The following is a 72,089-nucleotide window of genomic DNA, read 5'->3' as shown; positions in this document are numbered from 1 at the left end:
TGGTTAATTTTCTCAAGAGAAACTCAAAAGTGGATTGTCACACTCCATTCTATACATAATTGAACCGGTGACCGAGTTAACACATGTTAACCCAAAACCTAAAACCTGTCAGGATCATCTGATACAGTAATGACAACACAACATACATACACACACACATTAAGTCAAACAAGTTCTGTATTTCAACGAAAGTCTTACACATACATACTTGTAAATTCCCATTTACATATGGGTCGAATGCGTGATATATACACAAGAAATACAATTTATACATCTAGAGCACAAAAGGGGTAGCATTTCAAATATAATCAAAAGAATCCGGTGTCGGTATCAGTGTTGCTATCCTGCAATACAACTCTCGCATGGGCACTTGGCCCCGTGCCCAAGATCTTCAAGGACCCACCAGTCCTTGACTGGGGACTCCACGATGGGTCCCGGCTATAGCTCTTCAGCTAGATAACCTGCAATGTCAACTAAAAATGATGCACACGTGGGATGAGCTCACTAGCCCAATAAGTGGAAAAAAAGACCAAACAAGTATACGCAAAACATATGAACCTATATGCGTGTAGTTCATTTTATTATCTTAGTCCACTTAGACAACAATTCTAGGTCATAGATCATGTGCTACTTGCAACCACAATGCGCGTATGCTCCGGGTATGAGCCACGAACCTCATCCCGCGATACGTCCACAGGGTTGCTGGAGAAGGCCAGCCGTAGGTACCAAAAAAGTAAAGTGTCGACTCACAACAACATTAAAGTAAAATACTGACCTACAACGACATTAAAGTAAATTGTTGACCCACGGCGACATTAAAGTAAAATGAGTCTTGCCCTACATTAAATTAAAAATAGTACAATTGACCATCTTGATATATCACTGAAGTTGCTGACAGTCCTAATGATCAGCCGAGCGTATTTCTAACCACCACCATTGGTTCACAATCTCAAGCTTCCCCCCAGTGATATACCCAGCACCTTTACCCCTGCTAGGAAGGATCGTAGTGCAGTGATATGTCATTTCTAACCGCATGCTCTTATGTGAGATAGTACGACTGCATAGTGCCACCGCGTCCCATTCCATGGGCCACCAACGTATTCATGTCCAAGCCAACAATGGCATCTAGTCTAACAAGCATCATATTCAATAGTTTTAAGTCATCCATCTTGTATCACAAGCAAGAATAGACATTTAACAATTAAAGATATCAGCATGTTAAATCATAATTGAATTTCATAATGCACACGTCAATACATGCGATAGCACTCGTGGATGACTAGTCTACACAATGATAATATGATGACATGGCTAGTCTACAACAAAAATGACATGATGCAATGTCCTCTTCTCACTTACGTAGTTGTGTACAAAGATCACCCTTGGTACGAGAAAGATTCGACGTGCGATGATGCGAGTTCTAGTACAACCGATCATAAAAAGAGTCGGGTTTAGTATACCTCTACTTTAGGGTCATAACCAGTGAGGTATGATGATCCCAATGTGTTTAAAATCACTAGAGTAGATTGCCCGACAAATTTGGGCTCAATTAGGTCCCAAGAAGTCAGATTGATGGGTCAACCGACGAGTAAGGCACCCACCAGTCCTTGCTCGTCGTTTGACCCTGAGACTCTGCCTGGACTGATGGGCTAGGAGTGGTGGGCTAGGTGGCACATCGGTCTTGCACGCTATAGGACCAGCAGTTCTGTTTGGACCGATGGACCAGGAGTGGCGGGCCAGTCTTCCACCGGTCTTGCTCGTCAATCGAGCCAGCAGCCTACCTAGGACAGGAGGGCATTGAATTATTGGGTCCGATCATTCCTAAGTACCCACCAATCAGAATCATGATTTTGTTATTCTCTCCCATTCTTCAACCCATCTTGGGGAAACCATCACAGGTCGATTCGACCACATTTTACACAAGTATAAGGCTCTAAATCATGATTCCAATATAGGTCTAAGGTCAATCCAAAGTCTTAAGTGTGGATCTTGCCTCTTCACTCAAGAATACCTCAAAGCCTCAAATCCTTCTCTTTAGCTCAAGAAATCAACAAATGCTGCACAAATCTTGCAAGTCTTCCTCTAAATCCTTCATAAACAACAAATAGAACATTTATTAAACCTTAGATTCACATTCTTAAGAGATCATAACAAAATTCAAAGGATTGCTACCCAAATCGAAGGGCTTCACTTAGGGTTTAAGGAATATGGACTTCACTCACCCCAACGATACACAATGATCATCTTCTTCCCCATTTTCTTCCTCCGTCCTCTCTCTTTTTCCTTATTTTCTCTTTCTTCTTTACTTTTCTCACCCAGCGTGTAAAACAATAAATGAGGTGAAAAAGAGGTAATAAATGCTATTTATAGTGGGGTCAAAATATCTAATGACCAGAGTGGCAGGTCACACTAGTGGGTCTGACCCACCTATGACCACCCATTAATCGGTCAGAACTTAGCCTAAACATTGGGATTTTTTGATGGGGCTCGGCCCCGACACGTATTTTGCTCTTAGTAATAAATCAACACATGTACTTAATATAAAATATAGCCATGTACCTTCATTATACGTACATGGCCCAATGATACATGCAAGTGCACGGCTTGGACGCGCGGACTTCACTAGGCACGAACTCCAACTCAGTTGGCTAACCTGAGTTCAGAGTCACCCTTGCCGTCATGTTTCACAAGGCACCCGTCTCGGCTCGCTCAGGTTCATGTCCTGCAAGACCAAGCCGGACCAACAGGATAATTAGACCGGGTTTAGAAAGTAGGGTATCACATGGGTAATCATGTAATTTTTCTTAAAAAACGAATAATAGGTTGGAAATTAATCTGAACCATTGATAATATCCCACATAATCTGAGCTGTTCATTCGTTTCAACTTATTACTTGATGTTTTGGTATAGTCTCCCCAACTGTTTCTTCTTCCTCTCCATTCTTCTTCTCCAACATAACACCCTAGTAACCCCAACCCACCCCCTCCCAAGCCTCTGTCCCTATGATCGAAACCCCCCTCTCTCTCTCTCCCTCTCTCCCTAAGCGGTGGAGTGAAGTTGATGGGTCTCTCTTTTTTTTTTTTTTCCTTTAGTGAAATTTGTATCTCTTTTTGATCCCCTTATTTTGACTAATTAAGGATTGCACCTCTTCATGCTCAATACTACAGTTCCAAGATTGTGATCTCCTTGATCTCCCACAGAAAATTGGTAACAATTACAAAAAATTAGAGAACCTTGCAGATAAATAGATTCATTTAAAGTCGCAACAGGTCCACCAAGCCCACCGCTGCAACCGATTTGAAGGTATAAGTCACTAATGGAGAGATAAGAGCAATAAACGGCTTAAGCGTTGCTGCCACTCACCCCTAATTTAGAGTTTAGCAATGGCTATTTACTAGCATGTTATCAGTCGAAGGTTATGAAGATTCTTTCTAAAGGAACAAACAAACAAATCGATCCTACTTCTTCCACTTCTAGACACCCAACCCTCACAGGACCCCCTTAATAGTTAGGATTCATAATCATTCCAAAAAAGCAAAGAAAAAAAAAACAAATTGAAAGATCAGGACAAGAAATTAACACAAAGCTCTTACTTTAACACAAATTCAGAACCCAAAACTAAAACCAGAAGATGAACAGATTCCCAAACTCAAGTCACCCTTCCCTCCTGTTTACATCTTAAAATTAACAATTTTATACTTCCTAAGGTGATGATAATGGGCCCAGAATTTCATTGCCATTGCCATTACTACTACTTCTATTATACCTGCAAAGGACCTTACACTTAACCACATTACTGTAAACATAAAACCCTAGTATTTGGGGTTTGAATAATCAGATATAGTATAACAGAGAGAGATTTTTTTTTTTTGGTAATGGTATAACAGAGAGAGAAGAAGAGAAAGAAGAGTAAGGTTTTTCATTTCGATTGTGTATTGGTTGGGTTGGGTTGGGTTGTTGCATCTTGGTTCGATCGGGTTTAATCGAATTTAAATTGGATTTTCGCACCACCATCTTCTCCCTTCAGATCTGAACCATCCATGTCAATTCTGCCAGGTGTCACAACTCACAAGAAAAGGTTAAACTGTTGGTAGTATCCCACATAATCTGAACCGTCCATTTGTTTCAACTATTATTTGATGTTTTCGTATACTCTCCCCTCGCTGTTTCCTTTTTTCCTCCCATTCTTCTTCTCTGATGTAACACCTCTGCAACCCCAACCCTCCCCTGTATCCGCCACCCCCCCGCCGCCAAGCCTTTGTCCTTACGAACGAACCCTTCTTTTACCGTTACAGTCACTCTTTCTGAATTGCAAGGGGGGCCAAGAAGCAAGGGGTGGAGTGAAGCTGATGGGTCTCTCAGTCTCTCTCTCTCTCTCTCTCTCTTCCTTGTGAAATGTGTATATCTTCTTGATCCCCTTAATTTAATTAAGTAGGGATTGTACCCTCTTCATGCTCAATACTACATTACCAACATTGTGATCTTCTTGATCTCCGATAGGATATTAGGAGCAAGTACAAAAAATTAGAGAACCTTGCAAATAAATAGATTCATCTGAAATCGCAACAGGTGCACTACTGCAATCACTCCGTTGCCCCTGCAAGACTCCATCATTGCACCAACGCCATCATCTGAAAACCCATCACAACACTCTCGTCCTTGATGTTTTTGTTCACTGCTCACCATATCCAGCCCTTGCTCGCCATTTACAGCCTCCATCGCCATCCAGCAAGCTATTGCACTAATCCACTGCATCCTTCAACACATTGCACATCAGACCCACACCAAGCCTCTACAATCTTCAACCCTTCCATGAACTTCACAGCCCTTCCTCTGTGTACCAACCCACCCAGCCCCTAATCCTCCATCACACCCCCTCCTTCTCCCTTAACGGTGTGGATGGAACCGAGTTGCTAAAACATGAGGACCACCAATAGTAGGAGCCGAGCTACCCCTCACCTTTCCCAGATCAAGTCCTCAAAGATGCAAACACTAATAGAAACAAGTGACCGGCTGGAAAGATAAGAGCAATGAACGGGTCAGATTATTTATAAAATGATCAACGAACCAGATTAAATGCAGCCACTCACCCATAATTTAGAGTTCAACCGTGGATATCTATTAAAGTTCCCGCAAAGTTAACTTGTGAGTATACGTTTAAAGTAAACTATAATATTGTGGTGAATATTCTATTAATAAATTCGAGCATTGTATGGAAGAGTTGGTGTGTTAATTTGCAAATTTGGTAGGGATAGGGAGTTGATTAGATTTCATCATATTATATACTTTCGTCATCTTTTTATTCATATATTTTTTTTTATCAGTCCTTTTATATAATGAAGAGAAATGTTTTTTTCCTTCAAGAGCATGATCCTTCTGTTAACACCCCAGTCAATAAGAATACATGTTTGGGCATCAAACAGGAGGGGCACAATGGTTATTTCATACTTCTTGTGTCTGAGTGCAAGAGCACTCTACCAGACCGGAAATACATTTCTATAAAATAATAATTAAGGATGTTGAGAAACAAATTGAAAATTGGAACATACCGAAAGTAAAAATATATTTTGTCTACAGTAATAGGTCCTTCCATTTTAAAAGCGACTTTGCTATTGGTAATACGAAAAAAAAAAGCCTATTTCAGACATGGAAAATCAAGATCAGTTTTACCTTATGTTTAAAATACAAATCGAAGAACATTTAATTATGTTCTGTTTGGAATTGAGGGTGGGGTGTGCTGATTTGTGTAAGAGGAGAGGGATTGGAGGGTACGAGGAGGGTCTGTGTTTGAGATGGAGTGACTGGGCTAGGCTTGGGTGTAAAGAATGACATTTTGAAAAAGTAGAGCGTGAGGGGATAAAACAAGATGGGCTTGGTGTAATATTGTGGTGAGTATTCTATGAGAGAGAGAGAGGGGTTCCTTGACGGATTTGTCCATTTGGTTAAGGGGATTGGGAAGTAATTTGTAAATAAATTGAGGAAGGAAAACAAGTAAAAGAGGAGAGCAAAATGATAATCTTAGGTTGCATATGTTCTGCATGCATTATGGGAATAGATTCTGGGTCAGAATGCATCCTAGATCCATAATGCTATCAAACACGGCGTTTAGATCATTCCACTCTCTTGGACACTGGAGATTTTGTAATCATATTTTTTTGTATTCTCTATATTTATCATCGATATAAGAGAAGATGTGTAATGGTAAATTGCCAAGCAAAACCATGCTTATTCTTGGTGGCTTGTTAATTTTTGAGATAAGGTTCTCTGGACTGACAGCATAAAATGGGATCTCCCACATTCAATGCTAGCAACTTATCTGTCGTTGGATCCCCTTTCTTTTCATCTAAACCATTCAATCTGTCTGTTGATGCAACTCCTCTCTCTACATTGACATTGCACCTTGTCTTTCTCCTCTGCTTTGTTGCACGCATCTTTTCTTTCTCCTTAGTTTTGCCGCTGCAACCTATCACTCAGAGATTGGAGATGGGGATTCCTTTCCATGTGTTCTTCTTAGATTGAAAGTTGAGATTCAATCCAATCTGAAGGTCTCAGATATTATGGGAGAAAGACAACAATTTGGTGTTGTTTGTCAAAAAAAAAAAAAAAAAAATGGCAACTAATACACGACAGATTGTTCATGCACAGACATGCCAGAATCGTACGACTCAAGAAAATGTGATGGAAATATGATTTATTGACTTCTAATCAGGGAGAAAGTAAGGTTTTTCTAATGCCTTGATTGCTTTAATGACTTAAAATGAAAAACGAATTCATAAGAGAGAAGGAGAAAAAGCACATCACCCATTAAAATTACTCCAAGAAGAACATAATTTATTACAATCAATAATGGCAAAACAAGAGACTGTCATGAATGAAAACTAAAAAAACCATGATGAACACAGAAAATCATGGACTTTCAGACAATTGTGACGAAGTTCGGTCCATCGTGGTCTTTGCTAATCTACTTGACATAAATAAGATTAATCTAAAAATAAAGAGTAAAAAAAATGGAAAGATAATTGTCTGAATTTGTTTGATCCGTTGGAGATGTCTTTTCTCTTCCATTGTTGCTCATTCAATAGCCTAAAATTTCACAACTGCAATAACACACTTAAATGATTATAACTGCTTGAACCACTTGAAATTGCACACTTGTCAGTCCTCTAATCTCCATCCTTGGGCTACTTTGTGTATCGATCAACTTGATCATATTTGTTCAACCTAATTGATCAGCCTGATTGGTCAATATGATTGATCAATTTTTTAACACAGGCCGTCAGTTGTCGATCAACTTGATTGATCTGCTCCTTAACACAATTGGTCAGTAAATCAACATCGAATCGATCATTCCCTTGATACATGCTCTTTCTCTCATAGGTCGGATTTGTTCAAATTGAAACCAGCAGGTGCCTTACACAAAAGGAACTTGTAATGGTCCCCTCACCCCCACCTTCACCCCCTTTACTCCTCATTTTAGGTCAAGCTACTCCCATCAATGGTGGAATGCCTCTGGAGATCGATCGAATGGTCACCAATTCGTTTCCTTTCTTCCCATATCCTTGGTTATTTCACTGCTTCACTGTTCTTTTAGAGACACCGATAAACAAAAACTAATCAGGGACTCGATTATCAAAAATCAGGAAAAAATAAAAACCCGAGAGTTGTTCGAAGATGAAAATTCCACTTTGAACCGCTAGCAACATTTCATAAACACGTGTATAAAATCTGATCAAGGTCAAATTTGACAAATGAGTACAGGTGATGATACAGTCAACACATTTACAGAGTTTAATATTTATTTATTTATTTTTATTAAACTCTATAGACTATAGCTAACCTATCGAACTGCCATGAGGCAGTGATTCACTATAGAAGGAATGTTTCCTCCGCAGTCAGTAGGTGAGAACGGATTCCTAAAAAAAGATGGTTAAGATATACTCTCAACCCTAATCTGATTGGCCAGTCCAATAAATTGGTGCGCACGTCTTTTCTCTTTTTATTATTATTATTATTATTATTATTATTTAATTTTCTATTTATCCTTAAATCGTTAGGTTTGCAATGTAAGCACTTAACAACATGAACCGCATGTCCATCATCCTCAATAGAACTTAACCCTTAAAAATTATCCAACGACACAATTATTCGATTAAGGGGTGTCAAAACTTAGCCTAAATCCACAAAACCACAAAACCACATCGAATCAAAACAAAATCAATATAAACTTATTGAATCATGTTACAGATTAGGGTTTTGCAACACCAAAGCAGTTCCAAAACGATTGAGGGTCCCAATCATTGGGTTAGCGTTAAACGAGTCCATAATGAAGAAATCATAATAAAAGATCATGATCTACTAGATGAATGATCATGATTGTAATTTTGGTTTGACCTTGTGTACACTATGAGGATGAAGGTATATTAAAGGTAATGCACATGAAGCCCATAATATGATGACTCCTCCCCACGACCATCTTCCATTTAGGAAAGTTGACCTATTTAGTGAGGGTCACGAAGGTATGCCAGTACAAGTAATGGTTCTTAACCATTATATAGGTAGAGCCTGATGAGAAGATTAGTTATACGTTAGCAAGTCAAATAGAGAAAACTTTGGTCATCTCCAAAGCCTAGGAAGCAGGTGGAAACCTTCAAGCTTCTGTCATGGCTTCCTTGTCCCTGTCATTAACCCTTTGTGGCTTCTTTCTTTTGCCATGGATGTGTATAGCTACGTATACTGGTTACCGTGGAGGTCCATGGCTATCTGCTCATGCCACCTTCTATGGTGATCAAACAGCATCAGAAACAATGGGTTTGTGACTCAACCCAATTCATTTTTTACTTCAATATCTTCCCATCGTCTCTTTATAATTTTCTTCTTATCTTTGTTTGCAGGAGGAGCTTGTGGCTATGGAAACTTGTACGCTAGTGGTTATGGGACTCAGACAGCAGCTTTGAGCTCAACATTGTTTCAGAATGGATTAGGGTGTGGAGGTTGTTATCAGATACGGTGTGTTCAATCACCTCACTGTTTTAAAGGTGTCTTGTTCACAACCGTCACTGCTACCAACCTTTGCCCTCCCAATTGGTCTGAGAATTCCAATGCTGGTGGCTGGTGTAACCCACCTAGGACTCACTTCGACATGTCTAAGCCAGCATTCATGAAAATCGCCGATTGGCACGCCGGCATCATCCCAGTCATGTACCGTCGGTATGTACTAATACCAACTCTTTGTTGAGATGCTGCGAATTATAGAGATATAGCTTGACATCAGTTATCTATGACCTTTGATGAGTCTTAATATACCCTTCAGACTATCTCTATACCTGATGCCTTAAGGTTTTGGGTTGAACCCACAAGTGGTATTTTGTGAATATTTTTACTTTATTTATCATGGTATCAAAATTGAGTCTAGATCCTCTCCCCATGTGGGGAGGTCATCACATGGGATCTAGCTCTCCATCCCCCCTCCAAGATGAGTCAAAGGCTCCTCTGATCTCAAGTCAGAAGGGATCTGATCCTAATGGAGGGTTGGTGACTCCTCTCTCCAAGTAAGGAGCTGATCTGGACTCATCCGAATCCATTGTTCCGAGATCAGATCACCTACCCATATGGTGACCACCTACACAGGGGGGATGGAGGGTGGGAAATGGGGGGGGGTGGTCACCATATGGGTAGGTGATCCAAATTCCATAGTTCCTTATTGATCTTTTCTTTCAAATTATCTTTCCACGTAGAAAGTGTCAGTCACATTCCCCTACACGTGAAAAGGGTTGTTGGAAGTTATAGAGTTATAGTTCCACATTGTGTTACCTTTAACTGATTGCTTCATTGGGTTGATGTAGAGTGCCTTGCATGAGGAGAGGGGGAATTCGATTTCAGCTCCAAGGAAATGGGTACTGGTTATTGGTGTATGCAATGAATGTGGGAGGAGCAGGAGACATAGCAGGAATGTGGGTGAAAGGAAGTCGCACTAGGTGGATAAGCATGAGCCATAACTGGGGGGCATCATACCAAGCATTTGAAGCTCTAGGTGGACAAGCCCTCTCTTTCAGGATTGCCAGTCGCACCACAAGGCAGATAATTATTGCTTATAACGTCGCCCCCAGTAACTGGAACACTGGAATGACATATGCGGCTAAAGTGAATTTCCGTTGATACATATGAGAAGAACATCAATTTTTTAAGGAAACTATATATCATTAATCCATGGTTCTAGCCATAAGTTCCACTTCTTCATATACATATTTTTTTTTTCGTGCTTTTTATATTTGAAAAGAAAAACCTGAGAACTTTCTTGATCTTGTTGTACTAAAAATCCCTACTTGCTAGGATGAGTGTGAATAGAACACTCATTTTAGTTGTTAGGACATATTAAATGTATCCTTCTGAGCCACTCCTTATTAAAATCTTCAACAGAGATACTGTAATTGTAAGTAACCATTACATAGCTTATGATTGAGTATATTGAATAGAGGTTCTTCTTTGATTTCTTACTCAAAACAAAATGTAAGAAATCTAGTAGTGTTACCAGTGAATGACCTTCTTCATCCATGATTTTTCTTAAATAAAATGGGGCGAAAAAAGCTCTTTTTCAAAGTGGGTACCCCTAGAACAAGATCTAGTGGTGAGAGGGGGGAGGGGACCTGTAGATTACAGGTTCTTAACATATGGGTATAGGACCTCATAAGTCATGTCTCCAAACTAACCAGGGTTGTTGCCAATGGGCTGTGTTTGGATAATTACTCGTTGGTTGAGCCCGGACCATCTCCTGCTGGCTGTACCCTCCAATCCCATCTCACACCATCCATGTGGTGTGGTCGAGCCAGCTAGGGAGGATCCAAATTTTTGTTGGGAATTTAATCCTACGACAGTAAATAATTAGGCTACAACCCCCTGATATACCTGAAAGCCCCTCCATCTACTGGTTCAACCTCAGGATCAGAAGAGTGATGGGACCATAACCCACAGTTCTCAGGCGAAACCTAACTCTAATCGCATGTAAAATTTTCATCCTAAAAATCCGAACAGATAAATTGAACGACTCTCATCTGTATAAGGGGGATGAAATTTAGCTGTTGCCCGGGTTGCAGCCCAAGAAATGGAATCTAAAAGGGTATTTTGGAAAATACTATAGATGGTATTTGTAAACCCTAGGGGAAAGTGAATTATTCCATTTCTTTGGCTGCCAGCAAGGGGTTGTAGCTATCAAATTTTTTCCGTATAAAAGGGCTAGGGCTGTAAGCTAGCTAACCCAACCCATTTTCTTCATGGGCTAATATTCTTCTAAGTCTAAACTGAACCAATCAGACCCGGCTCATCGGCCTAGGATGATTATCCTCAGGGTGCAAGGCAAGGGTCATGAATTGCCACATTTGTAATGATCCATGAAAATCATAATGATACATGATATATGATACCTTACTTAAGAGTGCAAAAAGAAGTATGTAGATCTACAAGTTGATTTATTATTATTATTTTGGAATAGATTACAAGTTGATTTAGGTCATTACGGTGATAAAGAAATCAATTAATCCCATTAATTTACAAGTAAGTTAAGATGTGATGTAATGGTGAAATTAAAGCTAAAAAATTGCATAGTTTTGATTATCTTGAATTAAAATTTTTGGGCAATTAAGCTGGCTAATATAAGGTCAAAGATCTTGGTATAGATGGACAAAATCAGAATAGAAAAAGAAGAGGCAATATATGGTATAATTTTGGAGGAGAAGAAGAAACTAATGTGATTTGTTCCTCAACAAGAGGTGGGACCATGAAAGGAAAATATTTGAAGAGCATGCGACCCACAAAGTTGTTGGGAGTGGGGGACATGTTATGAATTTGTATGGCACACACCAAGAGTATGAAAGAGGGAGGACGACCTCATTACCATCTCTCCTTAGTCCTAAGCACGCCAGCCTTGTTTTTTTTTTAAAAGGGAGATAGTCATCATCCCCCACTACGCTCCACGCTGCAAATCATCACTTCCAACCCTACTACCATCTCTAAACCAACTCATTTTTATTTATTTAAACCCTAATGAGAATTCTTCATAGGAAAGAAAGATTGGTCAGCCCAAAAGCTAGTCAAGCATGAGAAAGAGTCGATGCTTCTTATATGAAACTAGCAAGTGAGAATAGCTTTCCTTACCCATCAGCAACCTTTCAAAAATCAAGATTGAATCAGCTGAATCGTTCGTAATTCATGTTGATTTGGCTGTTTTGAAGCGATTGATTTTAGGGTTTTTGAGATCGGATCATTGGATTTAAAACATTAGGAGTCTATTCTAGGATTTTCAAGATTAATTCTCTGATTCAATCTAAATTAATCAGAATAGTAGTTTATCGATTTGACCCTCAATTCCGAGTTTAAGATCCTTGTCCATCAGTCTTGATTCCTTGTGTTCTGATTTGTTTTCTAAGATCAAATCAAGTTTTTAGATGTTCTATAGGTTGCTTCAAGCCTTCAACAGCTTGGCAACCAAAAAAACTCAATCGAACACATCAACCAAAAAGTCATAATCAAATCGATCAAATTCTTTTTTGGTTTGGTTTCAGTTTCTCTTAAAAATGATCTTTAATATCTGTAGTCTTGATCTGTATTATTGTAGCGAGAAATATTATTGAAATGATAAAAACAATCGAATAGATCAAAATTGAAAAAAGCCTCATAAAAGTCAATAGTTTTTGTTTTTATTTATGAGAAGAAAAAAAAAGTTACTCACTCGCATGTGTTTATGCCTAAACATAGGTCTGTTGCAAAAGATTGTACTACCCCAGCCCCATGCATTGAAGATGCTTTTGTGTCACCTTCCATTGATCTACACACTAATGTAATGATAGTACAAACCGATAGAATTCTCTTGCCCTTTATTTATTTATATACTTAATCATTAGATTATAGTTTATCATATCTACCAAAAATCAAGATATATGATGTATATTATTTTATTTTATTGGTAAACACCTATGATGCATTTAGACTTATAGCTAGGAACTCAATCCAAGGTCCTAATTGAAGTATATATTAATATACTGATATTACTATATTAATAACCGATAAGAGACTGATAATGGACCAATAACCAAAACTGATTAAAATAATAATAATAATAACAAAAAACCGACCGGACCAAAACTGATTAGCTTACTGGTTAATCCCGGTTTAGATTAAAAATAAAAAATAAAGAAAATAATCTCGGTTTAGAACAATGTGGAAAGGGCCTCGATTAGTTTGACAGATAAACGCCCCTAATTAATTGGTTGCCCATGAAACACATTTTGGTATGTTAATTCCATTGCTGGGTTACAAGTATCAGTATTGAATCGGCCGAATTATATCAATATTGATTGAGAATCAATATCAAATCAAGGTTAAATCGGTAAGAAAAAAAACCCTTTTTTAAAAATGAAAAGTGGATCCCATTTCAGATATTTAATTTTTTTCTTTTTTAAAAAGGGTGCTCCATGTCCATGATAGTGAGAATAGCCCCAGCTAAAACCCCTATACTACAAGCAGCGATTTTATAAAACTAACGAGCGATGGTGAAACATGCCGATTTGAAAAAGAATACCGCGATACAGGAACGGCGAACTTATAGTCCCACCATCTTTAACCACCACACTGTGTGAGGTTTCCTTAAACACTCTAAAGCCCCAAACCACCAAACTTGTACTGTTCTTATTTCTTCCCTCTTTTACTTCATCACCATATATCATGGTATCAGTTGCAGAATCACAACTTTCCTTTCTCTTCTTTTCTCCATTATTGCCAGCTGCTACATCTATCCTAAACCATTTCTCTGATGACTGGAATTAATCAACTACAGATCTAATTTTCAGAGAAACCAAGCTGTGATCTTCTAATGTATTTGTCAAAGAAGAAGAGAAGTAGAAGCAACATTATTGTATTAACCAACTCCTTCTAGGCCACCACCCTCTCTGTTCCTCACATGGGCTCTCTCTTCTCTCTCACTTTACCAATAAATTTAGTTGCTTTACTCTCACTTTCATGGTGGAACATAATCCACAGTCAAGGTTTTGATGCTGCTCAACTTCTCGATCATGTCGTTAGAGATCATGCTTTCCTCTCTTACACAGGACACACAAAGACTGGTTCCTTGTACCTGGTAAACCTGCCTGAAAATTTCTCCGACATAAAAGCTGATACAGTCAGGTTTAGATGCGGCAGTCTTCGAAGGTATGGAGCACAGATTAAAGAATTCAATTTAGAAATGGGTCTTACAGTTCGTCCATGTGTGGAGAGAGTTATAGTGATTCGACAGAATTTGGGAAGTAATTGGTCTTCAATTTACTATGACAGTTTTAATTTTTCTGGGTATCAACTTGTTTCCCCTGTTCTAGGCCTTCTGGCATACAATGCTGATGATGATCTCAACTCTAGTAATCGAAGCGAAATCGGGATTTTCGCCGGAGAGAAGCCTATTATGATTGATTTCTCTAGAGATGTAAGGATAAAGGCTCCTCCTGGTTTGAATCCTTTATGTGCTAGTCTCAATTCAGATGGAACTGTGAGTTTGTCAGAACAGGTGAAGGAGAATGTATGTATCACACCAAGGGATGGCCATTTCGCTCTGGTGATTGCGCCGACGATGCCTAAGATGAAGGGAAGAGTGAGTCGATGGAAGGTTTTAGTTGGAAGTATAATTGGAGGTGGATTGGGTGTGTTTCTTTTATTTTTACTTTTAATTGCTTTGGTTGTTAAGGTGAAGAAGAGGTCTAGAATTGCAGAGATGGAGAGGAGGGCTTATGAAGAAGAAGCTTTGCAGATGTCAATGGTTGGACATGTGAGGGCACCTACAGCAACTGTGACTCGAACTGTTCCTACACTTGAACATGGGTATGCTCCTCCATGATTATTGCTTCAATTCTCAGCAAGTTCATCTATGAAACAATGAAGATTATATTGTTTTGGCTATTCATTCATTTTTTTTTTCCACAGAAAATTAAGGAAATGCAATATCTGTTTAGTCTTTTGTTTTAATGATGAACTATAATCAGATGTACCAAATCTTCTCAATAAGTATAGGTTTAGATTGTTTCATTGTTAATTTCCTGTGAAATGTGACCAGAGTATCCTCCTCTGTTCTTTCAGTTATTTTTTTGGAGATTCTTGTCTGTGCCCTGTTTTACTTTTGGATGGGAAAAGGGAAGAGAAAGGAAGTTGATCAAAAGCAAAAACAGAATAAGCCAAAACTGTTAAAACTGTTTTTCCCTCCAGGGTTGGGTTTATTGGTTCGTATGGCCCATGCATGTTTTTTCTTGAAAGGCAAGTTTAATGGAGCTCATTTGTTGAATCTTTTTTCTAGTCTTTTCATAATTTTGATGGAAAGAGTTGTGGATAGCTTTGAACCAAAAAAGGATGAGGGTAGGAGCCATGATTTAGGGAATCGGATCAGATCGGTAAGAGATCTTGTATTGATATTACTTTATGGATTATGGTTTAAGATTTATTACAACTAGTCCTTATTTGGTATAAACCAATTTGTATTGATATCAGCTTTGACCGATTCTAATAGGAGCAATCTTGGATTGAGATCGCCTGGATCACCTAGGATTGACCAGCTTTAGCCATCCCCCCTTTTTTCTAAAATAGATTTTGTTAATTTTTTACCCTTGAGTCAACCAGTGGATCATATCAGATCGGTCTTGACCAATACTGATCTTGATCCATTTTTCAAACCATGGGTAGGAGAGAGGGACCAAATTTTCTGCAAACAATGCAGTAGGAAATTTCTTGATGCTTATAATCAAGGCATCGAAATGGAACTCTACTTCGATTAAAAGGGGTATTTAAAAAAATGCTAAACCCTAAGGGGTATTCGCAAACCTATAGAAGAAGGGGATTATTCCATTTCGACACATACAATTATCGGCAATAGACGGAGGAATCTCCCTTCAAATTTTCAAGGAGATGTAGGTTTTACTTATCTCCTGTTTTTTTCTCATAAAAGCAAGTTTTGGTTAAAATACTTCATTATTGAACATAACTTGGTCATTGATGTATAAGAGTAAAGGTACAAATGTCGCGACCTGGTGTTGATCAAGCAGTCAAAAAAGTCCCTCTATATAATTCTTATGCCCTCTAAACCTCATACATGCGGGAGTCTCATACACCGAATACACCTTTTATCGATCATGAGAAGGGTTGGTGAAGTTGTGGTCATGAGAATGGAGAGAGTACTCTTGAATCCTGATAGATTGTAAGCTTTTGTTGTCTTCAAAATGAGACCAGAAATGGATTTCTTTGTCTACGTAAAAGTAAAGGCTTGTTGGGTTCACCTTCATGATCTATCCTCACTCTTCAGAGTGCGTTCCACTTGCTGCATAATCAATTGTCGGTACACCGTGACTTTTGTCATGTCACTTTTCCTTGTGAAGGCTGTTGTCTGGTTAACTTTTAACGCACCCATAAAAGCAACATAATTGAACTTTTCTTCTTGTGGCAAAATAAAAAGGAGAGGCCACCCCAGTGGTGAGATTGGAAGGTTTTACCCCTATTTTTCATAATTTTTCTTTTAATGATTTTACTTTTCATCTGATATCAATATCGAGTCTAAGGTCAATCAGGTATCGATATAGATATCCGCCTCGGCCAATACTAATACAAAATGACTTATCCAATTGATTTGACACTAAGGGAGAGATGAAATAATAAAGAATCGCATATGAGAGGGAAACAAAGTTATATGACATTGTGGCATTCTTTTTTCCAAACATAAAGAGAAATATCAAATTTCCTTCAACCCACTTCAATCCACAGTGAATTGCAAAAAATAATGGGTATAAAGGAAGATTTAAATGTAGAGAGAGAAAGTGGGTGTCAATGGCAAGGAATGTGAGAGGGTTTGGGATGAAATCTGCACACTGGTAGATACAATCACCTTTGCTTACTCCCAACCTTTGTGTTAGGGTTTTATAGAAGCTCCTCTCAAAGCCTCCTGATCCTCAATGAAACTTAATGTTGAAACTACTCGTTGAGAAAACTGGTTAAATCACCCACTTGGAACCTAGACTAGTTCACACTTTTTTTAACTAAAAATTATGATAAATTGATAAAAATAATTGGACCCAAACACAATTCATTGATTAAAATAAGCCAAGCCTGGGAGTATTGTAGGCTTTAACCTTGATTGGGCCACCAGCTAGCCACGGGAGGTTACTGTATTGGGAACTTTCTTGTAGTTATAACCTAATAGCCTTGTAAATTTTTAAATTCACTAAATGGCACAGGGGGATGTAGCTCAGATGGTAGAGCGCTCGCTTAGCATGCGAGAGGTACGGGGATCGATACCCCGCATCTCCAAAATTAAAATATAATTTTAATTTATAAGACCTTTGCTTTCTATTTTATTATTCTATTGCTTGTGAACGGGTAATCACACCCCTTTAGTCCCCTTCACGGACCAAGTAAATCATTTGTGCATAGTAATTGTTAAGAACATATACGAGAGTGATAGAACTTTTTCTATTATATTTGATTCTGACCTAACTTTTCCTCAGACTTTCAATTTCATACAAAAGCGCATTGTCTAAGCTGACAATGCTCATAACCACAAATTAGAGGGAACTTCATCAATAAGGGCAAAGAGGAAAGGAGAGAAGAGAGGGAGAGAGATTAACTATACCATCATAGCCTAAGCCTACATCTTAGAGATACTTTTTTTTCATAGTTGGGGTGCAAGCTTGGCCTAGCAAGCTTGAGTCTATCCTAAGCCAGATAGGGCTTGGGATGGACTTAAGGATGAGAATTTGAAATGGAAATAGTTTATCAAAATCGAACAAAGCCATCTATACCAAAACTACAAAACTATTTATTAAATGGCTCGGCTCTGGTTTCAAGTTTCAAGCTGATTAGCTAAATGGATTGAATAAGAATCAAGCCATTTAACCTATTGGTTTCAAACCAAATTGAAATCGTGAAAATTGAGCTATTTAAATCGTCAAAATCGATCCGATTAACCCGTTTAAAGATTATATAAGGTGGTCGCAAAATATTATTAGTATCTCATTTGATTCAAAGATTGAGTGCTACAAATAATTCTAGAGGTAGCTTGCTCATTGTTTGGAATGCCGATTAAATTAATCCAACGTACTAAGTAGAATGTATACTGATAAAAATGCAATTTTTGCTTATACCATGGCATATTAAATATATATTTTTCAATATTATAACACATTATTTCATGGGGGTGGCATATTAAATATATATTTTTTAATATTATAACACATTATTTGGGGGAGGGGGGGACAAGGAGAAAATCCCTGCTGTAAGTATTATTTACTGACTTGTTAGATGCGCTTGAGATTTGTTTCTATCAAAATATTTTCTTTTGCTTAGTTGTTTGATTGTTTTAACAAAACATAATGGTTTACATTTCATATTTTCACGATTGAATCATTTATCACCAAAAGTTAATTTTAGTGAATATGCGAATAAACTAGCAAATCGATTGCTAACCATTTAGAAACCGTATGAAATAAATCGAAATTGAAACCGTTTAAAATCGTGAAACCGAAACAGTTTAAAAACCATGAAAACTGAAACCGTTCACTAAATTATTGCGATTTTAGAAAATGCAACTGTTTAGTAAATGTTGTGGTTTTGGTTTCAGTCAAAATATATGTGAATCAAATCGAATCGAATCGAACCATTTAAACCAAAACAGAACCGATTAACACCCTTAGATGAGCTATAGTGAGGCCTCAATATGAGGTTATCTCGACTTTGTGTATATAAATGACACTTTTGTAGGTGTGTTTAGAATTTGACAACTTTTTTAATAATAATATATGATATAAAAAAAAAAGAGTGTAACAAGATCAGTCCTCAAAATGATAAAAATAGTGGCTGCCAAGGTCAATTTGATCAAATCATGAATAATAAGGGTCAGGCTGAACTGGGCTAAGAGCCTAAGATCAATAGGACTGGCTTGAGTTGACATATCTCAACCCAATCTTCTTGAATTGGACTCGGATAGGGATCTAAGGTTAGATTAGGGTTTAAAAGAGTCCGACTCAATTGCACCCCAGGTCCCCAATCTCTACATTATATATATATATATATATATATATATCTCGTGTGAGGGAATTGTCTCACCTATGATTCTATGAGCAAGTGAAGCAACCCCCACCCCATTGGTTGAGGGGGATCGAAATCAGTTTAGATACATGGGAAGAACAAGAAAAGGAAAAGTGATTCTCCAAAAATTTTCTTAGGATAGGGCTGTACCAGGCTTGTGAGTTTAGGTAATAGTGTGAATCGAAGGGGGGAGAAGAAGAAGAAAAGTGGGAACAGATTTTAAAACCTAGGGTTTTTCAAAACTCCCAGTTTTTGATCGATTATGACAGAAGACGCAATCCATTTCTCAGCCAAAACCCATTTCCCAGCCAAAACCCGTTTCCCAGGATCCCATCTAATCGTCCACGTGTCGCAATCCGAAGTGTCCTTCGTCTGATTCGCTTCCCGGAGAGGATTTCGATCCGGGTAAGAGAACGTCTCCCAGAGAACAGTGATTAGAAACTCCCGTGGAACTGCGGATCTTGGAACCAGGCTACCCTGCGGAAGAACAACAGTTCACAGACATCTTATAGTTATTTTTCCCGGAAAAGGGGAAAACCCTCGCTAACTTCTCCCGGGAAGCGTAACAGTAATCCTGAATATCCCGAAACCAGGTATTAAACGGTCATTTTCTCATATAGTATTCTCTCTTTAACTGCTGGAAGCTCTTGGTCTCTTGGAGGAGAGTCCTCTCTATAAAGACAAGAATGGAGCGTCCGTGACTGTGGAGAGGAAGTTACTAGCTCTTCTGCTCTTCACCTTTCCTTCCTTCGCTTTGATTCCATAAGTTCGATTTTGGGGATCTAAGTAAGGAATTGAGCCATGGGGGATCCTGCAACTCCTCCAATCGAGAACCGATCAGGGACGGGAGTAAACCCTTCTTCGTCCTCTACCTCTTCCTCACGGTTGAACCTTCCTCCCAACATGTAGCGGAGCGCTTTGTCTCTGGAAACTCCTTCGTCTTCTTCTAAGAGCCACATTGATCGCTTGGTGGGTGCAGGGTATCATCCTTCTCCTTCTAGAACTATCTATAGTGACCGTTTCATCCCCAGCAGATCTGCTTCCAATTTTTCTCTCTTCGATATCTCGCCCTCGTCTTTGGATGAGTGTGGTACTTACGCCACTCTTCTGAGGACAGTTCTCTTTGGCCCAGATTCGGGTTTTGCTTCGCCCATTACTCCTGAGAAGCAAGCAGGCTTCACTAGCCGGCATTCTCCACTGAGTCCTCCCAATGGGAATATTTTTAGATATAAGACCGAAACCCGTCGCTCACTCTACTCTCTCTCCCCCTTTGGCTTCGATGACACTTCGCCCGGGGTTATTCCTACCCCGGCCAAGACTCCCCGAAAGGTGTCGCGGTCCCCTTACAAGGTAAGTTTGCTATTCAATTCGAAAATTTGTTTGTATTCTTGTATTCTCATTTAGGTTTGATTGAGGGTGATTTATATGTTCATATAGGTACTGGATGCACCTGCATTGCAAGATGATTTTTATCTCAATCTTGTGGATTGGTCTTCACATAATGTGTTGGCTGTGGGATTGGGTAACTGTGTTTATCTGTGGAATGCTTCTAGTAGCAAGGTTAGTTCGTAGTTTGTTTTCCCCCTTATCATATTGTTGTTTCATTGTAAATGACTTTCTTGTTATTATAAACTGACTGGGGGTTGAGACATGCTTTCTTGGATACTTCAAGCTTTCAATTTGCTGCTATTGTATTTGTGGACTGTGTTGTTTGCATTCCTGAATTCTTTCTTTTTGTTTTGAGGTTAACCGTATCTACCTTGGCATGCTACATGTAGGTGACAAAGTTGTGCAACTTAGGAGTCGATGACTGTTTGTTCGGTGGGATGGGCACAGCGTGGCATACACCTGGCTGTCGGAACTAAAAATGGAAAGCTTCAGGTAGGATATCTTGGTCATCTTACATATTTGTTTGAAAGAGGAATCAGACATTCGAGATTTTGATTATTTTAACTGGTTTTACTTTGGCAATTTGAACAAACCAAGTTGTGGATGTCCATCTGATTCTATGTATCTAAATGGAACTTATGATTATGCTTCTAAGCTCTTTTCTAACCTACTGAATACTTGGACACAACTTAAATTGAATTATTCCCATCTAGCTTTCAACTCTTGATACCTGTGCAGGGCATACTGCTATCTAGAAGCCATATTTCTCACTATCGTTGGTCTTGTCCAATATATTATGAAAATAAGTAAAGTTTTACTATGAAAAATCAAACCAAAGAAACAATATGTAAAGTACACAAGATTTGGTAAACTAAAAGATAGTAGCCAGATGCGGAAGAGAGTTATCTAGGATTTATCTAGGATTAACACCTACTTCTGATTCCTTAGTTTGTTAATGATTAAATTTGGTTATAGTGGAGTCCGTGTAAAGTTGATGCAGAAGTAACCGCAGCAATATTAAATATTTTTATCGACACGTGACGGACTTGGGTCCTTTGCTGAAACCCATTTACTCAACTAAATTTTAAATCAACCACTTGGGGTTGAATTTAATTTTGACTCTCCATTAATGTAAGGGTATTGACTAAACAATAACCCCGAAAATAATCCCAGAACTCCAATCACATAAGCCACCAAACAAGAGAGAAATCTAGAAATCAGATTTGGAGCAAAAACCCTAAAACAGGCAGGACAAGAGGACCCTGCAGTTGGCTGTAGGAAGCTCTGATGGAGCTCAAACTCTAGTCGATTGTAGCTCCTATAGGGAAGAACAAAACCCCGAAAAATCCTCAGATTCTGCTGGCTGGTTTGGAAGATCTGAAACTTCTTGATTTCAGGTCTCTAAATTAGGAAACTTGGAGAAAACTTTCTGTAGCAGATCCAGTCCTCAGATGGCCCTCCAAAGCTGGTTGTGTTCCCCCCTTGGTATCCCCAACAAACCCTAAAAGGGCTCCGAAAAGTGACTTCTAAGTTGTGACTTCTTGGGGAAGTCGATTAGGTTCAAAACCCTAAATCTGGGATAGATTGATTGGCTGTTTTGTGCTGATCTGGTCTTTTATAAGTAGTTGACCTTCAAGGCTTCAAGTAGGCTGTAATTAACTCTCAATCACTCTCTCACAGCGATAGAATAAATGGAAAGAGAAGGATGGAGATGGGATAGATGTAGGTGGGATTGGCTATCTCAGCTGGGGCCTCTCACCTACAGCTATCTTACTATTGAAGAAATTCTCTCTAAGAATTTTGAGAGCACAAAGCTGCAAATTTCATTTATCCATTAATTGTCTTTGAGTTACAACAATGCCTCTTGTATAGAGGTTTTTATGACTCCAATACATAATGGGACTCAAATAAGGAAACCTACTTAGCTTAGGACAATACATATTAGAAAATCTACTTAGACTAGGACTTAAGCTATTTGTCCACCAAACAAAAAAATAATAATAATAAATAAATAAATAAACAAAAACATACTTGGACTCCTGAAAGACACTAAAGACTCCAACATGGAGTTGGACTCAAACAAAACAAACAAATCATATCGATTCTAAGTAAAATAAAGAGTAAATCTTGTTTTCCTACTTTATACCCATATTTTAGGCTCATTAAAGTGGCAAAGGCCCAACATATACATAACGCAACCCTTTAAGTGACTTATTTGCATAAAAAAAAAAATGAAATTGGTTATTTAATTAATGTGGGGCCCACAAAAAATTGATCTTCCATCCTTTCCTTTGATTAGCTTTCCTGTTCCCTCACCCCACTATACGTGGGCCCCACTAATTTTACTATCCCACCCCTTTCCTTTCGCCAGGCAAGCAGGGCCTAAGGGATTAGGTTCAAAAACTCAATTGAAAACCAGAATTGCAGTGGCAAGTTTAGAAGCAAGATTTAAAAGTTAATTTAGTAACAGAAAATCAAAGATTTTGATATGGTCTAAAAGTTGGTTGGAGTTCAATTGTATGGACAGGAATGGTTTCGCAAAATCTGGCTCAAATCTGGACAAATCTGAAGTTAGAGGTTAATTCCACTTGAAATTGGATACCAAAAAACCCTAACATCGATGGGAGCTAAGAACAGATACTGCATAACTCAAACAGGCCAGATTTCAAAGTGCAATTAATAATGGTTAACAGTAAGGTTGCTCCATTGCAACCTACTGGTTGCAGGTTCGAGTTGGTAAACAGCCTCCACGAAGTGGTGGTAAGGATGCATACATTATGACCCTCCCCAAACCTTGCAGTGGCGGGAGCCTCGTGCGCTGGGTACGCCCTTTTATTAACAGATCTGTTGTCAACTCACAGCAACTAAAATGAAAGAGAAGATTACATGTTATTCCCACAACACAATAAATCCTACCAACCTTCTTGGACCAAAAAGCCAGGTTGGGCTGGATCTGTCTCGTTGTAGGCAGTGGGTCGTGCCAGTCCATCCACGTCAATGCCACTATCACTTTTACATGCTTTTATAAAATTGCTATAAACTGAAACAAAGTAGGACTCTATGACCACCACTTGGTGGGCTGAGTTGGCAGTGTCCTAAACAGGTTAAAATAATAAGAAAAGACAACTTAACTGAAAAGGTAACCTTCCCACACGCCGACGCTTTGGAAGGAGTCCTAAGCTAACTCAAAAACTGACCCTTATCTCCTCCAGCTGATGGCTGCGATTGGAGTTCCCTAATGCAACATGGATACTGAATAATTATCCCATGATTTGGCTGCTTGATCTTGAGCCATGGGTCAGGTTCTCTGGTTCAAGGTTGAACCAGACCAACCCAAACCACAAGAACTTCTTTTCTGTTTCTTCTTCGTCTGGAATTCTGCATCAGTTGTTGACTTGCTGCTGCAAACTTGTATTCAAAAGTTCAAAATCTGGTTTCATTTAACATCTAACAGCTTGCCTGTTATGACCCAACACACAAATTTCTTTATCTGAAAGATATATTTCTTGAGAAATATTTCTTTCAATAAGCTAGCTCGTATGGGATCTCAACAGATTACTGTTATTATGAGAAAAGTGTTTTTATTGTTTATAGGATCTACATAGGTTTAAACTCCCAATCTTCTCTCCCTGTCCTTTGCTGGAGTCAATGGAACCTGCTTTATGAAGTTAATCTTGATGATGAACAATCTGTGTTAATTTATATACTTAAATTCTGTTTATGAAAGAGATATGATTGCCTTCCTTACTGTCTTAGGGGTTTGGAAACATATCAATTCTGTCCATTTGGACTTATATCTTTTAGCATTACTGTACATTGAAAGAACATTCTTCTTTTAAACATCTTCTTCTAATCTCTTTATCCTTGAATTCTGTTTCCAACTGATATCCAAAGCTTATTAGATTGCTTTACATTTTGGAATGATTAAGAGGTACTTTTTGGTTCTCACGAAGTTCCTATACTTGCTCATGATTATTAAAGATCATCCCATTTGTTCATGCTTAATAATTGAAGTATCCAATGTTACTTTTCCCTTTTATTGGGTGTATTGCAAATGATCAAATGTAAGTTACCTGAATATCAATTGATTGTTTTAAATTCTACTTTTTGTGCAGATTTGGGATGCATCTCACTGTAGGAGGATAAGGACTATGGAGGGCCATCGAATGCGAGTTGGGGCTCTTGCGTGGAGTTCATCCCTGTTGTCTTCAGGCAGCCGGGACAAGATTATTCTTCAACGTGATGTACATGCTCAGGAAGATTTTGTTAATAGGCTCGTTGGGCACAAGTCAGAGGTTAGAATATCTTGGAGTAGCTTATTTGAACTTATTTTTTCATTTGCGATGTTTAAACTACTTCAAGGAAAGCTTATGTTCGAATCCTGAATGCATTTATATCTTTTCTAAAATGGCTGTAATTTTGTTCTCCTTGTATTAAAATTTGATGTCCTGCATCCTTTCTTCTGTAATGATCCCTTATTTTGGATAATATTTCATCTATTCATTGAATGTTATTGCTTGCTGATTTCGTTAACCAACAAATAAAATGGCTTTGATCTAGGTTTGTGGACTGAAGTGGTCATATGATAACCGCGAGCTAGCATCTGGCAGAAATGATAATAGAGTGAGTGATTTTGGTTTTACTCTCTCCCCCCTCCCACCCCCCCCCCCAAAAAAAAAAAAAAAGAGGAGGAAATAACCAAAGGGAAAAAAAACCCTAGATGCTTGGTAGGCATTGATTAATGTCTTATATTCCCAGGACAATATTTTTTTATCCTAAAATTTCTTTCCTCTTTGCAGCTTTTTGTTTGGAACCAACATTCAACCCAACCTGTATTAAAGTACTGTGAGCACACTGCAGCTGTAAAAGCAATTGCATGGTCCCCACATACTCATGGACTTTTAGCATCGAGTGGAGGCACAGCAGACCGATGCATACGATTCTGGAATACAACCACTAACTTGCACTTGAGTTGCATGGACACTGGCAGTCAGGTTATATTTTTGCCCTTATCTTACCTTTTCTGTCTTATGAGGAGATATCCATCTGGTTTGTATTTATGTATTTGCAATAATTCGTGTGGTATAACACTTAAATATGAGGGTTCAACAACATCGATTCTCATTTAGTTGGTGGCATGAAAATTGTCACACCCCGCCTCCACTCACCTGAAGTCTGGTGACATGGACACGCACACGTGTCCACAATCTATCCAGGATCCACGATGCAGTACTTTAAGTTCATAAGATTATGAAATGAATCTATGATCACATACTTATCATATAAACAAAATATATCAACTGGTGATTTCTATTGATATTTACTGTATTTACACCAAAAGAATGTTTTCACATTTGGATCATAATTACAGTCATGCCCCATAGGGCTACATCTGCTAAGTACAAAAAGAATAAAAATAGAAGATGATACCCCCATCTTTAACGTGCTCCAAATGCACAATCGTTGCACACGCACCCATCCTCGTGTGCAACTAGCTCCTCCTCCCAGAGGTCACCTCCATAGAGAGTTGGATCCTCAGTCACAGTTTTCGTAAGATTACCTGAATCAACATCTAAAAAATTGGGCAACAAGGGTGAGCTTTCACGAAGCCCAATGAGGGGTAACACACACACACAAGCCATCATGACAATCCAAGAAAATGCAATAATATAAATATCCATGCCCAACCACATCAATACTTTACACAAGGAACAAGATAATATGCAAAATGACATAATTCCTCGGTTCCTCCACATATGCATTATGATACAAGCATTTTATAAAAACATACAAAATCCCCTCACCTCGAGTCCCAGGTGATGATAGACAGCCGATGGCCTCGTGCCGTGTCACGTCACCTCTTGGTTCTATTCCTAGGATATATAAGAATTTTAAAATAAATCACTCATAGAGGAATGAGTCCCTAGGCATATGTTCTAGCTTCATTTCCTATTTTTCTTTTCTTTGAAATCGTTCTCAAAGGTTTTATGACTATGGGGCTAATTCATATGTGGTATATGTTCACCCACCTTAATTTGCTTAGATTAGGTGTAATTAATGGTTTAATTAAGATAGGTTTACACAGTGCATCCCAATTCCCAAAGTTCTAGCCGCGACTAAGCTAAATTAAGGAATTTTAGTTGAGGGTATAAGTAGTAACCACCAATGGCTTATGTGGTCACCCCAATAATCTATACTTGTATTTAATTTCATTTTCCCTAACCCAATTTTGGGTTTGACTGGTGGGGTATAGAGTGTTTGGGTAAAACCCACCTTTTCTAGGGTTTTTGTCTCCCAAATTGGGGATTCACTAGGGAGGGTTCATTGAAATTGATCCATTAATCTTGCTAGGATAAGTCTCTTACACTAAACCCCTCTCCCAATTTGTAGTTTTAACAAGTGAGAAAGTGGGTTTAGTAATTTTTCCCATTTCTAGGTTTTGTGTTGCCCAAATTGGGTCTTTTGATAGAGGTTTCCTAAAGGAGGGTTTATAAACTTGAAATGAACCCATGATTTTGCTAAGGTAAGTTTCACACACCAAATCCCCTTTCCTATTTGTAAGTGTGGAGAGTGGAGAGGTGGGATTCAGTTGGGGCGATCTCTCTTACCTCAAAAGAGAGAAAATGGGAGAGAGAGAGAAAGCCTAGCACATGGAGTTAGAGATTTGAGCGAGTGGAGTTTACCTTAGTTGGTAGGAAACTCTTGCTCCTCCCTACCTCTTCCTTCCTTGCTCTCCTTCTCCTTCTTCTTCTTTCTCTTTCTCCTCTCTTTGCTTTTACTTTGGTAGGTGGAAAATGAATGGTAATAGTCTATTTATAGTCACTTGATTACTAAGGCTTGTTTGGGAGAAAAATGGGTTTTCACCCATTACTGGGTTAACTCATTATTTGGCACTAAGGGGCCCACCTTGGGGTGACTCGATACATTAATCCATTACCCAATAAGTGGTACCAACCAATGAAGGTGTTTTGAGGTGCACGGGTGCGAGGGTCCGGTTCCCACGGCTAAATAACCCGGTTTTGGCCGGTATTTTCACTTTTAAAGTTCGAGGATCTTCCCGTGAAGTGTGAGGGCTTAACTAACATTTCCTTCTACGCCCGGAACCCCTTCCAATTTTTAAGGCATGAGTAGCAAGTGCAAGTGGGGTCATCCTTCCCTTCCCGGCAAAATACGACTACTACCCAGTATTTATCGGTACCGGTATCCTCCGGTGCCTCATCTGTACAATTAAAATAAGAATTTTAAGGCACGGGTATAACAGAAATGGTTCAATATACAGATTGGTACCACACAACTAGACCAGTACCGTATTATTTTCCCTCTGACTAACCTGGGTAGAATATGGTTTACTTGTCAAAAAATTATGAATAATGGTTAAATGATATCTACAACTTAGGTTACTTTTACTCTGAATTTTGATTACATGCACTATGATTTCAAATCTCTGGTAAAAAACAAAAGAACCTTAAAAGTAACATTGTAAAGGTTGACTGCACTGTTGATGACAATACAACTACACAGATATATATATATATATATAGATATGTAATAGAGACTGATCTTGTAATAGAAGATTTAGAATACTAATACCCTTCAACTAAACTACTAGAACAATGAAGAATTAAACTAAGAACTAAAAACTACAACTAACTTCTGCAGGCGGGCTGATTATAATATACCCCTATGGTACATAACAAATATGACTTGGGTTACTTTGATTTATGTTCAGTAGCTTATGTTAGTTGTTGAAATCAATCATCAATGGCTTGGATACAGACACAACACATATTCTTTCATTTCTGTCTTCATATTTTTTCTAGTATAATGTTATACTAATCCCTACTGACACCATGATACAGGTATGCAATCTGGTGTGGTCTAAGAATGTCAACGAACTAGTTAGCACCCATGGCTACTCTCAAAACCAAATAATTGTCTGGAGATATCCTACTATGTTGAAGGTACCTGACATAAAAATACTCAAAAATTTAAATGAAGTTGTAGAACTGCCTATGTACCAACTACCATTTTGTTTGTTACGGTAGTTGGCAACACTTACTGGGCATACATATAGAGTTCTATATCTTGCGATCTCACCTGATGGTCAGGTAGTTAAAATTCCACTCTTTGAATTCCTTATTTTTCCTTTGATCGGCTGGCTCTGGATTACCATTCCTTTCCCTTTTTTCTTTTCATAAACTTAACAAAGGTCTCTGTCATTAGACAATTGTTACCGGGGCAGGAGATGAAACACTTAGATTCTGGAATGTATTCCCTTCTCCAAAATCTCAGGCAAGTACTTTTACTGTGTGGGATACCATCTTTATGCAAAAAGTTTTCTAGCAAATGGTCCAACACTTTCTAGTATACATCAACCGCATCTATGACCTTTATGTGAATCGCAGAATACTGACAGTGACATTGGAGCGTCATCTCTTGGAAGAACTCAAATCCGTTGATTTCTACTGCCAGCTAATGTCGAGTTGGCAATGTTGTTGTGCAATCCTTAGGGTAAACAGACTGCTTTTTGTTCAACATTTGGCATTCATTATGTAGAGAAACATCGGACTAGGTCTGTTTCAACCAATTCATATAGCAATTAGAGATGGAGGGGATGAAGAAGAGCAGCAACAGTAGAAGGGAGACTGGTGAAATCATCTCCTATAGTTCTTGGCAAATTAGGGTTTTTTGTTTGTTCACACTCTAGAGTTATTGGTGTATAGTAGATGTCTTTTGTAATCCTCTAGCTTCTCCCTTGCATTATTGTACACCTGATAGAAAAGGACTACTGGATTGATGGGAACATTGACATGTATGTAACCCGTGATTTTGTATTTAAATTTCATTTTTTGCTTTCAGTTTTAGCTCCAATCGTCTTTTTGTTTAGTCTTGTTTATGTAGATTACCCATCTTTGCCAGAACATAGTTAAGGGGATTGTGAAGAGAATCCCACCCTCAGGAGGCCATAATTACCTCTCCCGTTGAATTTTAATGTACAAAGTACTTTTGACAGTGTCCCAAAGTCTCATCCAAGCTCCAGAACCCCAAGTTAATGGTTAGAGGAAAACTCAGTCCAGAAGTAGTTCTGGTCATACAGGCAAAGAATGAAATCATGACCCCAGCTAATGCCCTCTTTCCCGAGCTTCCTTCCCTCCCCAGGTGAGATAGCTAAGGAAAGCAAACAGCCGAAGTTGATTGGTGCTTGTGATGATTTGGGTGTCCAGTTGTTTTGCCTGGAGATTAGATTTTCCTTTTGAGGGTTAAGGTAGTTATCTGTCTCAAGTTTTTTTTTTCTTGGAATTTCAAAATGGTCTTACACTACCTATCATCACAGGGAGAACAGTAAGGGGTCATCTTAATGTGCACAGTGAAGCCAAAGAGTCAATCCCATGAGCTCTTGGGGATCCCTGCAACTTCATTCACATGGATACCACCAACTGCACTAGCAATTGTCTTCTGAATCTTTTAAATGGATCTTCTTGGTATGCCAGTTGCCCAGCCAATGCTTGTGGGCAAAGAAGATATCTCAGCTCAACCTATCATAGTAGATCGAGGGAAGGAGACCAAAAAATTTGGCTATTTCCCAGGCTGAGAAAATCCTGGTCTTTTATTTTCTTCTGGGGAAACGAGCTTTCCTCTTCGGACAAAGTTTTCCATCACCTGTGGCTGAACGATAGGACCCCCTCTCTCCCGACCTCTCTTCCCCTTATCGTTTGGGGTCACGATGAATTACTATTCTCATTCACCATGGCCTTAGGAAAACTTGATCCTCTCTCTATATATAACTTAGCAGGTAAGAATTCAGAAATCACGAAACTGCAACCACTAATATGGGTTGGGTTCACTATGGTTTAATGGACTCCATGCAGCATGGATTGTCTTAGAATGGACATGCATAGGGCTCAACTGTAGGGGTAGCAATGGGTGGATTGGTGCACTTCTGATCCATCTATTAAAACCCATCTCCCATTAAGGAATCTGCAAACCTCAAAGAAGTGATTCTGAAGGTTGCTCATTGCCCTACAGATCATGCCACACGGGATTCTTGGCAGGTAAAATCTCATAAATAGAGGATTTTTTTTTTTTTTTTTTGGATTGTAAGGCTCGTGAGAATAACAACATCTAGTTCAATCTAAGGGTATAAATCGATCCGGTTCCTAAACGGCAAAAAAATAAAACCAAAATTCCAAAATCCAAATTACCAACACAAAAAATATGATTATATGCAAGTTATAATAGATGGAACACTAAGGTTGCGCTTGGTAACGTTCCATTGGAACGTTTTTGGAGTTTTTTTCATTCTATTGGAACGAAAAAACGGAATAAAGTGTTTGCTGCATCATAGACAAGTTTTTCTTTTTTTGGAACAAAAAGTGAAGAAAGAATAGTAGAAACTGGAATTGACGGAACGACAAATAATTGTTCTGTCTTCCCAATTTCATTCCAAATAAAAAAAAAAAAAACTATTTTGGGGATTTTAAGGAAATCGTTCCCGATAAACTTGTCTTCCGCCCTAGTTCTTCATTTTTCACAATTTTTCGCATAGAGAGGAGAGAAGACCTGCGTTTTGAAACCATTCCAGAAATTGATTCATCAAACACCTTTTTTCGTTTAAAAACAGTATTTTGACACAGAAACTGAAATTTTCGTTTTTGACACGAAACGTCATTTCTGGAACAGAAACGTTACCAAACGCAGCCTAAGAGTGTGTTTGATATGATTTCTTGAAATACATAGTTAATCTAAGATACATTCCAAGAATGCATTTCAATCACAGCCTCAGAGTGTACTTCTAAACTGATTTTTTGACAGTGTTATACCATTTCAAATCTTAAAATAAACTGTATTTCTTGCTTGTTAATTCACCTTCTGCTTTTGTTTTTGAACTTTGTACCAAGAATAGTAAACACTCCAAACAGCACCTCATGATGCAGTGATCCAAAACTACTACAGTGTCATGAATGTGAAGGACCCACATATGGTTGTAACAATTGTCAAACCTACTAATCAGGGACACTGCAATTATTATATACCTTTATATGTTTTAAGTAAGGGTCACATTCTCTTTGGGGATCAAAAATAATTTAAACTTCAATGGAAAAAAGGAAAATTCCAAACAGTGACCATATTTGATTATTTCCCATTTTGTTTCCCTTCTTTTACTAGAAAATTAGTAGGAGCGTGCATTTACTGAATGATTACAACTGCAGCTGATAGCAAAGGTTGGTTAGGAAACAGTGACCTTCATTGTGCTATCACACCATTCCACCCCTAGCTAGCAATTCTCTTTCTTTCTCAGGAAAGTCTTTTACTACCGGGCAATCTCTTCATGGTGATGTGATTTTACGATTGGATTTTTGGATATTAAATTCCTATCTGTTTTTTTTTTTTTTTCTTATGAAATTCCTACCCTAAGGTATAAAGTCGAAAATTCTCAAATTGGTAGAAGATTAGAGGTCATGGTAAGAGTGTTAATTGGTTCGATTTCAGTTAGATTTTGATTCGGTTAAAGATACACTATGTGGAAACCAAAACTGAAAACCTCTTTTTCAAGCTAGAACCACAATATGGTTTGGTTTGGGTTCTTTTTTTTCCTTAGGAAGAAAGTAACCTTGTCCAAGTGCATGGCCTATGCTAACACTCCTATGTCTATCTCTTTCCTACCCCTCGGTTGGATGAGATGGAGATAGACATTGGAAGTGCTGGCATAGGCCTCACTCTAACCAATTCTCATTTGCTTATCATAATTAAGGGGAAAAGGTTCTTTTTTGCTGTCCTCTAATGTACAACACTGTTTTGTTGCACCTCCTTGGTTTGCTCTCCCTATGCCCGCTTGCTCAAAGGACTCTCTCCCTGTAATTGGAATCTCTTATGTCACAAGCAATCTTGGTTATCGCACATGGTTCAAGTAACTGGAATCAACAACGAAATAGCCCTTCATGGATTCCAATTCATCTAGAATACATAAAAAATTAGCTAGAATCAATCTGAACACTAAAAATCACCCCAATTTTTTTATTTAATCAGATCATAAATTTCAATCACCTCACATATATATCTCCTTCTCACATGAAATGACCCCACTACCCTCCTATGAAAAATACCATTTTATCATATTTCATTGGTGCAGCCACCCAATGTCGCTTGCTTAGACAACCCTTTCCTTCTACCAAAAAACAAAGAGAGACAACCCTTTGCCATATTATCAATTTTGGACCTAATAGAGCCTGATCTTATCCCTGTCCGACTCATTTTGGTTAAAAGTTAAAGACTTCACTTGCACACCCTTATAATTCTGTCATTTGTTGGTGTGGTGTGGTGTGCTGTGCATGGTTGGGTAGATTGGTACCCTATGTTAGGCTCTTGGGGGCGTCGCAGCCAACAGTACTTTCAGGTTAAAGACTACAATATTATAGAGATCTGACTGGGGAGGTCCCACCCCACAACATCCCAGCCATATATTCCCTCCTTCATGATCATAATTCCAAAACACCAAATTAACAGCAAAAGAGATTAATTGATCATGATGTGCATTATCTCTTGACCATGCAAGAGGGTCTGGTCTAGTTGGTCTTCTTGTGATGTCGATGGGCTACAAAAGACACCTTCTTCTGGGTTCTCACTGGGGCCCAGGCACCAGGGCTGGGCTACAGAATTCTAAAATTAATGAATGGCCTTTTCTGGGAAAATGACAGGAAGCTACTTCCAGCTACCCTACCCTCTATATTTCTGTAATCCATTTGGGACAAGATAACAATATTCTCCTCAACTTCTCCCCACTGGTCCCCTCCCACTCCCAGAGTCCCATAATACCTATAATGGAAGCGTTGAAAATAGTATTTAGTTGGTTTGGGAGGCATTCCTTCATTAATAATGGCCCTGCAACTCTGGAGATCCCACAGCTTAACTGGATCTTAACTGTGGTAACTGGATCTTTATTTTATTAAGATATTGCTTGATATGTATTCTTGGAATAGATTCTAATGTTGTTGGGTTTAAAATCTATTCTAAAGTAAATTTGTGCTTCATAATATCATTCTAAACCTAGAATCTTATTTTGAGAACGCATATCAAACACAGCCTAAGGTTAATCGCTTCTTTTATCAATATTTTTAAAAATGGATATATAACATTGGAATTTATGAAGGGTAACGAGAATAAGAATGAGAATGACAATCCGTAGATGACAAAGAAAACAGTGTTTTAGCATTAATGATGAATTGATTTTTCGTCTCTTATTCTTGCCGATGCTGAAGGAGAGAGTACCACCTGAGAAACTTTTACTGATTAGGTTATTTTTATTTTACTGCAAGATCTATATCAATGATTCTGCCTGGGTATATGACCTATATAAATGATTTTTCCCAGATTTTTTTTTATAATATATTCAAAAAAAGTTAAAAGAAAAATGTTCTAATTTCCTTTACTATATAAGATGAAAGATGGCCCGCACAAGCGTGTAACCAATGGATCTGGGCCATCCGTTGTCATCCTCATGTGGATTTCAGGATAGACAAGCCATGTGATGGATTGTCTCATTTTGAATGGTTGCTTGGACTGTTATGACTTGTGAGTAATCCAACAGTACAAGATGGTTAAACAGACATAATTGACAGTAATTTTGAGAGAGAGAGAGAGAGAGCACGTATTGTAGGAACAGGACACCCATAAAATAGGGAGATTGAAGGTAAACAAAATAAATTCTGAGATGTGTGTGAACTGTAAAGGCTCACAGTATCTCACTTTGAGGTGAGTGTGGATCAGATTTTTGTACAAAAATTATTCTTGTATGATTCATATAGATAGAATCCACCATAAGATTCTTACTTAAGTGAATTCCATTGTATAGATCAATCCCATATAAAATAGTTCTCATATAAAAACCTGATCCGCTCTCTTGTGCGATCAGCATTTTCAAGTACAAGAATATAGAATGTTCTAATTTCTATAGGTAAGGTGGTTATTGGGAGAGAGAGAGAGAGAGAATTAAATTCAAATTATCTCAATATATATAAAAAGATGCATGTCATACTAAATAAGATGAAAGTAATTTACACCCACATCTTCTTCCTCTCTTGACCTCTTCTCTTATTTAAACTTTATTTTTCTCCCTACAATTTAAAGTTAAGGTCTCCCTAAATTCATTCTCCCTTCCTTTTCTCTCAACCTCACCACAAAAGCTCCTTGTCTGTCCCCTCAAAAGAAAACCATCAGGAAGTCTACTTTGGTGGGCTTCCATTTCCAGCTTTGCATCCTTTGCAGGTGCACTCATCCCTTAAGTAACATTATTCTGTCCTGGTTTGCCTCCTAATTACCTAGTTTGCACAATAAATAGGTCATTCCCAATTTGTTATTTTGAAAAGAAATCCTAAAAATAGTTATACTTCGCCTAACATGATGTGCCTTCATTGTAAAGGGATTCCCACAAATGAAACCAAGAGGCTACAAAACCTAGACTTCTTACCAATTTTCAATAGACAAAGTTAATTGAGACTTTGTTCTTGTTCATCTTTCTTCAGCTACAATACTAACACTACATGGTTGGTACTGATTCATATAGTTTGTCAAATGATCCCATTGAGATTTGCTTTAAAGAAGAGAAGTGGAACTTCCTTTCACAACTATGAATTGGAGTTATATGTCATTCTCCTTTCTTGCTTGGAATCTTCTGTGATGCCATCAACTTTTATATATATATAGGAAAAGTTAATCCTTCCAAGCAAACCTGAAAACAAAAAAAATAGTGCTAATTGTAATTTAATAAGTGGGTTGTCCAGATGATTAGGGCGAATTGGGAATTGTGTGGATAGGCGCACGGTCTCAGTCCAATTGGGGGGTTAGATCTCATGGATTAAGAGGTTCTCATTTAGCCAAAGATGAAAGGAAACTCAGTCCTTCTCGAAATCTCTTCATATTTTCTTCTGACCAATCTATATCTTCCATGTTTCATTGAGATAACCCTCATGGAGACAAATCCAAATATTTGAGAACATTAGATCATGATTTCTCAAAAGGTGAGGGATCTACTCACTACCAATGTGGGATGGAATCTCCCACGTAAAGCCTATGAGGGCACGAGAAGAGGTGCAACATGGTTCATAATACATAGGGGAGCCAACAAATTAAGGAGGAGAGAGAATGTCAAGAGAAGAGAGTGTAGGAAAGGGCCGTCCACATCCACAGTGTATACATCCTTTTCCCTTTTTTTCAAAATCTTTCTTGTGAGCTTTAAGCACTTACCAACAAGCAACCATATATTTTTATCAAAATAGTTTCAAGCGGCAAGGCCCAATATTTGCCGAAAGCAGAACTTGATTTTATTGTGCGGACAAGTAGTTGAGGCTGACCTAATAGGCTTGTGGGCCTGCCTGTTGTACGGGCATGACTGGGTTTCTACGTTTGATCCATACTCCAGTCTAACTATCAAGTTTAAATTTGGAGTGGGCTTGGGCTTGGGCTTATCTTCAGTTTTCACATGTCCCAATGGATAAGGTATACCATAATTCTAGCTACCCCTAAAAGCAAGAGGGGGGAAAGGCGAAGGACGAGATTTAGTTTAATGGTCAAAATCTAAAATTTCTGAAGTTTCAGCTGTGATGAAACAAAATATAAACTTAGAATCTTCCTCTTTGCATGGGCCCAGATCATCAGTATGGGCTTAAAACATGTCGAATAAAAGGGTTTTTTTTTCCTCCTCTTGGACCGGAAAAGAAAATAAAGGGACCTTTTGAATGGGAAACTTTTGTCAGAAAGATTTTAATTTTACCCCACTTTCAATGGGAAAACTCCTAAAATCATTGAAGAAAATATTCAACATAAATTTAGAGAGTTTTCTCATACAAGGAAATGAAAACCTTTGAAGAAAAATAACTAAAATGTTGAATATTTTCCTTTTCTTACCTTTTTTTTTCCTTTCCAATTTAAACCATTCATATTCTTTAAACTTTATCATATACCAAACACGGTTCCTACATGCCCATGGTAGGAACCCATTACCACATGCCTACTATGTTTTTACCAGTTAGACAATTACTGTGGTTATTCCAATTGTTGGATATAGAGAAGCGAAGGGTTTGGATTAAACACATTTCAATTTTAGAGTCTAATTTAATTAAATATCCATCCTCGTAGGAGCATGCTTTCAATATATGTCCTTGCACGTTTTTCATCTAATGTATTCCAATCATTATTGTCCAATCTCCCATACCCTTGGATAATTATGGATGTATATCAGTCAAAGACTCAGAACAGATCTATATCATTTCAAATTGGCTCGATATCAACTCATATCAGTTTTCATGTTTCTGATGATATGACCCCAATTAGATTGAAAAGAAACTAATTGGAATGGATATCCAATCCAGAGGCCAATACTGATCCTTTGTTGATTCAATACCGATATTTAGAACCATGTTTCTATTACATAGCCAAACTCCAGTTCCTTCATTAATCATTAAATAAAACACATGTCACTTAACTTTAATCAAGACTTCAAGAAAAATAGAAGATGAAAATAAGAAGAAGAAATTTCCTTCAACTATGTGGTGAAATTTTTCATGTGATCTTAAGATCGAAGACCCCACATTCCCCAATTGACCTAGATTCTCGTTCACCGTGGTCTTAGAGAAACTTGATTAGGGAAGGGGGTTTTTTTTTCTTAAAGGTAAAAGGTAAAAAATAATTTTATTGCATGCATAAGAGCTTGGACAAAGGTCATGAACATGAAGCTACTTGGGTTTGCACATAGTGAGATCCATTACAATGTAGACACGTTTACAAACCAGAATAGGGATTGGTGTATGCACTTTGCAAATTGCATGGGGGGTGAATGGATTTTGATTAGACAGAGATATAGAGACAGGATAACTAGATAACCGGACATTGTAAATGAAGGTAGCAAGTCTTATCATCTTGTCAAGAAGGGATGGGATACAATGGTCAATATATTAATTAGTAATGGGTGGTGTTGGGTCATCATTTTGACACTTTTAGTGTTGGCATGGTCCATGGGGACGCGGGTGAGGCCGACACCGACGGTATATATTCTCTCTCTCTCTAGTACCAAATATTACCTTATTACGTCACCTGACGGCGTTATTGTTCCACTCTGGCGCATCCTAGAGACTGCACGCCTTCCCCCCTTCGAGAACTCGACACGTAGCCTGACACTTTTTAGTTCTTCTCTTTTTTCTTTGGCAAACTCTATAGCGTATACCGAGTCTCACTGACACTATTACCCACCACACATTTAATCACCACTTTTCCTCGCTTCTCCTCCTCCCCCTCCTCCCTCCGTCCTGCCCTACCAATATTGGTCCAGAGGACCAGAGACCCCTCTCTCTCTCTCTCTCTCTCTCTCTACTTACAGGTCCAGCCAGGGGGAGCATAGTAAAGGGTGGAGAGAGAATGAAGGAACAAGTGCAACAGTAGTGGTAGTCCCTAGACCCTACTACAAGAGTGAAAAAGATGGTAAAGGAGAGAATATGAGCAGGGGGGGAAAAGAGGAAATAAGGAGGATTTCCATTTTGTTATAAGGGAGGATAGTTTAGGTGTGAATAGTCATAGTTAGTAGTAGTAGTAGTAGAAGTGTTGTGTGAATTCGGTTAAGTTTAAGAGAAATCTCCTACTTTTAGTACAAAGGAATCATCAGAACCCTATTTGCTGCTCTCTCTCCTCTCTCATTCTCTCTCTCTCTCTCTCTCTCTCTCTCTCTCTCTCTCTCATCCCCCTTCTGTGTAAAATCTATACCATCTATATGTATATTTGCTCGGTGTGCTGTGCACCACCCATCAGAGAGAAACTGACTTATTATTAGATTTACCCTTCCCTTCCCTTCCATCTGCTGCTATACAGAAGGGCAAGGAGAGAAAAAGAGAGGGAGAAAGGGAGGGTGGGAGAGGTTGAGGAGACACTTGAAAGACACACACACACACACTCTTATCTTATTTTCTCTCTTTGTCTGTGGCCCAGTGCTTGTGATTGTTGTTGTTGTTCTTCTTCTTGCCAGAGAGAGAGAGAGAGATGGGTAGGGGACGAGTGGAACTGAAGAGGATCGAGAACAAGATTAATCGTCAGGTGACCTTCTCCAAACGGAGAAACGGTTTGCTTAAGAAAGCTTATGAGCTATCGGTGCTGTGTGATGCTGAGGTTGCTCTTATCGTCTTCTCCAGTCGCGGCAAGCTCTATGAGTTCGGAAGCTCCGGGTATACACATCTTCCTTAGCGACTTACACTAATAACCTCACACACCCACTCACCTCTCTACCTCTTTCTCTCTCTTCACCTTCATTTATTTTGCACTGAAAAATGGTTATTTTTACTTCCTTACCTTCGGATCTCTCTCTCTCTCTCTCTCTCTCTCTCTCTCTCTCTCTCTCTCTCTCTCTCCTCTCCCTGGATTTTTTTTTTTTTTTTTGATAAAGATTCTCCCCCTGGACTGCTTTGTGATTTTTCCTGAGCATCTTTTTACTTGTTAATGCGATTTACTTTTTCGTTATTTTTTTGGGATGAGTTGAGGTTTAATGATTTCTTTACCTCTGTGGTGCATGGTGGTGTTATCGTCCTCCTGGCTTTCCTGTGGTTATGGTTGTATAGAGTGCACTTTAACCTCTGTGATTCTCTATCTCCCTCTGTGCAGCTTCTCGAAAGAGAAGCCAATGATGTCTTGCAGACTCCTGATACTGAACCAAGTTTCCTAATCTTCGGCCTCCTTTCCTTCCTCGAGGCAAGGACTTCCAATGGCTTCTCAACACGTTTCATTGTACCCCCTCTCTGTGTTTCTCTCTCTCTCTCTCTGAAATCCAAGATTATGCTCTCGTGGTCTTTCATCTACTCTTTTTTTCTTCTCTTTCTCTGAGAGGAGGTTTCTTGGTTAAAGGGTTTGACTTCTTTGAAAAAAAAAAAAATGAAACAAAACAAGAACTCCCCCTCTTATTGTGAAAGATATCTGGGTAAATGGTATTAACCGATGGAAGGATGTGATCTTCAAAAGGGAAAGAGACATCCTCTAATGTGGGGCTCTCATGTTATTTTGGAATCAGAACTAACTTTCGTCTTTGGAGTGTTTGAAGTTGCGGATCTTTTATTCCAGTTGTTTGCTTTGATGTTGGTTTGTTTCGTAATCTCTTGAGTTTGTCTTTGAGATCTTTGGTGTAGCTTCTGGTCTCTTTTATATTCTTCCTCTCTTTTTTTTTTTTCCCTTCTCTTTAATAAAGTTGTTTTTTATCAGAAAAAATATATATATACTAAACCATTGGATTTTTCCTTTTATTTTTTTGGGTTTATTTTTAACTTTTTTTTTTTTTTTGGAAGGAGAGAGCCAGAAAGGCCAGCTCGGTTATAGAGCAGAAATATTTCATTAGATAAACCAACCAAACATGCTGCATGAAAGCCTTCTTTTCATTTTTCTGAAACTGTTTTTCTTTTTTTTTTGGTAGAATTTTTTTCTGAATCTGGTGACAACCATAGCCTTATGAGTTACTTTTTGATCAATGCACAACACCCATTTGGAAGGATAAATAATTCAGTTCTTCTGATATATGAAACTGATTTTAACCATTATTGGTCTTAGTCTTCTTTAAGTTTTCTCTAGCAAATAGATACATCTACATGATATTACCTATGTGTTGAGGTTCTAATACTATTGTTGTGAATTATATCTATTTTTTCTCTGATTAAAACAAGAAGAAACTAGTGTGAAGACTTTGGAAGAGCTTGCAATATTACATCCCCAAGCCCCCACCCAAAAAAAAAAAATCCTTTACTAGTTTAAACTTATTCATTGATTTCTAAATCTGAATAAAATTTCTAATCTAATGGAAATAAATGAGAACTGTAATGGTCTTAATTTATTTTGCTTGTCGAACTTCTCTTTTTGTTTTTTATATCTTGCATTACTGGTAGATCTAGAGTGTAATGTAGCAAAATTTCAACTGGTTTATTTAAACATGCATGATAATAATTTGCTTGAGTTTTATTATTTTCTATTCTATTTGAGTATTATGTGTACCAGTCAAGAAGTTGCACTTCTTTTTATTAATTGACTGTCTTTATGAAGAATGTGTAAGGCAATCCTTATATACATGTGTATTGTTTCTTTCAATGTCATATAAAATGTCCTTTTATCCTCTATTTTCTTTATCTGATTTGAATTTTGACTTCCAAATATGGGGTTAGTGTGAACATGAGGAGATCCATTTAAAACATTACAACAAGGTTATGTTCAAGTATACAGTAGAACAATGACTCCAACAACATTTGTTAGATGAACATCTTGGAAGGGGATGATTTTTGGTGGATCTGTCCAATTTATATAGAAAGATAGTTTGATATTCAATAACAAGAAATTTGGTCCTTGTTTTACGAGGAACCTAATAAATAGGTCAATTTTTGGAACAATTTCTATGATACAAAGTTTATCTCTTTTTATTTTGGGATTCTGAGGCAAGGTGGAGGAAGGTTAACTTTTCTGATGTATGGAATTACCAAGTGCAAACTGAACTTGGTAGGACTACAATTCAGTTGAAACCCCCAAAGCCAGAGAAGCAAGAGTAATTTAGTGTTGGTTTTTGTTAGAACTGCAGAACAGTTTTTAATGGGATAATTGGTAATTAGATTTTACAATGTCACCCTATGAAAGAGCTAAGTGAACAGATCCAAAACATGTACACTTATATAGGAGCATTTCTTTTAATGGAAATCCTACCTGTACATGGAAATCTATAAAAGAGTGAGGTAGGTCTGGCTTCTCTTGTAAAAAATGATGTATCTAATGCACGAGGTTCCCACCATTGTCAAGTATGGAAATAGGTGTCATATTTTATACTTGAAAATGAACTATTGGATAAAATTTATGGCCCTATTCTGAAGTGTCCAGGTAACATTGATTGAATTCCTTAACATGGCTCTTAACTGGAATGCTAAAAGTGTGGAGAAAGTGAAGCAACCAACTAGATTTTTGTCCATTTCTTGTTTCTAAATAGTTATCGATGAATTAACATTATACACTAGTATTTTTTTTAAGGAAAATGATGCACACTGTTGGTAGCACATGTCTTCTCACACACTATCTCCTCCTTAACCATGTGGACCCTCCTTATATACCATATCGTCAAGCACTGTTAATGACATCAATGGTTATCAAGATTTATTGACTCCATTTTTATCTCCCTCTCATAAAGCTCTATTCCAATGATTCTTTTTTCCCTTTATTTTTTGTTTTTTAGATATTTATGTATTTTTTATATGGTACAATAGGCTTAATACTTGGTAAATTGTTGTACTTTTGGGTGTTTCAATGTGAGCCCATGTGAGTTAAGGTCTTCTAATGGTGAGAATCTCACAATTGAGTGGGTGAGTGAGTAGTATTCCTCCCTGGCCCATGTTATCATGCACTTTTCTTTATTTTCTAATATATTTTGAGTCCTTATTTTTAATTGCATCAACTCCCTCTCATTTTGAATAGAATTTTTATTTTTGTTTCACCAAAGAAAAAAAAAAAAAAAATCCTTCTCAATCTACCAATGACTTGGTGTAAGATACCAATATATGCGGGTTAGTAGTAGATCTGCTCTGCCTTTTCTATATTACTAAAATTCAATTTCACATACTGAGTACGGAAACTCTTTGTTGGTATCATTATATAATGATTGTTGGGTGTACTTGATTTGATAGAACTCCGATAAATTGAATAAAGTTTTAAAACAATTAATTGGAAAATTGCTGTTATTTTATTATGAGAAACAAGATTCATTTTATTGTAATTTACATTGTACAATTTAATATGTAGTATGTCGCTATGGATGCGCACCATGGGTACAGATAGTAGGATATGGTTTATCTGCTTCATTTTAGTCGTCTTCTTCTCTTTTCCTTTTATTTTTTATTTTTTGGATTTTTTTTTTTTTTTTTTTCTTTTTGCTAACGACGATTAATCAGGCCTTCGGCCTGACTAGTCACGCGGGTCCATACCGACCCCACAACCGCATGGACCAGGACATACTACAGTTAAATGAGAACCATTGAAAGTAGTAAAAAGCACTAAACACCCTGTGTGAGTAGCCCAAGGTGTGCCTAACGGGAGTCAAACTTAGAACGTCCGAGTTTACTACTCGTACCAAGTTTTTTGTCTAAACAGCAGACACATTAAGTCCTGATACCTAATACAATTTCCAAATCTCATCTTTTACTCCAATTTCCAGCCAAGACCATATTAAAGATGAATTATATATCCCCCCAGTGTATTTTCCCATATCACATTTTGCTTGCTATGGTCTTTCCTTCAAAGTGCCATGCCCATCAAATGGAGTACATTGTTGCCTCAACATAAAAAAAGAAAAAAGTCTGTTTTTTTCACAATTTCTTGTGAATTAGATTTATTTTCATAGAATAGTTTGAAAACACAGTGTTATGAGTGAGTTAGATAATAGTAACAGCAAAATCAAAAACTAGGCTTGAAAGATAATCCACCTTATGGCTTACATGTCACTGCTTATTATTTTCATTATCTATTTATGTGAACTATCTAATAATGCATTTTTTGATAAATTTTCAGTATGAACAAAACCCTAGAGCGATACCAAAGATGCTGTTTCATACCTCAAGATGCCACTGATGCTGTTCGCGAAACACAGGTTTTTGGTTGATAAAGTTTTGTTAGTTACTATACTTGTCATGATGAACATTTAATAATGAAATTTAGAATTGTACATGTTTTGGGTTATTTCTCTAATGTTGGAATGAACTCTTGTCTTAATTTTGGTCATGCAAAGCATTTTATTAATAGAGATGGAAGGGGGTATCTAAATACATGAGTTAGATGGTGGAGAATGATTTTGTATTTAGCTAATGCTTTCTTACTATATTCTTTGCCTCCCCTCTCTTTCTCTTTTCCATTGGTTGTTGCAGAGCTGGTACCAGGAAGTCTCTAAGTTGAAGGCAAAATATGAATCTCTTCAGCGCTCACAGAGGTTTTTATTCACCACAATATCACTCAATTTGATAAATTAGTGCCAAGACAAACAATTAAACTGGTTCATTAATCTACTAACACTGTTTTTCTCCAATTCCATAATAATTGTTATTGGTAATTTATGTTAAGGCATTTGCTTGGGGAAGATCTTGGTCCACTTAGCGTCAAAGAGCTGCAAAATCTTGAGAAACAGCTTGAAGGATCTTTGTCACAAGCCAGGCAACGGAAGGTAGCTGTTCTTTCTTTAAAAATTTTAATAATGGTTGGAGAACTAAAAATCTTCAGGTTGAGCTGGTTCATAATTTCTTGGTTTTAAGCATAGCTGATGAAGAGAAGAAATTCTAGTGGCTTTGGAGGGCTAGAGTTGATGGGTTCTGTTATAGCTAAGATGGATGTTTGGCAAAACTTACGTATGATAAAACAAGTAATGATAAAATTCGAGTTAATTGAAAAGTAGCTCTGATACATGATAAGTTACGAGAAAGACGTTTAAGGTGGTATAGCCCTGTTCAATGGAGGTTTTTAGATGCTTTAGTACAAAGTATTAATTTGATTCATAATGAAAGAACTAAAAGAGTCAAGGGCATACCTAAAATGACTATGGGAGAAGTCTTGTATTAAGCATGACTTCAAATAATGCTGATTTGAGGGTAAAATTCCATGTAACCAACCCCATTTAGTTGGGATAAGGCTAAATTGTTGTGTAGTGGTGGTAGTGGTGGTGAGTATCTTTGCATGTACCATTGGGAAACACAAACTCACTAATGCTTAATCAAATAGGGATCCTATAGAACCACATTTTTACACTATTTTATCAATCAAAATTCTTAAACTTGCTTATTTTTTGGAAAATCTAAGCTATTCAATCACAGCAATTGTAGAACTCACTATTCTTATAGAGTTCCATTGTTCTAATGAATATTTTCCTCTATTTCACTATAATCATAAAGTTGAGATCCATGATATCCTTTAATGTTTTCAAAGTGCAGACACAAATTATGATGGAACAAATGGAAGAACTCCGCCGAAAGGTATACATTTATAAGAAGTTAGAAATCCTTGACAAGTTTTCTTAACCTTCACTAATTGTCAAATAAGGGAATCACTCTCTTATACACATATTTGTTGTCTATGAAAGTTCATATTAACATCACAGATCTCCTTTTAACAGCCATGTATAACTATTTGAAGTGGATCATGGATAGTTTGATGAACAATAAGGAGGAGCTTACAGATATTATTGTTAATTCCAATCTGATAAATTTCATTGCATGTCCTTTCAACCCATGAAGGCACTTCCATTGCCCTCCCTTGTATTTATCTATTGTGATCATGGAGCTCCTATGTTGCCCTAATTATAGATAAAAGGAGTAGGCTAGTCCTTTACACGTGGAGAGCTCTCTCCACAGCTATTGGGCGCTATTAGGGTTAATGACCACCGACTCCTGCACACACATCCATACACTTTTATTCGACAAGGTTCAATCCCACAATCTACTTGTTCTCTGAATATGTTGCTTTCATTTTTTCTTTCCCATCAAGAGCTTACAGCTTTCAAGTTTCGGCTTGCGCTTGCAGGAACGTCATCTTGGAGACATAAACAAGGAGCTCAAAAATAAGGTTTTTCCTCAGCCTTTGATCATCATATAAATATACAGTAATAATGATAAGATTATAAAAATGGCGACCATTACTCAAAAGAAAAACTTTTACGCTTCTTGTTGTTTTGGTTCTACTAATAGTATCCTTCCATTTCTCTCATGTTTGATTAGTTGTTTCAGATTGAAACTGAAGGACCTGCTGCACTTAGAGCCATTCAGTGCTCATGGGAGTCAACTCCAGTGGTTGGAACCAGCAGTTTTCCTGCACACCCTTCCCAGTCCAACCCTATAGAACCCACTTTGCAAATAGGGTAAAGTCTCTCTCTCTCTCTCTCTCTCTCTCTCTCTCTCTCTCTCTCTCTCTCTCATAGATGGATTGGTAAAGAGGTTGGCTCCAATTTAATTGTTGTTGGAACAGGTACCACCACTTTGTTCCACCTGAAGGAACAAGTACCATTCCTAGGAGCTTAGCTGGAGAGAGTAACTTTATCCATGGATGGGTCCTCTGAACTCTGAACCACACACAGCAAAAGACCCAAATTATATGGTTGATTATATTCCATGTGGGTAAACATAGAGTTTGCTGAAATATTGACATATTTATATATTTGCATGGTTTTTTATGATATGGTTTCTCACAATCGATCTCTCAAAGAAGTTGGAGATCATTACAGGCGAAATGACCAAAATGGCCTTGAAGGGTAAACATGGTTAAAATATAGTCAACCAAATCTGCACAAATGTCTTCAGTAAAAATGATTTTCTTATATTACTTCGTCATACTCAAATTTTTGCCCTCATAAGTCTGGAAAAATCATCTTTTACCAAAAAAATCTGGAAAAATATTCCACTCTAACCCTGTGGGATCCAAGCTGGAGCCAATTTCTATTGACGAAAACCAACTCTGAATTTCATGCCATAAGAAAATAGTTGGAAAATTTTTTAAAATGCAGTTGGAATAACTATTTATAATGGGAATTGTAACCAAGTATGGTGAAAAAATTGGAACCTTAATTTTTGGCCTTGTACGAAAATACACTTATTCAAACACTTCATATATACATATAGGCCGGGATTGTCTAGATGACACCTCTATAAGTATATTTAGAACTTGACACTTTTTAATTGCCTCTCGATCTTTTCTTTTTTTCTTTTTTCTTTTTATGAAACTTGTCTTCTACTAAAAAAAGAAGTGTCAATGTATTTGGGACCTTAGGGGCATTAATAAGAAAATCCTTATATGTAATTCAATGTTAATTGAATATTTAAAATTTGGTACTCTCATGCTTTCGCTCATGTTCTCACTCTCATTCTGCAAATTGGGGCCCAAAGGACTACCTAAGGAATGCTTATTTCGCTCTATTTTTTTTTTTTTTTTTTTTTAATCAGTGGGGATGAGCTTCTAACTCAATGACAGGCAGCTAGACGGTTGAGTCTAGTATAAGTTTAGGAAAGGTCGTTAATTCTACCCCTCTTATGTTCCCTACTACCCTTTTTTGAAATAGTAATAGTGTAGTAATTGTGGTAATAAGTGTGGCCCGGTAGCCCCCCCCCCCCCCTCTTTCTTTCTAACCTTACCATTCTAGCCTGGCTTGCATTTGAAAAAACAAAAAAGTACCAAGAATCTTTTCTGGTGAAGATCGTGCGATTTCTGGGCTCGTTAGCTCTTGTTGTCCATATTTGAGAAATGCCTGAGATTTTGAAGCCCAAAGTGAAGCTTAGGATGGGCTCATCTGACTTAAGAACAGGAGTAAGTTTGGCCTGGCCCACCTCTCAATCAGATACAAAGCCCAAGTTGTGGTAATACAGAGATTGTAGATTCAAGCAAAGTCAGGAGAATCAAAATTCTGTTATAATAATGGCTTCGGATGCAAAGAAGACTACCATCGCCAACTCAAATTTTCTTTATTATGTAATCTTTTCAGGTTACATAAACTAGGGGAAGAAATCAAAAGATTCTATCTATGAGTGTAAAAAACCTTGCTTATGAATGGGTAGTAATAAGGGTGTCAACAAAATTCAGCCAGCCCAAGCCTACCCGAGCCAGCCTTGAGCCTGGACTGAGCCTGGGCTAAGCTTTTCTATTCACCACTGATACCTTTTTTTAAGCACACTATCCACGCACCATTTTCAATCACACCAACCTTGTCTATCTTTATTAATTTTTTCTTTTTTTGCATATATTTTATTGGCTTTTAAAGTCTGAGGATGAGCGGGTGAATTAAGGGTGTTAATCGACTTGGTTTTGGTTTAAATGGTATGGATCGGTTCACTTCACATTTATTTAACTAAAACCATAACCATACCATTTATTAAACGGTTCCACTTTCTGAAACCGTGACTGTTTAGTAAACGATTTCGATTTATTCTATACGGTTTGTAAAATGGTTCACAATCGGTTTGATATAACTTGCAACCATCTTTAAACTGAAGATCATAAGCTTATCAAAACATAATTGGCAACTACAAATAAGAGATTCTATATTAAAGATGGTATGTCTTAATTTGATAATCTAGTGCTATTTATTTGCACGGTCATTCTCAAACATTTAGAACTAATATCATATAATATCCAAATCCAACCTTGTACAGCATAAAATATTAAAATGACAAATGGTTCAGCCAAAATGCCCCATCTATGATAATATAATAACATAGTAACATACTAACATATATGGATTACAAGTTCATGATCTAAAGCCTAAACTTGAACTGAATTGCAATAAATCATACCAAAGCAGGATGGGTACTTAATTTAATTGTTAATTGTTATATGGATTACAGTTCCTTCTTTATTTAATTGTTATACAGATTAATCGGATCGGTTTATATGGTTTTAAACGGTTCAATTTAAACGATTTCAATTCGATTTGAAAACAACGGGTTCCGCAGTTAAAACCGACCCGACCCGACCTGTTTAACTAATCGGCCTGAAACTTGAAACCATAACTGCACCATTTACTAAACAGTTTTGTGATTTCAATGTAAACGGGTTCGATTTCGATTACAAATTCACATCCTTAGGGTGAATGGTGTTCCCACTCTCTCGCCCTTTTCTCATCGAAATGACAATATAAAAGAGCTGCCATGAGGACCTGCTGAGACGGCTTAGGATGCTGACACGTGGTTAAAACCGATCCAACGGTGAAAAATGAAAGAGAGGATTTGGGTCTCCCGGTTTATGGATTTCGGGTCAAAATCGTTGCTCCCTTTCAAACCCTCTCTCTGCCATCACCCGGCTTCCTTTGTTCTCCACTGTCAACAGCGTAAGGCGTCTCTCTCTCACTCTCTCTCTCTCTCTCTCTCTGCAACTCTCAGAGATATCGCATGGCGGTATCCGTAGATATCTCATCTCCAGCTTGCAACAAGCAAACATACCCTTCTACTAGATGAAATTTCATCTCTGAGTTAGTTAATTTGTTCGATTTGATGATTTTCTGTAGCTCTCCTCTAATAAGCCCTTCCTCCGAGCAACGCTAATGGAGTTCTCTACGCACAGGGGTTGATACCCTCCTGCAGAATCGAAAGCCAAATGGTCCGATTTGGTTTACTCGCCCTAAACTGAATCTCGTTCCTCAGGCACCATATGTGAGAACTTCTGTTTTTGCTTTTCCCATTCACTGCTCCCCCAATTTCTTTTTCTTTTGAGGAAAAAAAAAATTATGGGCTGTTCTGTTTGGGCTTCTGTAGGCTATTGGAGAGTCTGAACATGGTTTTCTTTCTCTTTCTTCTTTGTCTCTCATACAATCAGTTCATGGAAAGAAGGAAATGGTAAATGAGGGTTTCAGAGCCGATTTGCAGCTGCGTTTCAGAGCAGGAAGAATAAAGCAATGAGGGTTTCACTAACCACGTTTCAGAGCCCATTTGCAGCCGCTGATGGGAGACGAACTAAGAGGGATAAATGAGGAAGAGTGCGGAAGAGAGAGGATCGAAGAAAGAGCAGAGCAGAAAGAAAGAACGGGGGAGGAAATGATCGAGCAATGAGGGTTTCACGCACTGCGTTTCAGGGCCAAAGCATTAGAAGAGGGGTTTGAAAGGGGAGGGAGCACTTGGGTTTTGATCCGAAATCCACAAAATGGAGACCCAACACAAAATAATCGTAACTGTTGTATTCCGCTCAGCCACGTGTCAACAGTCCAAGGGCTTTCCGCCAGTCCCCACCAATGATCGTCTCGACAGACAATGTTTTCCCGCCCAGCCTAGCCCAATCAGAGTCAAGCTGGGCTGGGTTGCCTAAACCTGAATACCTGATAGAACATGGCCCGGCTGAGAAGGGTTGGGCTGAAGTAAGAGACCTTAGGATTAAGCTCACCCTTACAAAGTAAGAAAAACCAACTGAGCAAATTAAAGGATCAAAATTTCCTGAGGCCACGGGCATAGTTTACCTGACTCATCGGAAAGTGCAATAGAGGGGAGATTAGGAGGGACATAAGGGTGTCACATCCTGATCTTGTTTTCCTTCCCAGTGCTTAAAGTAATCGAACAAAGAAAGGGAATACAAAGAGAGAATGATCTTCCCAACCCTATAAGAATGGGTTCCATACGTATTCCAAAAGTACGTCCTTGTCTATCTAATAACGCATGTTGTCTTCTTCATAGGTGATGTCTTTGTGAACCACGGTTTACATGGACTTTTTATGGCCGTTTGTTTGGAGGTTCTTGTGGAAGACACGACAAGGTATAGACCATGAATGAACGATCCAAATTTATGGTTTGGGGAGCTAAGGCTCAAGTGATTTTCAGCTTTCTCCCATTACTTAGTTTTCTCACATTACCATATCCAGATCTCACTTATTTTTGTTTTCTTTTCGTTTCTGATGACTTATGTGAGCCACTAGCAACAATAACAACAAAAGATAGATAGATAGAGAGAGAGAGAGAGAGAGGACGTAAGGAATCCAAATTCTACACGGTTGGACGGCAACATCAACATCTCTTTTTGTTTTGTAATATTCTCAACTCTCACGTTATATTAGGGGTGTCAATCGGTCGGGCCGATCCGGTTTCGATTGGGTTTAATTGGGCTTGAAAATTTTCAAACGCTACACCGTGTCCGCCCATATAACTATATATAGATGTCAATGTCGAAGATTCTTGGTAATTCAGATAATCCGAGATCATAACCCTAGCATAGTCTCTTGTTTTGGATCTTATCTAGGAGTCAAAACAAACTATGTTGTAGAAATTTTTGGATTACTACATGGTATCAAGCTTGCTAAATGGATGGGCATTGACCATCTTTGAATTGAGACAGACTCTGATCGTTGTTACAATAGTTGTCCTCAAAGGATCTGTCCCTTGGTATGCGCTGCAAAAGTGGCAGTACTTGCAGTCTTATCTCTTTGATATTCGGTGAAAAATCTCATATTACTTCAGAGAAACTAATCTCATTCCTTGCGAAAAAAGTGGTGCTCGAAATGGTTTATCGGTGATCAATCTTCAGGTTCCTCACTCAATTCAAGAGGAGCTTAGGATGAACATTGATGAATGTTAGATCAAACACCAAGAAATAAGATAAAATAAACCAAGACAGATCGCACAACACAGAGATTTAACGAGGTTCACACACCAGGGTGGTGTGCTATGTCCTCGAGCGAATAAGAAGATGTTTTATTATGCAGAAGAGAGATTACACCCAAACAGCGGCGAGAAAACTTGACCTGAAATCCTAGCTCGAAAAATCCCCAAAATACAATGACCTTTCTCAACATGACAACAGTGTATTATATACTTCAAGTCGCGGGTCGACCCATCGGGTCGCGATCAATTTGGTCGAACCATACCACAGGCCTAAACCCTCTATTTTCATCACAGATTTCAGAAAACTTCACATTCGTATAACCACCAAAATATGTCGGATCGAATCAATCTTCAAAACATATCAAGAATTTGAGACAAACTTAACAATGACAAATCTCGATTTCATTTAATAGGGAATTGTGAATCTCCTCCCCTATCAATGACCGTCCTAAAAGTGGGAGGGTGATCTCGAATTTGTCCCTCCTTTTTATGTCTTTGGTGTCTCATAGCCCCAGTTTGTACATCTTCTTTCTTCATTTCATTTAATACATGACCCATTAACCAAAAAAAAAACTAAAAATGGCCCTTTATTTTTAGCTCTGGGCTGTCCTCTTAACCTTTTGGATAATTCCATTTTTTCTGAATATCTCTCTCTCTCCACTAGTTTGATCGCAAGGTCATGTGGGTAGCTGACCACCAAATGAGTCTGGCGCCCATATGCAGTCCTGAATGTCCTCATATTGGTTTTCTTGTTTCCTCTGTTTATGTGTACACTCCCTGATTCTTGTTTAGCCCATAGTTTTGCCATGATACGGATCAGAACACGCCCAAACTTTGAGGATGAGGCCATGTGCCTCCTACTTAGATGTTCAGTTTCCAAGATAATGGAGTAGCTAGGCCATCTTGTGTAAGATATTAGCTTTGAAAATTAATGGTAAAATGTTTTCTTAGTCTCGCAAGAATAGAAAAAGTATTTAGTACAGTACCAAGTACTCCCATATGAAAAGATAATGTGAGAATTTTAACCATACTAATATATATAGAAAATGATCTAGAATGATCACAATTCAAATTTCTGATACAGATTCATTTATGTATTTTTTTTTTTTTCATGTATTAGAGGACTTTTTTCTTATATTTCTTTAGTTAGGATTTTATTTTTTTATTAAAATTTTATATTTTATTTTGTCATTTGATTAACTATGTTTTAATTGAAAATTGATATGTAGGTAAAGACTTTGAGGTCAACTTGTCCATATAATTTTTACTCTATCTAATTTGCCACATGATAGATACTTGCATCAATTGTACCTCTAAACCTAACATCTTAGAATTCTATTCCTTTATTTTATTTTTATTAATTTAGACTTATGAAAAAAAAAGGTAATTTTGGATGGTGTGGATAAGGTACCGAGTAATAGTGATAGATATTACTGATTTCGCACAATAGAAGGTAGGGCATTTAGGGCCCTAGATAAATGTACTTTTCTTTCATTCATTCATGATGCAATAAACTTTTTTCCCTCGAAAAAATGGTTTGAAACAAATAGATAGTTACAATTGAAAGTATAAATGAAAGAAAATGTCTTACATTTTGAGATGGGGCCTTATATGGTTGAAATTGGCTACAAAACTTCACTCATAATTAATCCAAATCATGTCCTTCATGTGCGATATCTAAAAGACATTTTGTTTAAAATTGTATAAGAAAAAGTCCCATTGCACTAGCCGACTGAGAAGAATACCTGATCTAATTTACTTATTTGTCCCACATGGAAAGAAGATCTGGTCATTTTAATTGTTGAATATAAAATAATCTTAATTAGTAATATGTCAAATTTTAAATTTAATTTAATTAAAATACCCCCTTGTATATTAACATATATTCTCGTATATATCTATATATCATACTCAGACAACCATTCGATCTTTCCTGATTTTTCAATGGTTTACTTTGCCATTTGACAATCACTGTTTGAGATGCAACTAAAATATGTGCCTTTTCACAAAATTTCAACCAAAACCAACTTAACCGGTGGCAGACAAAAGCCAATATTGACCAAAAAATTTAATTCGGTATGCCAATTTAGAACCCTACGCGTAAAAGTAAAAGTCAAAGTCAAGTAATGACCACAACTCTCATGAGCTTATCAGAATTTGCTTTTTGACTTTTTCTTCTCCAACCTACAGTTTTATGAACACACCGAATTATAACCGAGCATGTCTCAAGCCATATTTTTTTCCATCTAAGAATTTAATAGCTTTGGCTTGTAACGCTCTAAGAATTTAATAGCTTTGGCTGGTAACGCACGGGGGTTGCACAGTGAACTTGGTACAAATCATAAATTTGAATGTCTTAAGTTTAATTTTCACTAGGCAAATGTTGGACCATTTACACAAGGTATTTCGTGCTCTTTATTGTTTTCAGTAAAAGTTGAATGATTCTCATTGATAATAAAAAAAACTTTGGCTTGTGATGAAAATCTTACAATGTCACCATTACATTTTAGGATTCGACTCCTCTACAACTCTGGGATGTGCTGCCAATTTGGTGGCACAGAATGGATGGACGACATGTGGTGCACTTTAGATCTAAGGGAGGTGACCAATGATGATGCAAGATTCACCTAAAGATGTGAAACATGGGATTGGGCAAATCTAAAGGCAAAAAACCCTCTTCCCTATTCCTTATTCCCTATTCCCTATTCCCTATTCGTTTCGGTCTCCCACAATTCCATTCCTCCTCTCCCTCTTCGTTTCTACTACTCTGTCTCCCACCCAGCCCATGCCCAGCCCAACTTAAATTCTAAAAAACATGGTCTTCTTCTCCAAGAATCCTGTAAAATTGAAATTTAATTCCTCTTCTTTCAATCTGAGTATCTCCAAGAATCTTCAAAACCTTAAATCCAGTAGCTCTGAATCCTACAAAACTTGAATCGAAATTCCTTATCTCAGTCTTAGTAGAAATCTAATTTGTAGTGGTTTTCTCAGCCTTATGTTATTCCAACCAAAAATTTCTTGTGCAATCCCATTTTTTTCTAAACATAGCGAAAGAATGGAGTTTCAAGACAAACAAACATAGCAAAAGAATGGGGTTTGCAGTCAACTATGTTTTAATTTTTACATAGTTGTTCCCTTGTATTTATCTATTGTGACCATACTAATCGTCAATTGCCTTGTCACTTACCACTTGCCTCTATTTATTTTGAAGTCAAAAGACTCAAAAATAACATAAATTGAAATTTTAATTGTTTGTATAAAATAAACTACATTTTTAAAATTCTAAATTTTATATATAAGTTTTTTTATGGTATACTATTTTATTTTTTGTATAAGGTCGACCTAGAAATAAAGGAAGCCTTAATTAATGACATATTCCCAATTCTTCTTCTTGATGGATAATCCTGTCCCATGATCCATGAATGGAGGAATGCTTCTAACTTCTTGGGTAAGTTAGGTGTACAGCAGAGGCGTGGATTGCAAGTAGGTACACGGGGTTGTGCGGCTGGGCCATCCACATCTGGTAACAGCTAACGCACATTTGGCCATTTTATAAAAAAAAAGCCTCAAAATTCAAAACTGGATAATTCATTGATGTGATGGTCAGAAATAACTGGATAATTGGTGGACCCGTTTAGAAGCCTAACTCTAGGGTTTAAAAAATTGAAATTGGATTGAATTTTCGAAAAAGTGGGATCAGGATCCGGATTGGAATCGACTAGAATTGACCCATGTGAGTAGGAATCGGGGCGAAAAAGCTTTCGTACAGGATCGGCCTCTACCAGTTTCAAATCAGTCTGTATTCACCTGGTCGGTCGGTTTCACCTTTACATCTTTATTAAAAATGGGGTTTTGATGATTTTACCCTTGATCCTATATCAACACATAATCTAAGATTTTGCAATTCAAAAACCTTGAATTGGATGGATAGGGTGAATTGTCAATTCAAATTGTAATTGTTGTACAGATGGTGGGATGCAAGAGAGCACTGAGAATGCATAAGAAAGCATCCACATGGGTGTCAATTTGTATTTCAGGTGTAGTTATTAATGGGCGCAAAGGCTACGTTCTCCCACATAAATCATTTTTCTTATATACAGATATGATTAAAAGAAGCTTGAACGACAAGGTGGCCCCTACAACTAAACATAGTGGAGGCAAAATTACCACCCCACCACTCACGAAAGGTAGAAATCTAATATTTGTTGATGTTTTCATGTGCGCTTCCCTTGGTCCCTTGCTTTAGTGTAGGGGTTGCATTGCTTTTTAGAGAATTATTTCTTTATTGTTTTCAAAAATAAATTGAAAGTGACATATCAATATATGTCATTATCAAAAAGTGTCATTAATATGCATATTTTTTTAGTATTAAATATATATATATATATATATATATATATATATATATGTATGTGACATATCAAAATGATATAAAAAATAAAATTATAAATTATTTGACAATTGGCAATTGAAAATCCTTAGAGAAAGACAATCCTAGCCTGATAGATGACACATGATAATAGGCAAGAATGGTTGATAGCCATAAGGCATCATAACTTAAAATATTTGATTCAAACAATCCAACAAATTCCAATACAATATATCCCACTAGTTGGAAGGGGTGGGTGGGGGTGGCTCACTGCATTGACAATCATAAATTATAATTGTCATAGTCGTACTATACTCAACATAGCATAAAACTGACTAGGATTCATATCCGGTTATACTATTTTTTTTTTTTTTTTTTTTTGATAAATCGGTTATACTATTGTTAGTGGTACTACTACTCATCATACACAAAACTGATTATAATTCAAATGACCAGTCATATATATAACTTTAGATCTTAGAATCTTATAATTAATATGAGATCCTTAACTTGCTTTTCTTTATCTCTATAAAGTCCTGTTTCGATGATTCGTTGAAGATGACTTCTATATATCCATCAGTTGCATTCTCTATCACTATCACGGATATAAAACTCTTCTAGCAAAATTTAGGAGTCTTGCTCCTCTTTTTTCAAGATAAGATTAGAAAAAATGCTCTTGCTCACTCTATTGCTAAATGGGTAATGTCGTTTCCCCCCATCACAGCCGATGGAAGACCTTGTTTCGTGAGAAACTCTTTGAGTTTGTACACCCTTTTCTGTTTTTAGAAGGCTTAATGAATTTTGTCTTAAAAAAAAAGTTAATTCTATTAGTATAGCATAAGTTTATTTCATTGGCCAACTTATTATGGGTTTTAATTAGCTACACAAATTTCATATATTGGCCCAAGTTCTTCTATTTGAAGATCAATTAGAAAAATTGAAATTTTCAAAGAATACTTGAGAGAGAAAGAAGTTATATGGTTGATGACTTTGTAGTTTAACACATTATCAATCCGAAACATGTCCCATATATGGAAGGTTAGAATCCTTTAGTTAGGAAATCCTTTTTATTCCCACCTAAAGGGATGACTTATCATTCTATTAATGAAAAAAAATAATAAATAAATATCATGCCCACATTTCCTTTCCAGCTCACCATCCTATAATTTCTTTCCCGGATTTTTTTATGTGAGAGCGTAAAACAAGTAAGTTACACTTTAATATTCCACTTTACTTGGAAAACAGAAAAGTGCGGACTCATTCTAACCTAAAATTTTTAGGAGAAATATTTAGTGAATTTTTCTGGGAGTTAAGAATTTAAAAACAAGAAAGATAGATTGATAATTACTACTTAGATAATTATTAGTGGTACTTAGATCATTATTAGTGGTAATTGATAAACATCATGGATATGGGCACTCTATTAGAAAAGGATCTATCATTCATTGTCGCTAAACTTCAACAAATTACCCCTCAAAGAGAGGGATCCAAAGTAACAAAAATTAAGGATTATGTTTTCCTTCACTCAAGGTTTTACGAGATTCTCTTCACAGATATATGACTATGGTCAAACTTTGGGTTCATCGTTAATTCCTATCCTCTATTGTTTATGGTTTGAAGTACTTAGATCACCATGGGTGGAGAGAAATTGAATAAAAACAATCGATCACCCAATACAGGGAGTCAGTGACGAGTGGTGTAACTTTGGTTGAACTTTGGATCCATTATTAATTATCACACCCTATTGTTCATTGATGGTTTGAAAATTATAAAAAAAAATAAAAAACTTAATCTGAAAAAAAAAAAAGATAGACACTATATTGTAAGTTTACATAAAGAGTGTCATTATTTAGTTTAGTTTAATATAATTAATTATTGAGAGGTGATTTGCCGCAACAAACTTAGTACGAGACGTAAACTCGGACGTCCTAAATTTGACTTCCACTAGGCACACCTTGGGCCACTCACATGGGGGGTGTTTAATGCTCTTCACTACTTTCAGTGAAAGTTGAATGGTTCTCATTCAACCCCCGTATGATCCAGTCCATGCGGTTGTGGGGTCAGTGAGGATCCACGGGACTAGTCAGGCTGAAGGCGTAGATACCTGTTTGTTAGTAAAAAAATAAATAAAAATTTAACACCCATTGGAAGGGGTGTCAATCGATCGGGCCGATCTGGTTTCAATTGGGCTTGAAGACTTTCAAAGGTTGCACTGTGTCCACCCATTTAACTAATCAAGATTAGTTATTGAGGGCATAGTACGCTTTATATTCGGTCAGTCAGCCTCGAGCTACAATCAAGCTATCTTAATCCAACTTTAGTCGGGCCTTAACCGGGCTACGGACATGTTTAATGTTAAACGGGCTTTAACCTGTTTTTAAACGGGTCCTCTTTAAAATGTGCTCTTATATTCTAGCCCACTGATGCAAACCCAAAATGACAATAAATCAATAAATGATACAAAATATAACCATTATTTAAAATGTGAACATGTATTTACTTTTTAGTTTTACTCTTTAATTTGGGAGGTAAAATAGTTATTCTACAATCATTAAATAGCCAGACCAAGTCGGTGCATAATAGGCCGGTCTCGATCGGGTGTTATCGATAGGTCTCGATCGGGTGTTATCGATAGGTCTCGATCGGGTGCTCGACCGATCGAGCTCAAGCCCATCACGTTTAATAAATAGTCTGGGCCAAGCCGATCTATAAATGATCGGTCTCGATCAATTTAGTTAGGCCAGGCCACGAATTGACACCCCTACCCATAGGTCACCATAGGGACTAATAAGAGGGCATGCATAAGCATCTAAAGGAAAGGGCAGAGTGGTTGTTTCACAACCTTAGGTGAGAGGGTGTAAGAGGAATATATGATTTCCCAAGCCACTAGGAGAGGAAATGGTGGCATCTTCTCTCAATCTCTCTTTTCCTCAAAATAAAATGACTTTACTTCTCTCTTCTATACTTAATTATAAGAATCTGAAATCAATTGATTTGAATCAAAATTGACCACGATCAATCAAATCAATTTCTACCGATTCAAATCAAAATCGACCCTGACTGATTTGATTCCTTATTCCTGTTTTTGAAACCTTTGCTCTATGTCGGTTGCTGAACCTTATCTCTCTGCTAAATAAATATGGGATGAGATCGAAAAAAAAATCGTCTGCAATTTCGATCTCATACAATTCCGTAAAATATCACCTTCAGGGGTGGCACGTCTATTGATACCAATGCAATGATTTAGATCTGATTTAAATACATTTTCACTGATTTAAGGTTTTATTAGTTGTACCAGATCTGGACCAGTGTATTGGTATCAATACACGTGTCACCCCTTGAAAGTGATATTTCACGAAATTGTACGAGATCGAAATTGCAGACGATTTCAACCTGATGAGACCGTGAATTGGGTTGGTAGCTTATTTATTTCTTCCTTTTTACTGAGTGTGTGTGTCTACACGCGCGCGCTCGAAAGGGAGAATGAGGTCAGACGTTCCATTCAAAAATGAAAAGTATCTGGTCAACCCTTTTAATTGGTTTCTAATTTTTAACCCAAAAAAAGAAAAAGAAAAACCCCCTTTTAAGATTTTGGGTAGAAAAAACCTTTTAAGATGAGGTAAACAATCCAACGACAGATTTAAAATAAAAAAATAATAATAATAAAAAAACCACCACCATTAAAGAAGTCGGTGAGGTTGGTCTTGGTTTTACAGCTATATGGAGAGGGGACAGTCGTCATAAGAGAACGGACCCTTCTTGCTATTGTCACTATTCTCTTCGTTAATTATCAAAGATTTCACCAACCTCATTCTTCTTCTTCTACCTGTACCTTTTCTTTCTTTTTTCCTACTCTGAGTTCATCTTTTAGTTCTTCTTGGTCTGCGCAATCTGTTCGACCCTCTTACGTTATCATCAAGATGGCTAACGCTAATTCAGGTGCGCCCTTTTCCCTTCGTATTTCATCTTTTCCTTAGTGGGTTCAGCTCAAGCTCTTATTTGAAAAACACGAAAATTGATTAAAGAAATCTCTGCAAAGGATGTCTATTAGTCTGAAATTGATTTACTTCTCTTCATAATCTATGCTTCATAATCGGCTGCTGTGATTTCTTGGTTTGTTTCTTATGGATTATCTTAATTTTTATTTATCTGTTTAGTAGTCAAGTTTAGTTCAGGATTAGGAATTTTGGATTTGTGTATGCTTATTTGCTGAAGCGGATAGCCGCATTAGATAGAACCTTGGAAGGTGGGTTCGTGGGAAATGTGGGTTTTATGTGGCTTCTCGGATCAACTTATACAAAGAGAAAATTTTGAAAATGAGAAATCCTAAAAATCATTGGCTATGCTGCTCTTCAGAGCATCCGAAATGGTTAGATCAGAACTATAAAGACTAGATTTGTTTCTCCACTGGACCTATTCCTTGATTCATTCTTCTTTTCTCATTTCCTTTCTGAAAAGATTTCTATTTCTTTCACTAACACATAGATGATATATGTGCTGAGGAAACCCTTGTTCTATTGGTTGGCTTTCAGAGCCAAATCCAATAGTAAAGCAAGAATTTTTCTTCATATAAGGTCCTTCTGAAAAACAGAAGCCCAGTTGGCTTGATTGTGATCTTACTGGTTTTGGATTCTGCTAGTTTGTAGTTTCAAGCAGATATATCAACCTTTTCCTGGAATTACCGTTGAAGTTGTTTTCGATTCAAGATGTCAGTGGTCTGTTAGATAGGTCAACAACTGTAAATAGGATAGATCTGCCGTTGGTGGATCCTATTTAAACTTCATTCAGTTCATTGTCTAATTCCTGCTTATGTGGGTTTAGCAATTGACCACCTTCCTTTCATATTCAGGGGGTTTGGATCGTATTTCCCGTTGTTCTTAACTGCTTCATAGAAGATAAAAATATTATACATTGTGTATTAATTTTCCATGAGGCATATATACACCAGTTGGTTTAGATTTTGTTTCCTGGGAGATTAGATTCTGCTATTTCATGATTGTATTTCTATTAAATGAAATCAGTGAATGTCTCTGTCTATTAACTTTGGAAGGGAACAGATTTAAGGCTGGCTGGTTCAATACCTGATGTAGATATATACTTCAAATCTAAGACAAAGCAAGGCAGAATGCCCTATACATTTTTTGCATGGCATATTCTGTCCAGGTTTAAAAGATATTCTCAATAAATGTGATTCAATCATTTAACTTCTGAGTTGTCACTGATCTTTGCAATTGGTCTTCTATAGGTGTACCGAAAGCTCTTCCTGCAGAGAATGGCTCACTTATTGTGTGTTTTGGGGAAATGTTAATCGACTTTGTTCCAACTGTTGCTGGAGTTTCCCTTGCAGAAGCACCTGCATTTAAGAAAGCCCCTGGTGGAGCTCCTGCAAATGTTGCTGTTGGGGTTGCAAGATTGGGTGGATCATCGGCATTTATTGGCAAGGTACATTTGATCATTGGACCTACTTCGTCCTCATTCATGCTTATCACTAGTTTCCTAGCAAGCCTCTTATATGCTTTATTTATGCTTGAGGTCTATCTATTTATTTTTAGGGTAAGGTTAGATCTCTGACAAGATTTAGATATAAGGAAACATTTTATTTACTCATTTTCTGATACTATGATATTCTTGTGTCCCTGTATTTGTGTTGTCATGTGTAGTTGGCTAGTTGCAATTGTATGTGTCATGACATTTATACTTGTATGCCGCCAGCAATCATTTTATTTTATTTTTAATGTAGTAATATGTATATGACAGCATACATGATCAAGCGTAATAAGACTTTGTTGTATCTGTACATCTTGGGGGCCTTAATTCAGACCTCTATGTCCGTGGGGTTAACCCTTTTGTGTATGCTATTTAAGCCAATGTGTATGCTTTCTGTTATTTTGGATACCACGCTTCCAGTAGGTCCTTGGTTTTTATCCCATCATGGAGCAGTCCATTACTTATGTTTTTGAATGGAGTATTCTTTTTCACAGGTAGGTGAGGATGAATTTGGGTATATGTTGGCTGATATCCTGAAACAAAATAATGTCGACAATTCTGGCATGCGTTTTGACCCTGGTGCACGGACTGCACTTGCATTTGTTACGCTGAGAGCTGATGGTGAGCGTGAGTTCATGTTTTTCCGCCATCCTAGTGCAGATATGCTTCTTCGAGAGTCGGAACTTGATGTGGACCTTATTAAGAAGGTAAATATTGTGTGAGTTGTCCCCTCACCCTTGGCAGGATTTTCTTAAGTTACACTATGATGTCGAGAGTCATGCATGATACAACCCGAACTTATATCCTTAAGTTCTTTTCCCTGTTGATTATAAATGCAGGCAACTATATTTCACTATGGTTCAATCAGTTTGATTGAGGAACCATGTAGATCTACGCATATTGCTGCAATGAAGATTGCTAAGGAATCTGGTAGCATCCTCTCTTATGATCCAAATTTGAGATTGCCTCTATGGCCATCAGCAGAAGCTGCTCGGCAGGGTATAATGAGCATATGGGACCAAGCAGACATTATCAAGGTGTTGTTTTTGAAAATCTGGTATTTAATCCAATACCAGTTCTTACTGTTGCATGCTGATCATTCATGGTACAGAAGTGCATTCCATTAGAAGAGCTTAATCATTATGAGTTAATTTTATTTTGCACGTGCAGGTAAGTGAAGATGAAATTTCATTCTTGACGGGAGGAGATGATCCTTATGATGATAATGTGGTGATGAACAAGCTTTTTCACCCTGACCTTAAGCTTTTGCTTGTAACTGAAGGGTCAGATGGTTGCAGGTATTACACCAAGGTAATAATACTTTGTTCTTACTCTGGCTTTTAAGCATGTTGCTAGAAGCCCTTCAAGAATTGAACAGATAGTAATTTCCCACCCTTCCATACCTATGATGAAATAGTTCCACGTGATGCATGCTACTTTAACTGTCCTGAGAATTTCGTATGTGCCTTCATTAGATTACATACTCAGGGAATGCAGGTTGTACTCTGCCAGCAAATAAGGATTCCAATGACTAGGTCTGACTATCGAACCAAGAAATGGTGATTTAGTGATTATGAACTAATAAATCCATATACAAGGACAGGTTGAGGTTTATGATCAGAAGTTAGATATGTGATTTGGACCAAATGGTGAGACTAAATGACTAATTTCTTTCTTGTGAACATACTACACTCAATTCGAACCAGCAAAGCCTTATTTAAGTATCAGCATGAGACAGGTCCCAAGTTTGAAGTAACTGTGTAACATTGGTCAACATTCTTGTCTTCACTGTGCTCCTATTTATGTATTATATATTGATTTCGTTCCGATTCATAAAGAGTGGATGGTCTTGTAACTGTTATAAATTTCCCTTTCAAATTTGTTGGTTGTGTCTCACACGGCAAGCCAGCAGATTCTCTGCACTTATACCACTCCAGTATGATTCCAGGGCAATATCATCTTCAATATCTCCACCCTGCTGGATGACTAAAAGATTGCCACTCGAGGGTTTTTCTTGGTCATTAATTTTAGTTCTTTCTAGACATACAGCACATCAAATTGATGGTTAAGAAGATATTTTGCACTGGAGTTTTCAGCATTTGTAGTTCTGTTTCTCAATCTACCTAACGTTTTTTTTTTTCTTTCCCATTAAGTTCGTCTACTCTATTGTTCTTGATCGATATTCTTCAATATTTGTGCAGGAATTTAGGGGTAAGGTTCCTGGTATTGAAGTTAAAGCTGTTGATACAACTGGTGCTGGTGATGCATTTGTAAGTGGGATACTGAGCAGCTTGGCATCTGACCTAAATCTGTATAAGGTATCTTTCCTTTGTAGATGAATTTACATTTAGTGTTCCTCTTGGGGCATGTTACTGATTTTACAAATTAATTTTGTCATATAGAGATAATTAACTGAAATTTGTTGTGTTCATGCTTTCTTCTGGGTATGTTCTGAGCTTTATTTTCTGAATGTTGGACATCTTCTGTCAAGATTCTTTATTCTGGATTGCAGCGTTTGTGTCAGTGAAATATAATTCTATCATGAATTTGCTGCATGAATTTTTTCCTGTAATTTCTGTTGGTCCCCTTCCACAATTATCTCTTTGCTATCATTCAATTGTATGACCTGAATTACTTTCTGTTCTTGGTGTTCCATGTGTGTCTTGAGTGCAATTTTCGTTCCTATAAATAGGTACATGAGGTCTGCCCTTGGAAAGAACTAGAGATCCTCCATAGAGGGGATGCAAGATTGATTAGCTGGTAGCACATTGCTTTCATCTTTTTTTACTTCTTTGCTGTATGGGAACTCCGTACCTCAAACTGTGATCGTGCGAGAGATTGTCCCCTTCTCAGTTCTGTTTGGATCCATTAGAGGACTAGTAGATTGTTGGTCTAGGTCCTTCCCCCAAGAGAGACCAATGGACCAGATGCTCACTGGGATAATGGGCTAACAAGGTTTCTCTTATCAGAATGAATTTCGGCTACACATGTGATGCTTGGATACCTTTTACCGATTTGATGTACTTCTCTCCTCTTCTCCTAACACATCACTGATTTTTTTTACTGATTTCACTGCAAGGAAACAATTTGTAAACACATTTTGAATCCCTCCATATAGTTTAGATGAGATTTCGTTGCATCACTACCACTTCCTGATCTTACCTGTGACCCGATATCTGATTTCATACATCTGTGTATTCCATGTAAAACAAAAAATCTATATGATGTAATCATAAGGATGTGTGATTCACATTATCCAGGGCTGATGCCATGCACATTTATGTGAGTCCAGGTTTTTGTCTGTCCAACACAAACCACAGAGCAGTGTCCTGCATGACCACCTTCCCCCACACACAAAAGAAGAAAAGTATTCAAAAATCTGTTTGTTGACTGGTAGATAGTGGAGGATTAAATAAAAATAATTGTGATGTCTTTCTGTAATGCATATGATGTGCCAAAACAATAGCCATTTATAGATGGTCATTCATCGACTACCATAAAACAGTTAGAAGTTACGGTGCATAGGTCAAGCATCTGCTTCTTATGTGGACTGTCACATGCCTGCATGGATTTTCTTCTCGGGAAACCAAATGGGTTTGGAAAGATGAACATAAATGCTATTTTCTTAATGAAACTTCAGTCTGAAGTGTTCTCAACATCGAAATTTTGGATCGCTTAAGCAGGTTTTGTATTTAAATGGCAGGATGAGAAGCGGTTAAGGGAGGCTCTTCTGTTTGCAAATGCCTGTGGCGCACTAACAGTCATGGAGAGAGGAGCTATTCCTGCCTTGCCAACAAGAGAGGCAGTCCTTCAAGTCTTACAAAAATCTGTAGCATGAAAAGAGAGGCACTTTCACCCTATTGTGTAGTTCTGTAATTGTTTTTAAGGGAATTAATGTAAGTTGGTTTTCTGTTGAGGTAACAATGTACTTTCTATGCTTCCTCTTGTGAACAAACGGATTCCAAACCCCCAAGCTCAGCATGGCTTGTGGCCCATGAAGAGACTGTTGTTACTTATGCGCAATTGTATAACAGAGGAGAGGACTATTAATAAGTTTTGGAAAGAGAAAAATGTAGACCCAGAAAGAAAAAGGAAGAAGAAATGGTAGCAGTAGAAGCTGCCAAACTTCTAGTCCTTTGCCGATGGTTGTTTGGAATGGAATTAAGAAATCTTTTTTCATGGAATTCTACCTTGTTTCCTTTATCTTGTTCAAATGCACTTGGCTGATAAGATTGTCTCCATCCAGATGAGAAGCAATGGCAACTGTTCCAGAACCAATTTTAATAATTTGTTCTTAGTTAATCACTCATCGAGAGGAGCAGCAGGGCGCAGGAGAGCCATAACCAATTGTTTCAAGCACAAGCCTAACATCACAAAAGACTACCGCAAAAAACAGTCTAGTGATTTGGGTTTTTTTTTTTGGTTCTTGGGAACCATCCTGGTGGAACGTCGACGGTAGAAACAGTGGTTTTGGCTGGGTGATCGCTGGAGTCAGTTGGACTGCTCGGATCTTCAACCACTGTCCCTGCAACGATAAGGATGTGGATCAGGTTCTTATACAAGAACGGTTTGCGTAGAATGGTGGTTCTGGTAGATAACCTGATCGGCTCTCCAAGGGTAAAATAGTGGTTGAGGCACCACTTTTCTGACAGTTAAAACCGTTACCTTGGACCACGCCATTGGCTTAGAAACGATTCTGATAAACGTATAATTCATTCACTGGGTAACCCCGGTAGCAGTCACGGAAATTGATTCGGTCCTGTGTAATAATGAAAGGGTTTGGTTTTGGACACTCCATTATGGATCAAAATGAGGACCTCTTCTTTTTTTTTCGTTTTTGTCTTGTACGAGAACTTGATCCGCTCTCACTCAAAAGTCCTATACTCACCGTAAGAGTTTCCTTTTCCTATCTTTTGTTATTATTATTATTATTATTATTATTATATAACTAATGGGGTTGATAGTCTAATGGTGAAAATGCCTTTAATCCATCACCACTCAGAGTGGACTGATATATCCCTTTTGTTTTTAAATATATCTCTTTTCACCCATATAATGGTAAAATAATGAAACAAGTGTTTGATTACTCATCTTTACGGCAAAATAAAACAAGTATTAGATACTCATCTTGAGGGTCACGTGATATTAGGCGCAGTGGATCCAATTTCATTAGCAAAGCTTCTTTTTCCACCCGTGTGGCCGTACCAAAGTCCTGGTCTCCCACGTGAATCATGTGCACTCCTAATGCGAGCCGGTAATGGCCCCAACACATTATATTACCAAAGCAAAGTCTGGCCCATCTGATCTGTCGTTTAGGATTGTATTATTCCAACAGTAGGACCCGTGCCGCTGTGCCACGTGGGCACATATAGTGTAGCGGCGGAGCAGATCAGACTATTCTACGGCCGCGAGTCTTTCCCTCCCTTGCGAATCGGGCCCGATGGCTTCCGAGCAAGAGTGAGAAGCTCCTGTCATCGCCTGCACAGAGGTCTCTCTCTCTAAAATTAATCTTCGTATCTGTTGATTGGGCTATCATCTGACATTTGTGCAATTATCTTCTCCATTTCTCAGATAATGGAAGAGGAACAGCTTCGATTATAGAAGTATGTCTGCTTCTACTACCCCTTCTATTTCATAGTACTTTCTCCATTATGTTTGCTGGTAATCACTGATTATTGTTGCTGTGAAGTTCTTTATCTTTCGATCCAGTTCTGTTTTCCATTCCAATTGGGTACTATCTCTTGCAAAAACCAGTTAATGCGGCTAATGTTTGTAGTATTCTCTAGCCCTTCTTTTGATGTAATTTTCTCAGTATGGTTTTGGTTGTATTTTGGTTGCACAAATGCGAGTGAACCAAAGATAAGTCTTTACACTGGCTCACAGTAATGGCCGTATTCAAATAATAGACATGGGGGCCTATCTCTGCAATCTTGTCATAATCATTGAGTCTTGGTCAGATTTTCTTTTGCACGTCCCACATGTTTTCACTTGGAAGCACGACCTAACCAGATGGGTAAGTATTTTTCCTACCTGGGCAGGATAAGGTAGCTTGGTCATACTGGCAGAGTACAAAACCTGGAAGCTTGGTGATTCAGTTAGCTTTCTTGGTAGCTTTTCATTCAGGTGAATAGTGTTATAAATAGTCAAAAACACCTTCCAAGATTGATGTTTTTGAGACTTGAAGAAGTGTTTAAAAGTTTGAATGAATGTGCTGGACATGATTTAAGGGGTTTTGTCAAAATCTGAAATTTAATTTTAGTAATTTAGATGAATGGTTGGCATCATTGTCTTTCGCATCAAATAAATTATATGGCTCCCTGTAAGACCAGTAGAATTCCTTATAAGATGGCCATAAGACAGTGATGTCTGGATCTGAATGCTGGGTAACAAAGAATAATAAAGTTAAATTAAGTGGAACTGAGATTTGAATGTCAAGATAGTGGAATTCCAGAGCAGAATTCATGTAGTGGAGTATTTGGGATAAGCCATATCAGATTTGAATGACACATGCATTTAGAGATTGAGAGTTTTATGAAAATTCTTGCTAGCAATTGCCGTGTGGGATGCTTTTTGGTTGCTGCATCCGCAAATTAGCTCCTGTTTCCCTTGTCTTCCTCCTAAATCCTGCTGCATAAGGTGACTATGGGCTGTACCATCAATATGTTACTTTTCTGTAAATGTTTTGATCTTTCTGTGGTTTAATTTTTTGGAAGTTGAAGACCAAGTGAATGCTCAGAAGATTATTCTGTCAGATGCTTGCTTTCATGGTGCTAAAAGCACAGGCCACTATCTCTAGTTTCTGTTTTCATGTTGTTGGATATTTTCCAACCATTCATTTTATAGATACATTTAAACTTGATACTTATGTCCCTATACATGATTATTACTAACATTTATCTACATTTCTGCTTTTACTGATCATAATATTGTTTATTTGGGTGTCGATGTTTGGAACTGTTACATGGTTGTGTACAAGTTCTTGCCAGTCTCATATCATGTTCACAGCCCATATGGTTAAGATTCATGAATTCTTGGAAGATTGCCTGAGAAAGTCACAAAATCAATGACACAGTCATTTGATTCTTTCAGATGGAGAGACGGATATATTTACCAGTAATGTCTCCTTGTAGCTTTGAAAGCAAATGTGGAGATTAATGATTGTTCCTAGTGGGACTGATGTTGCTTTTACAGCAGATCCTACGTGTATTTTATAGCCTTGTCATTACAAACTTATAATTGGGTTGTTTGGCCTTTTCTTTCTATTAACTCCATTGGCTTGTTATCCTTTTCTCCATTGCTGGTGAAACCGCTCTCATCTCTCAATGGACATAGGCTCCTTAACAAAACCTAAATCCTTGTATTCTGTGATTGCTTGATTGCTCTTTCTATTTGTTTCCGCATCATGTATAGTATTTTTTTTCTTCAGGATCAACCGCAGCGGTTGACCCCAGAAACTAGCAGTTGAGTCCAAGGTCGTCCACCTTGCCTGAAAGCCTGATTTTGACTCCATTTGTGGCATTCTTTCAGTCTCAGGTTCTACTGAGGCAGCAATAGTGGGGTAGTCTAACCGGCTTCACTCAGCAACATGGTTGGATCACTCTTATTTATATTTTATGTGGAACACACTTCTTTGGCTGCTTAGGAACCACCACTTAATGAGGTTCAACTCACCTGTGCAGACAAGAGCCTTTAATAGAAAACCTCTGAAAACCATTTCATCTTAATTTCTCTTCCATTCCATGAGAAAGACTAATGAGGTTTATCTAGACTCCAGTTTCCTATCCACTATGGTCAGCAACTTAAGGAGAGGAGTATTGGAAAGCTCCAAAAGAGAGAGTGTTTATCCTATAATAAGCCAACCTCCTTACAGTCTTGTAATCACTAATAGCAGGCACCTAATGGACTAAGGGGATTTTCCTGATCAACAAACTTATGCAAGGAGCACAAGTGATGCAATACCCTCCACACCTAGAGTGGAAAGGCAGAAAAATGATTGCAATGGTCTTTTGTTTGTGATAATGAATGAGAAGTGAATGCAGAAAGGAGAATAAATGAATGACTGCCAAATGAAGATCAAAATTTAACCTGGGTCCAGAGGGGTAGGATGGCAGGGGGGGGGATAGCGAGATTTCTTTCCTCTTAATGAAAAAAAGCAGCCACCGAGTTGAGCCCATATTCAAGTGATTGTAAAGAAGAGTCAACAGATTTTTAACACATTGAAAAGCACTTCATTTCAAGACCTTCCATGGCATGATAGTCTACAAGCTAATTTTGGCAGATTGGGAAAAGAAATCTTGATACCAGGGGCTTTCGAGGTGTAAACAAAGTTTTAAAAGGGGGGGGGGGTGAATAAGGCAGAATCTGAGCCTTCTTTTACTGAATAAATGGCCTCTTAATATGGTCCATCAATTCATAAAGATGCGAAATAAATTTGTGTAATTAGTCAAGGATTATCTATAACTTTTTGTTTTTCAAGGATTATATATAACGTCACTGGGCTGAGATGCCCAGCGAAGAAAACGGAGACAAGGAAAGAAATAGTTGAATTTGACTTTAGTTTGTTTTAGGTTATCCAATTTTCTTTTGATCTTCAGTTCAGGTTAATCTTATATTCTTATGTTACTTTTTCGAAAAATGATAATATTTGTATTTGGGCTTATTTTTGTCCATCGGTCATGCCATTTTTTGGTTTCCTAACTCCCCCCCCCCCCCCTTTTCTGTTTGTATATTCGACATTTCAAATTTGTCAATGAGTTGTGAGATTTAGTGTCGTTTCAGACCCCACCGTACCTTATCCATCATATCTGTATTCATAAATTTCATTTAGGTTGAGTGAGGGAAATTTTGGTTAAAAATTGCTACAAACATCTGTTCCTATTTGTCATCACTACGATGCTATTGGTATCATATTTGAAAGCATATTTTTCCAATTACTACTGATGGTCTTTCCTGGATAAATTATGGATGCATTTTTCTGGTGCTTATCTTGTGCTTCCCCTTTGTTGATGACAAAACCCCCATTGGTTAACTAACACATATCAGGTGTGGGTAGCAACATCAAAGGCTGTGAAGGATGAGGGAGCAATCAAACTGAAGCTATGTGATGATCTAAACCACCTGTTATGTAGTCAGTCTTACATGTGGATTTTAATGAAGGTAGCTGAGTGTAGGTCACTAAGTCAAGTTGCTGATATTTACTAGAATAGGTTCAAGAAAGCAGTACCACTCAATTTTCTAGACCGGAGGATCTGGAAAAACAAAAAAAAACTTGAAGCTTTGAACCCAGGCAGGACTTATGTTTCTGTTGCACATGTTAGTGTTCTGTTTATATCTGTGATTATCAATTATCATTCTCATATGTTTCTTTTTATCTTTCAGTTTTACCAGTTTATATTGCATTTTTTTCTCCTGTTTTATTTTGATAGGTAGGGCCGAAAGGAGAGTTGAACTCATGACCTCTTAATTTTTAGGTGTTGGTCCTTGCCAACTAAGCTACAAAAGAAAATTGGGGCTATCCCCAAGGGGAGATGTTGACGGCAAGAATTGAGCAGAGTCCATTTCAGAATCTCCCTTTGTACGTGCTGAAGGTATGGCATGAAAGTTCATTGCTATCACCCTAGTAGGTAATATATTGAAGCTTCTATTATTCCCCCTTATATTGTTGGTCGGTATCTTAAATCAACATTATGTTGTTCCAGATTTACTCGCGCGGAGCTGGTAATGTGCAGTCGAATCAGACACCCATCTGCTCCCTTGCCACTTCTAACCTGTACACAACAACTACTACAACTCTGCCTTAACCCATCTAAATCGGGTCAGCTGGCGAAAATTGCGGACGAACTTTTGTTTTTGTATTGTTTCCCTCTTATCCCTCTCTGGATAAGAATGAATTATTGTCTTGAGTACTAAATAAAATTCTGGCTTTCAAATGAAATACAAGTAATCCAAAATTAGATAGTGGGCCTCAATTTCAAAGTAAACCATTTAGAGGCTGCTGCTGGAACACTACAGCTTAAAAGTAATCCTGTTTGTTAATAGCGCACATTTTATCCACTTCATTTGGATAGACAGATAGAATGGACTCCAAAACTTGCAGAAGCAAGTCCTAACTATCATATGGTTGTGCATATTGGATCAGGTTGATGGCCTATGAGGTTCAGAATGACCTGTTAATGGTGGATCTAGGCTTTGCATTTAGAACCTTTGTCTTGGTTTCCTATGTTTGGATAGAAATTACTACTAGCCTGGTCCTTGGGCCACTGTAGGGTACCGATCAAATTGGTTTTGCTGTGAAGGTGTCATGCTTGGTTGGTAACTTGTCAATATCAAGCAACTGGAGAATGTGAGAGAGAAGAAGTGAGTTTTTTTGTTTTTGTTTGTTTGTTTTTTTTTTCAAAAGCACTAAGTTGTTCTCTCATTGGGGCTCTGAAGTCATGAAACTCAATTAGAATTTTTAGCTGAGAGTATCATGACCATCCTCTGTTTGGAACTCAGAGCTTTATGAGCCTTGAAATTTGTCAATGAGGAATGAGGGATTGAAATGAAGATGGATTTCATCACTACCCCTGATGACTTTCATTACCTTGTCAATAGGAGCCAACTTTTGTCGGTTGCTGCAATTATATCACATTGTGATGATAGAGAGAGAATATAATTTTTCTCAATGGTCAAATGATTTAGAATGTGTGGTGGGGGTGGGGGTGGGGGTGGGGGAGGAATATGGATAAAAGTTTCCTGTCTGCTCAAATCCTTTTTTGGGGTCCCCTTTAAAATTTAATTATTCATTTTTGTTTAATGACAAACAAGATTACTAATAAGAGAAAAAATAGATTAGTACAATTTATGGTACCATGTTCAGATTTTTCTTTAATATTGGTTTTTTTTATATATATATATATATTGTCTGTGGGGGGTGGGGGGGTGTTGGGGGATAGATTTCCAATTTTCCATATTCCTAGTTGATCTAGCTAGCAGATGTACTTGTTTGACATACTCCCAAGGACATGAATATGTTAACAGATTAAAACACTTCCATGAACACCATGGAGACCTCAGAAGTAACTAATTTTGATCATTTCAAGACAATTCAAAACTTTGTTAGCTTCCCTCAGTCTTTCTTGTTGAATGAGTGTTTATGCCTGTTTAAATCCATTCAGTTCTGCAAAATCCTGCTACCAGTATGGTTTCTACAGATGATGGATTAAAGCTGCCCAACCCACCTTGGCTGAAACACTATCAAAACTGCCATCATTAATAAACACTGGGGGAGGTATGTGTCAGTAGGAAAGGCACATTTTAAAGCCTGAATGGATTTTGATAGATCTCTACTCCAATCCTCTTTGGCATGGTTAGACTGGGATCATCACAGTTACAGCACTAAAGGCCCATTTGCTTGTTTATGCTGTTTCTATGTCTAAGAAACGATCTTTGGAATTGTAAAAAGGTGTGTGATTTTTTTCTTTCTTGAAATGTTTTCAACAATGTAATCAGGTTCAAGATACGAGTGAAGGCACAACGTTGCAGGTATGCAGTTCACGAGTGAAGGCATGACATTGGAGTTGTTGGTATGCTATGTGGAGATGAGCTTCAGAAAGATGAAGGCAGTTCGGAACATTGAGCTTCGCACAACCAGGTGGGAATCGGCGCTTCTAGATAGC

At 37.7% G+C, this 72,089-nt stretch overlaps 4 protein-coding genes, 1 long non-coding RNA gene, 1 other non-coding gene and 1 pseudogene across 12 annotated transcripts; all 7 read left to right on the top strand.

Moving 5' to 3' along the window:
- The first annotated feature begins 8,714 nt into the window (after positions 1 to 8,714).
- On the top strand, positions 8,715 to 10,155 carry LOC122082798 (expansin-A7-like). Its single transcript, XM_042650573.1, has 3 exons — positions 8,715 to 8,808; positions 8,892 to 9,207; positions 9,843 to 10,155. Exons 1-3 carry the CDS (start codon positions 8,715 to 8,717, stop codon positions 10,153 to 10,155), a joined length of 723 nt encoding a protein of 240 aa, XP_042506507.1.
- A 3,414-nt stretch (positions 10,156 to 13,569) lies between these two features.
- Positions 13,570 to 15,264, top strand: LOC122082709. The gene has a single exon (XM_042650440.1). It carries the CDS (start codon positions 13,949 to 13,951, stop codon positions 14,870 to 14,872), a length of 924 nt encoding a protein of 307 aa, XP_042506374.1. The 5' UTR covers positions 13,570 to 13,948; the 3' UTR covers positions 14,873 to 15,264.
- Positions 15,265 to 17,249: 1,985 nt separating this feature from the next.
- TRNAA-AGC lies at positions 17,250 to 17,322 on the top strand. Its single transcript has one exon. It is a non-coding gene; the product is annotated as a tRNA-Ala (tRNA).
- Positions 17,323 to 19,151: 1,829 nt separating this feature from the next.
- Positions 19,152 to 29,345, top strand: LOC122080875 (annotated as a pseudogene).
- Positions 29,346 to 38,156: 8,811 nt separating this feature from the next.
- LOC122081021 (agamous-like MADS-box protein MADS3) lies at positions 38,157 to 45,682 on the top strand. 2 transcript variants are annotated; one of them, XM_042647959.1, is made up of 8 exons: positions 38,157 to 38,690; positions 43,039 to 43,117; positions 43,392 to 43,453; positions 43,585 to 43,684; positions 44,445 to 44,486; positions 45,034 to 45,075; positions 45,228 to 45,367; positions 45,475 to 45,682. In XM_042647959.1, the coding sequence occupies exons 1-8, from the start codon at positions 38,509 to 38,511 to the stop codon at positions 45,563 to 45,565; spliced, it is 738 nt and encodes a 245-aa protein (XP_042503893.1). In that variant the 5' UTR covers positions 38,157 to 38,508; the 3' UTR covers positions 45,566 to 45,682. The 2 variants fall into 2 exon arrangements, with proteins under 2 accessions (XP_042503893.1, XP_042503894.1); XM_042647960.1 differs by having other exon boundaries at positions 38,164 to 38,690; positions 45,237 to 45,367.
- Positions 45,683 to 58,647: 12,965 nt separating this feature from the next.
- LOC122081782 (probable fructokinase-7) lies at positions 58,648 to 64,616 on the top strand. The gene is made up of 7 exons (XM_042649060.1): positions 58,648 to 58,884; positions 60,191 to 60,387; positions 60,927 to 61,139; positions 61,272 to 61,469; positions 61,603 to 61,743; positions 62,634 to 62,750; positions 64,136 to 64,616. The coding sequence occupies exons 1-7, from the start codon at positions 58,866 to 58,868 to the stop codon at positions 64,268 to 64,270; spliced, it is 1,020 nt and encodes a 339-aa protein (XP_042504994.1). The 5' UTR covers positions 58,648 to 58,865; the 3' UTR covers positions 64,271 to 64,616.
- Positions 64,617 to 65,750: 1,134 nt separating this feature from the next.
- On the top strand, positions 65,751 to 70,385 carry LOC122081783. 6 transcript variants are annotated; one of them, XR_006141215.1, is made up of 5 exons: positions 65,751 to 65,920; positions 66,004 to 66,035; positions 69,475 to 69,588; positions 69,903 to 70,019; positions 70,131 to 70,385. It is a non-coding gene; the product is annotated as an uncharacterized LOC122081783 (long non-coding RNA). The 6 variants fall into 6 exon arrangements; XR_006141217.1 differs by having other exon boundaries at positions 69,858 to 70,019; XR_006141214.1 differs by having other exon boundaries at positions 69,475 to 69,744.
- Positions 70,386 to 72,089: the final 1,704 nt, after the last annotated feature.

The sequence above is a fragment of the Macadamia integrifolia genome, chromosome 6 (assembly GCF_013358625.1).
Source record: "Macadamia integrifolia cultivar HAES 741 chromosome 6, SCU_Mint_v3, whole genome shotgun sequence".
NCBI classification, from domain to species: domain Eukaryota; kingdom Viridiplantae; phylum Streptophyta; class Magnoliopsida; order Proteales; family Proteaceae; genus Macadamia; species Macadamia integrifolia.
This window is presented reverse-complemented; position numbering and strand designations above follow the sequence as displayed.

Coding starts and splice junctions, on each gene's coding strand:
- LOC122081782 (XM_042649060.1), top strand. Junction 60,388..60,926: donor CATCGGCATTTATTGGCAAG/GTACATTTGATC, acceptor TCTTTTTCACAG/GTAGGTGAGGATGAATTTGG. Junction 61,470..61,602: donor ACCAAGCAGACATTATCAAG/GTGTTGTTTTTG, acceptor TTGCACGTGCAG/GTAAGTGAAGATGAAATTTC.
- LOC122082709 (XM_042650440.1), top strand. CDS start 13,949: ATGGGCTCTCTCTTCTCTCTCACTTTACCAATAAATTTAGTTGCTTTA.
- LOC122081021 (XM_042647959.1), top strand. CDS start 38,509: ATGGGTAGGGGACGAGTGGAACTGAAGAGGATCGAGAACAAGATTAAT. Junction 43,118..43,391: donor ATGCTGTTCGCGAAACACAG/GTTTTTGGTTGA, acceptor TGGTTGTTGCAG/AGCTGGTACCAGGAAGTCTC. Junction 43,685..44,444: donor CACAAGCCAGGCAACGGAAG/GTAGCTGTTCTT, acceptor TTCAAAGTGCAG/ACACAAATTATGATGGAACA.
- LOC122082798 (XM_042650573.1), top strand. CDS start 8,715: ATGTGTATAGCTACGTATACTGGTTACCGTGGAGGTCCATGGCTATCT. Junction 8,809..8,891: donor AACAGCATCAGAAACAATGG/GTTTGTGACTCA, acceptor CTTTGTTTGCAG/GAGGAGCTTGTGGCTATGGA. Junction 9,208..9,842: donor ATCCCAGTCATGTACCGTCG/GTATGTACTAAT, acceptor GGGTTGATGTAG/AGTGCCTTGCATGAGGAGAG.